Source organism: Arachis stenosperma, chromosome 10, assembly GCF_014773155.1.
Source record: "Arachis stenosperma cultivar V10309 chromosome 10, arast.V10309.gnm1.PFL2, whole genome shotgun sequence".
In the NCBI taxonomy this organism is placed as follows: domain Eukaryota; kingdom Viridiplantae; phylum Streptophyta; class Magnoliopsida; order Fabales; family Fabaceae; genus Arachis; species Arachis stenosperma.
In genome coordinates this window covers 59,590,374-59,662,462 of record NC_080386.1, presented here as the reverse complement: position 1 = coordinate 59,662,462, position 72,089 = coordinate 59,590,374, and the positions used below count along the sequence as shown (strand labels likewise).

The 72,089-nt window shown below is 39.7% G+C and overlaps 2 protein-coding genes and 2 non-coding genes across 4 annotated transcripts; all 4 read right to left on the bottom strand.

Annotated features, from left to right (window-relative positions):
- Positions 1 to 22,821: 22,821 nt before the first annotated feature.
- On the bottom strand, positions 22,822 to 22,929 carry LOC130959573 (small nucleolar RNA R71). The gene has a single exon (XR_009078645.1). It is a non-coding gene; the product is annotated as a small nucleolar RNA R71 (small nucleolar RNA).
- Positions 22,930 to 34,100: 11,171 nt separating this feature from the next.
- On the bottom strand, positions 34,101 to 35,291 carry LOC130957152 (uncharacterized). Its single transcript, XM_057884033.1, has 2 exons — positions 34,536 to 35,291; positions 34,101 to 34,430 (listed from the first exon to the last, which is right to left on the bottom strand). The coding sequence occupies exons 1-2, from the start codon at positions 35,289 to 35,291 to the stop codon at positions 34,101 to 34,103; spliced, it is 1,086 nt and encodes a 361-aa protein (XP_057740016.1).
- A 155-nt stretch (positions 35,292 to 35,446) lies between these two features.
- On the bottom strand, positions 35,447 to 35,878 carry LOC130957151 (uncharacterized). The gene has a single exon (XM_057884032.1). It carries the CDS (start codon positions 35,876 to 35,878, stop codon positions 35,447 to 35,449), a length of 432 nt encoding a protein of 143 aa, XP_057740015.1.
- Positions 35,879 to 53,881: 18,003 nt separating this feature from the next.
- LOC130959730 (small nucleolar RNA R71) lies at positions 53,882 to 53,990 on the bottom strand. Its single transcript, XR_009078797.1, has one exon. It is a non-coding gene; the product is annotated as a small nucleolar RNA R71 (small nucleolar RNA).
- Positions 53,991 to 72,089: the final 18,099 nt, after the last annotated feature.

Here is a 72,089-nt window from a genome sequence, read left to right as displayed (position 1 = left end):
ATTGGTGCAGTGTTGGGACAGAGGCATAACAAACTTCTGCACGTCATTTATTATGCTAGCCGTGTTCTAAATGATGCACAGAAGAATTACACAACCACAGAAAAAGAATTACTTGCAGTGGTTTATGCCATTGACAAGTTTAGATCTTATCTAGTGGGATCCAAAGTGATTGTGTACACTGACCATGCTGCTCTTAAATACTTACTCACAAAGCAGGATTCAAAACCCAGGCTAATAAGATGGGTGTTGCTTCTGCAAGAGTTTGATATAGAAATAAGAGACAAAAAGGGACAGAGAACCAAGTAGCCGATCATCTGTCCCGAATAGAACCAGTAGCGGGGCGTCCCTCCCTTCTACTGAGATCTCCGAGACTTTCCCAGATGAGCAACTCTTTGCCATTCAGGAAGCTCCTTGGTTTGCAGATATTGCAAATTATAAAGCTGTGAGGTTCATACCCAAGGAGTACAGCAATGTGCAAAGAAAGAAATTAATTTCAGATGCCAAGTACTACCTCTGGGATGAACCATATCTCTTTAAGAGATGTGCTGACGGAGTGATCCGCAGATGTGTACCCAGAGAAGAAGCACAAAGGATCCTATGGCATTGCCATGGATCACAGTATGGAGGACATTTTGGAAGTGAGCAAACAGCCACTAAAGTCCTCCAGTGTGGCTTCTACTGGCCTACTCTCTATAAAGATTCCCGAGAGTTTGTGCGTAACTGTGACAGTTGCCAAAGAGCTGGTAACCTGCCTCACGGATATGCCATGCCTCAACAAGGGATATTAGAGATAGAATTGTTTGATGTATGGGGAATTGACTTCATGGGGCCATTCCCACCATCATACTCAAACACTTACATTCTGGTGGCGGTGGACTATGTATCTAAGTGGGTAGAAGCAATTGCTACACCCACTAATGATACCAAGACCGTGCTAAAATTCCTCCAGAAACACATCTTCAGCAGATTTGGTGTTCCCAGAGTACTAATCAGTGATGGGGGCTCTCATTTCTGCAATAGACAGCTATACTCTGCTATGGTTAGATATGGAATCAGCCATAAAGTGGCAACTCCGTATCATCCACAGACAAATGGGCAAGCTGAAGTCTCTAACAGAGAGCTAAAAAGAATCCTAGAACAGACTGTGATAGCCCGAAGAAAGGATTGGGCAAAGAGCTTGGATGATGCTCTGTGGGCATACAGAACAGCATTCAAGACTCCTATAGGAACCTCTCCATACCAACTGGTGTATGGGAAGGCCTGTCATCTGCCCGTGGAACTGGAACATAAAGCCTACTGGGCAACCAGATTCCTAAACATGGATGCTCAGTTAGCTGGTGAAAAAAGATTGCTCCAGTTAAATGAGCTAGAGGAGTTCAGACTCAATGCCTTTGAAAATGCAAAAATTTATAAGGAAAAGGCAAAGAAGTGGCATGACAAGAAGTTGTCAACCAGAGTCTTTGAGCCAGGACAAAAAGTTCTGCCCTTCAACTCCAGGCTCAAATTGTTTCCAGGAAAACTCAAATCCCGATGGAGGGATCCGTATGTGATCACAGGAGTGTCACCATATGGATATGTTGAGCTTCAGGATATTGATTCTGACAAAAGTTCATTGTTAATGGACAGAGAATCAAGCATTATCTTGAAAGCAATTTTGAGCAGGAATGCTCAAAACTGAGACTTGAGTGAGTCTCAGTAAAGGTCCAGCTAAAGACAGTAAAGAAGCGCTTGCTGGGAGGCACCCAGTCATTAGGAGGCTATATGATTTGTTTTTACAGAGGCAAGTATCAAAAATGAAGGAATTCACAGAGTTACAGAAGGATTCAGCTCAAAAAGCAGAGAAAAAGAGCTTACTGGCGAAAAAAACGCCAGTAAGGGGCATTTTGGGCGTTAAACGCCAGAATGGGTACCATTCTGGGCGTTTAACGCCAGGAATGGTGCCATTTTGGGCGTTGAACGCCAGAATGGGCACCATTCTGGGCGTTTAACGCCAGGTGTGCAGAATCCTGGGCGTTTAGAAAAACGCCCAGTGATAAAGGCTTTCTGGCGTTTAACGCCAGCCAGGGCACCTGGCTGGGCGTTAAACGCCCAAAAGGGGCATCAAATGGGCGTTAAACGCCAGAATGGGTGCCATTCTGGGCGTTTAACGCCAGAAAGGTGGGGGGACCACAATTTCGTTTTCAACTCAAATTTTTTCAAACTTTCCTTTTATTACCCATACTCTTCTACATAAATGCACTTCAACCTTTCATCATTCACTCTCAAATCTTCACAAATCAAACCATTCTTCAAATCTATCTCAAATTAATCCCAAATCTTCTTCAAAAACTCACCCTTTTTTCAAATTCTCTCCATATCTTCTCAAATCTCTTCTTATTTTTTTTCAAAATCTCCTTCCTCCCCCCCTTATATGAACACGTTCGGCCCCTCATTGCCCACACCATTCGAATTTGCTCCTCTCTCTCTTCTTTCCTTTCTTTTGCTTGGGGACAAGCAACCTCTAAGTTTGGTGTGCTTTTCCGTGATCACTAAGCCAAGATTCATCAATATCATGGCTCCTAAGGGAAAACAAACCAATTTAAGAGGCAAGAAAGAGAATAATCCAAAGAATCTTTGGAATCAAGAGAAGTTCTTAACCAAAGAACATGAAGACCATTATCACAAAATAATGGGTCTGAGGTCAGTGATCCCGGAAGTAAAATTTGATCTGAAAGAAGATGAATATCCGGGGATCCAAGAGCAAATTCGAAACAGAGGATGGGAAGTTCTAACCAATCCTGAGACAAAGGTTGGAAGGAACATGGTTCAGGAATTCTACTCAAATCTGTGGCTGACAGATAAGCAAGAATGACTGGAACCGCTTACCATACCTACAGAACCATGGTCAGAGGGAAAGTTATGTACTTCCATCTGGACAAAATAAGAGAAATCTTCAAGTTGCCTCAACTGCAAGATGATCCTGACTCCTTTAATAGGAGAATGGTGAGAGCAGATAAAGGGTTGGATCAAGTTCTAGAGGACATATGCCTCCCTGGAACTAAGTGGATAACCAATTCTAAGGGTGTCCCAAACCAACTCAAGAGGGGAGACCTCAAACCAATTGCAAGAGGTTGGCTAGACTTTATTGGGCGTTCCATACTGCCCACTAGCAACCGTTCTGAGGTACTATCAAGAGAGCAGTGATGATTCATTGCATTATGCTTGGAAAAGAAGTGGAGGTTCATCATGTGATTGCTTGTGAGATCTACACAATTGCAAATAAGAATTCCACTGAACCCAAACTGGCTTACCCAAGCTTGATCTCCTTGCTCTGTAAAGAGGCTGGGGTAAAAATGGGAGTAGATGAATTCATACCCATTGAACACCCAATCACCAAGAAGTCAATGGAAGGACAAGTGCAAGACAACTCTATCAAAAGGAGGGCGCAGGAGTTCCTCCCTGAATTTCCTGAAATTGGCTACTGGGCCAGCCTAGAAGCATCTATCACCAAGTTGCAAGAGACTATGGAGCAACTTAAGGAAGAACAGCAGAATCAGAACTGCATGCTCTGCAAATTGCTGAAGGAACAAGAGAAGCAGGGGCGTGAACTCCAAGAGATGAAACGCCAAAAGCACTCCTCTCAAGCTGAGGGAGCATCCACTTCTCAAAATCAAGGTTGTTGAGTCCTAACTCTGTGAAAACCTCTATCATTAGGAGCCTATGTTTTGCGTTTTTTTTTGTTTTGTTTTGTTTTCTGTTTCTAGTTTCATCTTATATTTATTTTCTGAGTCTTGTTCTTAATTCATAATTAATAAAATTTGAAGTTTATGCCTTAAAGCTATGAATGTCCTATGAATCCATCACCTCTCTTAAATGAAAAATGCTTTAACCACAAAAGAACAAGAAGTACATGATTTCGAAATTAATCCTTGAAACTAGTTGAATTAGTTTGATGTGAAGACAATACTTTTTGTTTTCTGAATGAATGCTTGAACAGTGCATATGTCTTTTGAATTTGTTGTTTTGAGAATGTTAAAATTGTTGGCTCTTGAAAGAATGAGGAGAAAGAGAACTGTTATTGAGGATCTGAAAAATCATCAAATTGATTCTTGAAGCAAAAAAAAAAAAAATTTCGAAAAAAATAAAGAGAAAAAGAAAGAAAAAGAAAGAAATAAAGTTGTGAACCAAGGTAAAAAGAGTGTGCTTAAGAACCTTGGACACCTCTAATTGGGGACTCTAGCAAAGCTGAGTCACAATCTAAAAAGGTTCACCCAATTATGTGTCTGTGGCATGAATGTATCCGGTGGTAATACTGGAAGACAGAGTGCTTTGGGCCACAGCCAAGACTCATACACTAGCTATGTTCAAGAATCATTATACTTAACTAGGAGAATCAATAACACTATCTGAGTTCTGAGTTCTCATAGATGCCAATCATTCTGGACTTCAAAGGATAGAGTGAGATGCCAAAACTGTTCGGAGGCAAAAAGCTACTAGTCCCGCTCATCTAATTGGAACTATGTTTCTTTGATATTTTGGAGTCTATAGTATATTCTCTTCTTTTTATCCTATTTTGATTTTCAGTTGCTTGGGGACAAGCAACAATTTAAGTTTGGTGTTGTGATGAGCGGATAATTTGTACCCTTTTTGGCATTGTTTTTAGTATGTTTTTAGTATCTTTTAGTTAGTTTTTAGTATATTTTTAGTAGTTTTTAGTTAAAATTCACTTTTCTGGACTTTACTATGAGTTTGTGTGTTTTTCTGTGATTTCAGGTATTTTCTGACTGAAATTGAAGGTTCTGAGCAAAAATCTGATTCAGAGACTGAAAAGGACTGCAGATACTGTTGGATTCTGACCTCCCTGCACTCGAAGTGGATTTTCTGGAGCTACAGAAGCCCAATTGGCGCGCTCTCAACGGCGTTGGAAAGTAGACATCCTGGGCTTTCCAGCAATATATGATAGTCCATACTTTGCCCGAGATTTGATGGCCCAAACCGGCGTGGCAAATCAGCCTCAGAAATTCCAGCGTTTAACGCTGGAACTGGCATAAAACTTGGAGTTAAACGCCCAAACTGGCATGAAAGCTGGCGTTTAACTCCAGAAAAGGTCTCTACACGAAAATGCTTCACTGCTCAGCCCAAGCACACACTAAGTGGACCCAGAAGTAGATTTTTACGTCATTTACTCATTTCTGTACACCCTAGGTTACTAGTCTACTATTAATAGGATCTTTTGACATTGTATCTGAACCTCATGACATTTTTACACATTTCATTGTATACCTTCCACGGCATGAGTCTCTAAACCCCATGGTTGGGGGTGAGGAGCTCTGCTGTGTCTTGATGGATTAATGCAATTATTACTGTTTCTTATTCAATCATGCTTGCTTCCATTCTAAGATATCACTTGCTCTTAACCCGGATGAATGTGATGATCCGTGACACTCATCATCATTCTCACTTATGAACATGTGCCTGACAACCACCCCTGTTCTACTTTAGATTGAGTAGATATCTCTTGGATTCCTTAACCAGAATCTTCGTGGTATAAGCTAGAACTGATGGCGGCATTCAAGAGAATCCGGAAGGTCTAAACCTTGTCTGTGGTATTCTGAGTAGGATTCAATGACTGAATGACTGTGACGTGCTTCAAACTCCTAGCAGGCGGGGCGTTAGTGACAGACGCAAAAGAATCAATGGATTCTATTCCGGCCTGACCGAGAACCGACAGATGATTAGCCATGCTGTGACAGAGCATAGGAACGTTTTCACTGAGAGGATGGGAGGTAGCCACTGACAACGGTGAAACCCTACATACAGCTTGCCATGGAAGGAGCCTTGCGTGTTTGATGAAGAAGACAGTAGGAAAGCAGAGATTCAGAAGATGGAGCATCTCCAAAGCCTCAACCTATTCTCCATTACTGCAAAACAAGTACCTATTTCATGTTCTTTTGCTTTTCACAATCAATCCTGATAATTTCTGATATCCTGACTAAGATTTACAAGATAACCATAGCTTGCTTCAAGCCGACAATCTCCGTGGGATCGACCCTTGCTCACGCAAGGTATTACTTGGACGACCCAGTGCACTTGCTGGTTAGTTGTGCGGGATTGCAAAAGTGTGATTGCAATTTCGTGCACCACACACACACACACTAGCATGGAAAGCTAGGTCACAATTACAACAAAGAGGCATGCACTTCACTCATTCTAGTGTGCTTGAGATACTTTAAAAGACTTGTAGGTTAAGAAAAACAAACAAGAAATAAAGAAGCATAAAAGTATTCAAGCAAGAATCAAGGAATTGTGAATTGTATCATGAAGCAACACCTAATTGACATAAAGTGGAAAGCATGGCAAGCATAGTCCACAAAGCTTAAAAAGCTAAAAAAAAAAGGGTCATTAGGTAAGCTTATGATCCAATTTCACAATTTTTAATGTTAATGCATCAAATAGGTGATATAGATAAAAAAAAGCAATCATAACAAACATTACCTAACAAAAAATGCATTGACTTCCTACAAATTGCCTAATAGTAGATAATGAAATCAAATCACATGGTGGCCAAAACATGCAATTTAGAAATCCAAAAGCATTCTTAAGGGCATTACATGAGCACTTGGTATGCGCAAAAGTCAACATTAACAACTCAATACCAAGCAACAATTTATGACCTCAACAAAGATATCCAACAATGGTAGCAATAATAATATCAATATTCCAGCAGCAAAATCTTAACATAGTCAAACAATTAACTCAATCATCCAACACTTAGCACCAAAACAAGAAATTAAACTAATTAACTTAAGAGATAAAAACTAACAAACAAGCAAACTAACTAACTAAAGATGAGTGTGATGGGTGGTGAATTATAGTGGTGAATGGTGGTTAGAGGAGGGAAAAAAGAGAGGATAAGAGAAAAGAAGAGAAGAATTAGAGAGAAGAGAAGAAAAGAGGTGAGAAAACAGGAACGTGCGTACGCACAGGGTTGTGTGCGTACGCATACTAGGCGGAGCATGGAAGGTGTGCGCTCGCACAAGGCGTGTGAATGCTCCAAGTAGAGAGGGGATCAAGACATGTGCATGCGCACAAGCTTGTGCGCACACACAGAAGTTAAAGAAATGGAGGGTGAGCAGATGCACAAGTGTGCGCGAGTGCTCTGAACAGAGGGGAGATCAAGAAGTGTGCATGCGTACCAGCATGTGCGCACGCACAAAACACACTCTTTTTTTATTTTGCATTTTTTTAAAATATGAAACGTCAAAATTGCCAGCTATCTCGCCATTTGTGTGTACGCACATAGGCCCGTGCGCACGCACAAGGCGCAAAAAGAAAAGGGTGTGGACGCATAAGACGTGCGAACGCTCCTACCAGAAGGGGTGCAAGCTGGTGTACACGCGCACAGGTGGGTGCACGTGCACAGAACGTGAAAATTGGGGTTGTATGCATACGCACAGGTGTGTGCGCACGCACATGCTCTATTTTTCTCAAAACTTTTTAGAGCTCTAAGGCTCCAAACTTGATGTCCAAAATTGCATTTTCAACCCTAAAGCTTATTCTATCCTAAAACTACAGGATCAACACAAAATTTCTACCAAACTAAGCTAACTAAAAGAAGCAAAAATTAAACAAACAAGTTCTCAAAGAGAGGGAGAGTTAGAAAGATGTTACCAAGCACTTTTATTTAATGTCTTTAAGTTAGACAATTGGGAGAGACTTTGCTATGGTGGCTTGTGCTTGACTTTTCCACCAATGCTAGAATGTCCAATGTCCTCCGGGATCCCAAATCTAACCATTGACAAAAACAAAAGACAACCAAAAAGCAAGCTATTTACATATTAACATATATACAATAGCCAACAACTTTACACCGTTGCAACTCCCTGGCAACGGCGCCAAATTTGACAACGGCCAAATTGCATAGGTTAGGAATTTTATCTCAAAATAGAATTGGCGTTGTAAGTATAGTCCTAACCCGACAATTTGACCATCAATCAAATATTAAATTCAATACAAAATAACCGGGAGTTTTAAGTCCCGGGTCGTTCTCCCTAGGAATTGCAATTAAGTGTCATATTATTGGCTATGAGGGATTGGGGGTTGTGATTGCAATTGGCAAGAAATTAAAAGGCAAGAAGGTAACTTAACATGCAAGAAATTAAATGAAGGCAAGTAAAAGCAATGAAAATAGAATTTAAATACTAAAAGAGCTCTTGGTGAAGATTGGGTAATTAGGGCTTGCTATCCTTGTAGTGGACCACAGACATGGTAATTGTGTGTGAATTAATCCCAATTAGTCAACCCTACATCGAGGATAAGTCAAAAAGGCATAATTAACCTCAATCCACAAGTCCTAGCCAACTCACTAATTAACTTAGTGAAAGGCTAGCGTTAATGAAAACCAAGTTAATTAACAATCCTCACACAATGTGGAATGGACATCCACCACTCAAGTTCACCTAAACCACTCAATTTTTCAACCAAGAGTGAGAAAAACTTATGTAAAAATCTAACCAAATATTTTATCAAACTCGTGGTGGGTATGAAAAGAAAGCATGGTAAATGACAAGGAATAATAAATGCTACAACTACCAAGTAAGGAAAATAAAGATAGCAACTCAATAAAGCAAATAAAGAGGCATGAAACATAAAATTGCATTAAATGAAATTAAAAGTGACAAGTGTTCATAAACTAAAAGTAGCATGAAAGTAAAATTAACAAAGGAAACTAAGAGATTAAAGGCAATAAAACAGGAAAATGTAAATGAAACTACAATTAAACAAGAATTAAAGAGAGAAATTAAAGAGAGAAAAATGCAAATTAAGCACATTCTTGGCATTCAATGAGCTAGATAAGTTGAGAAAACACTCACAAAATCATACAATACTCAAGACGAAGCATTTTCCTCAACACAACCAATACAACAAAAATTGCTAAGATTGACAAGATTCTAATGAATATCACAAAAATCTAACAAATTCAACAAAACCTAACATATCAAAACATATCAAAACAAACTCAACAACATCAAGAATCACAAAATTCATAAAGAATCTAAGCTAGAAGCAAGAAAGTATATACAAGAACGATCATACAGTGGTGGGGTGTCTCCCACCTAGTACTTTTCTTTTACGTCCTTAAGTTGGACGGTCCTGAGCTTAAGCTTCCTCTTCTTTTGGTGCATCCTCAAGTAGGAGCACTTCCACTTCCTTGGGTGACTTGTAGCCATGTGATACCCGAAAACTTCTCTCTCAACAAATTTCCCTTCAGCAAGTATACCGAATTGTCATCAAGTAAAAACTCACAATAGAGTGAGGTCGAATCCCACAGAGATCGATTGGTCAAGCAACTTTAGTTGGAAGGATGTGCTAGTTGAGCTAACAGAAATTGAGTTGAAAATTGCAGAAAATTAAGTAGCGAAAAAGTAAAGTGCAGAAAGTATATTGCAGAATCTTAGATGGAGAATTGGGGAAATGAGCATGAAGATAAATGGCAGAAGGTAAAGAGAATGGGTAAGATCAGAAATGGGGGATTCATTGGGCTTAGGAGATGTTGCATTCTCCGGATCAAATTTATTATCATCTCTTCCTCAATCAATGCATTCATTGATCTCCTTGGCAATCTTAGGTGATTGGATCCTAATTCCTTGGCAACCCAATCTCTCTAAGCTTGAATAATTGCCCAATTCCTTGATTTAATTGCTCATGGGAAGAGATGAAGTATGGTCACTGATTATACCACATGTATTTCCAAATCAAAGTGTTGGGAGGATTACATGTCACTATATCCGTCCAAACCCCAATTTGGTCCAACATGAGAAAGCATTTCTAGCATGATCTCCTCATCCCTTTTCCAAGGCTCAGAGGAGATCCAATTATGAAGAGTTTCTTTTCCAAGACAACTAACCAATTGAATTAAGATCGAAAGCTTTCTAGTAAATTAAGAAAAGAGAAAGAGGAGGAAGAATGAGAACTATAATTGATCCATCAAATTACGACAGAGCTCCCTAACCCAATGAAAGGGGGTTTAGTTGTTCATAGCTCTGGAAATGGAAATGGAAAATGGTAGAACAAAGTACATTCTCCAGTAACTAGAAAAGTGCAGAAAAGTAAATATACAATGTGTAGTTCTCCAAATTGCCAAGCTCCTTTCTAGTTCAAAACTACTCCTATATATACTACTCTTCTTGATATTCTAGTTAGTTCTTCAAGTCTTGGATATGGGCCTTTGATATTGAGTTGAAGCAGTTACAATCTTTAGTAGGCCCAGCTTTGCTTGCAAAAAAGTGTGAGTTAGGCATGGACGTTAGTTAGGACGTTAATAGTGTTAACGTCAAGTGAGAATGTGGGTTCGAGAACGTTAGTGACGATCACCTTTTCTACTAACGTTCCAACCCACAAATGATCCACGTTAACTTCAACGTTAGTGGTACTAACGTGACAACTAACGTTACCATCTTGGTTTTTCTCAAACGTTATTGGTGTTCACCTTTTTCAATAACGTTGGCTCTTGGGTCTTCTCCCCACGTTAGAGTTCACATTAGTGTAACTAACGTGACCCTTAACGTGGACATGCCAAAGCTTCGAGAGCGTTAGTGACACTTACCTTTGTCCCTAACGCTCCAAACGCCCCTCCTTCCCATGTTAGAGTTCACGTTAATTGGATTAACGTGACTACTAACGTGGTGGTGATTGCCATCTCCAACGTTAGTGACAAAGGTGAGTGTCACTAACGTTGGCCCATCATGCTTAGCTCCACGTTACTTTTCATGTTAGTGGCCTTAACGTGACCACTAACGTGGGTACTCTTGGCTTAGTCCAACGTTAGTGACAAAGGTGAGTGTCACTAACGTTGGCGATTGCTTCCTCCCCTACGTTAGAGTTCACGTTAATTGGGTTAACGTGGCTCTTAACATGGCTAAATGTGTCTTTGTGGAACGTTAGTGGCATTCACTTTTACCACTAACGTTGGAGCTCCTTTTTTCCTCCACGTGAGCTACCACGTTAATGTACTTAACGTGGCAACTAACGTGGGCTATGATGGCATCGAAGGCGTTATTGACGATCACTTTTTTCATTAACGCTACAAGCTTGTCTCTATTCCTCGTTAGTGGTTATGTTCATTAGCTTAACGTGACAACTAACGTGGCTCTTTCTTGCTTTATTGTCCTGAAATCAAGCAATTAAAGTGCATCAAAGCTCTGTTCCAAGTCATGAGATTATGCATCATCAATTATATCATTCAATTCCTGCCTAATTCTCATGAAATCATGTAAAGTTCACAATGTTTGCTTGAATCAAGGTGTAAGTGTATTTTTATCCAAAACTTACTTATTTACTAAGAAAATGGATGAAACTACCCTAAAACAGTAAAGAAAAGGACATTGAAACTGGCCAAGATGCCCTGGCATCACAACACCAAACTTAAAGCTTGCTTGTCCCTAAGCAAGTACTGAAACATAGAAAAAAATGAATGAAAGAACAAGATGAACAATCCATTGTTATAGAAGTCAAGTTCTTGGTTTATGGTGTTTCATGCATAGCAACTTGGGTTCATTCCTTCACTGGTCTTCAGGTCCTGATAATGCCCCTGAATACTTGCTTGATTGCATCCTTTGAGACTTCTTATTTATTGATCCTCCCCTCTTTTCCAGGGTTTATTGCATTCTTTTTAGGCTAAGTGCTCTGTGAGAGGGCGACTCTTTAAGATAAGCTTTCAGTCAACACTCCCGAACCAGTTGGTTCAAGGTGCTAGGTGTTGAGACACCCCTAAGGACTTACTCCCTCAAGTCTCTTTCCCCCATACATGCACACCACAGGCACATGGTTTGTTATTTTTTTTTATTTTTTTTCTTTCTTGAGACCTTGGTGTCCAACACCTCTTTGGGTTACTAAGTACTCTGTAGCAAAGGTTGCTCTTGATAGTGGACTTTCAGCTGATAATCCCGGATTAGTTAACCCAAGTTACCAAGTGATAAGGCACCCCTGAGAGCTTATTTATCCAATCATATCTCTTGCACAGGAACACCACAGACATATGCCTCAATATTCAAACCCTTGGTGCCTAGCCTTATTTCTTATTGTTTTCCTTTCCTTTTCAAACTCTTATTGTTCTTTCTCTTTTCTTATTAGGATCATGTTATTTGGTTAGTCTCAAAAGGATGTGTTCCAAGCATGTGTTTAGAGCATATAATTGCCTAATTACCTTGTTGGTGAACCAACTTAGCTAATTAATTACCATACCACAAACTTAAGAACGCACTTCACAAGATAAACCCACTCTTGTTTTTCATAACATTTTCTTTTTAATTGACTTAAAAGGACAAACATACGTATAAGCAAGATGAAGATGAAAGCTAGGGACTTAGACCAACACACTTTAGACTTAAACACTGAAATCTTAAAGGCAGAATTGAACGTTCCTAAGCTACTATGGAAGCATGTTCTATTTCATACATGATTTTCCTTATTTAAAACTTGAAAAAGATAAAACGAAAAGGGAACTCCACTACCTTTTACTTATTGGAATGCTTATGTCCCTTTGTTTCCTTTGTCTTGGGATCCTTCTTGATTGCTCGAATCCCCATTTCCCTTGCGCTTTCCGATAAGCTTTTTCCAGAAACTAGCATCCTCCATCTTCTTCTTCAATGCTTTCTTCCGTTGTTTTACCTTCCCCTCCTCTTGTTCTATTTGGTCTTTGCAAATTGCATCATATATTGGGATGGCAGGGTGCAAATTATGCATATGCCTAGCTACATAAGTCAACTTGGCCTGAGTGTTTATGCTAAACTCTTCCCGATGTAGCTGCCGTCCTTCGTTGAGCACACTGAACTCATTGAATGCTTTCATCTGAGACAATTGACGTTGGTTGAGTTCTTGAAGGAGCTTGTCCTGACGCTTTGGCCTTTCAGTTACTTGATTGATGGCTTGGGTGAGCTGAGAGTAATGCCCCTGTTGCTGCTTCATTTGTTGTTTCTGCCACCCCCTTTGTTGATTCATCCAATTAGAGAGCAGTTATTCTTGATGACCCATCCTTTGGGATTGAACGTGTAGTTGTTGTTCTTTTCCCTCCATATAACTCCTTGCTAGATCCTCAATGGCTCCTTGAATGTGATTCAAGTTTATGTTAGTTGGATCGTAGTACTCTTCTTGCTGGTATTCTTCTTGATGAGGTTCTTCTTAGTGAGGTTCTTCTTGGTAAGGTTCTTCTTGTGATGTTCTCTTCCTTATTTGAGGCCTTCTTTGTTGATGAGCGGGTGCCACATAGGTTATACGCTGGAGCGTAACTAACCTCCCAGGATTTACCAATTTTGGATTGTTATCTTCGAATACCACCTTGGCTTTCATACATAGTCTAAGGATGGTGCTAGGATACCAAAGTCTAGCACCCTGATCATTCTTCTTGGATGAATATTGGATTTCCTCAGCTATAATTTCGTGCACATTGATGCCTCCACCCTTTATTAAGCAATGTACCATAGTAGCTCGAGCAATGTTAACCTCAGAATTGTTTGCGGTTGGGAGGATAGATCTCCTCACGAGCTCAAACCATCCCTTGGCTTCCGGGATGAAGTCTCCTCTCCTAATGAACTGTGGTCTTCTATCCGAGTACCTTTCCCAATCAGATCCTATAACACACATATCATTCACAATTTCTTCAAGTTCATCATTGTCGGGGCCATTACTTATTCTTACTTGATAACTGAGCTCATCAAAATGTGGCGATCTCAGCAGAAGAGTCCTTGTTATAGCATTGGGGCTAAAGTCCACCTCTGTTCTTCTCACATAGCTTTTGAAGGTGGGAGCCCTGGTACTTTCTTCTCTGGCCACATTGGCATAAAACTCCTTGATGAGGTTTGCATTTATCTTTGTTTCTGGGTTCGTGAGCTTTTGCCAACCCCTCTGTTCAATCTTGGCACTCATCCTCGTTGAACTGGAATGTCAACTCTGGCAGTATTTTCTTGTGTTTTATCCGTTCAAATTGGAGCTCATAGAAAGCGGTCTTGAATCTCCTTTCATCGAAAGGGATGCTCTCCACCGGTTCCTTCCCCTTTCGCCTCTTGGAGCTTGATGATGCCATGAGTAGGAGTTGATATGTGAAGGTATTGAGGGGGTATGGATTGATTATGGAGTTTGATCGGGTTTAGATATGGTGTAGCTTAGAGGATTGTGTTTCGAAAGAAAGACGAGAGAGATGGATTGGACGGATAGTTGTATATGGAAATGTTTAGAGTGGGGGGTTGTTATATAGGAGGATGATGACACTTGAAGGGTGTGGATTGATAAAAAAATCCAATGGTGGACGGTTGGGGTTTGGCATTGGATGGGCACATGGATCACTCCTTTTATGAGGTTCTTGGTTCAGTCTCCAAAGCTATCCTACTCCCAATGTTGCATGGCAACACTTCCCAAGGTATTTCCCTTGAAGACAAGTGTGTAGTTCCTTTGGTGAAGTGGCCGAACCTCCCTTCAATTGGTTGTCCCTTCAATTTCTTCCAACATTCCCTTTAATATCCTTGCAAGACAAAAGAGAAGAGAAATTAGTTTGAATTATGGCGGTAAAAAAAATAAATTTTGGAGGCTAGCCACCCCCTTTTTTTTATATTTGCTTTTGGCTAACTAAGAGCCATTCATGAATGCAAACCAACCGACCACTCAAGTGCTCATGCATGCAACGTTGGTGACACCAAACATAGTTTGTGAACATGTGGTAAAAATTAATTTGATTAAGGCTCTAATGTTGACATAATATGAATTATGTTCAAGCTCTCTTAGTGTGCCTTGAACACCGAACTTGTCATTCACTATATGCTGCATGTAGAGGTTCTTATAAGTGCTTGTCAAAGTTGGTTTAGAATTCATGAACCTTGCTTTATTAACTACTATTAAAGATTAAAAGGAAAGGATATAAAACATGGGTTGCCTCCTATGAAGCGCTTCTTTAACGTCATTAGCTTGACGTCTGGCCTTTGTCAGGGTGGTTGGTGGTGCTTCAAATCTTCCCCTCTTGCAGTAAATCTATCACTATTGGCTTTGTTAAAAAGCTCCACATGTTCTAAGGACAGAATTTTGCTGATGGTGTACACTTGAGGCAGCTGAGATGGGATGATGGGGAGATGAGGTGGGATAGGTGGAATATAAGCAGAGACCACTTCATCTCCTGGAGAAAAATCCTCTGTAGGGATCTTCTTGTTCCTCCATCCCCTTGGGGCCTTTTCCTTGTTTCCCTTGATGTTACTTTGCCCCTTGTGGTTCCTTCTTTTAGGATGGTTTTGTTGCTTGTCTCATGTGACTCTGGTGGGTCTAGCTCCTCTTGGGTTACACTTGGCTGTTGTTCCTTCTGACCACATTGCCTGTCAACCATAAGGATTCTCAGGTGTGATGCTTGTGCTCTCATGCTTGTCCCTTCCATCAGTTCCTTATTATGCTCTTCCCTTGACTCAATATTAGTTTTCCTCGCTCCACATCTATAAGTACCCTGGCTGTGGCTAAGAATGGTCTCCCAAGGATGATGGGATGGATGTGATTCTCTTCCATCTCCAAGATAACAAAGTCTGTTGGAAGAAAGTAGTTTCCAACCTTCACTAACACGTTTTTAACCACTCCTATTGCCTGTTTTTGAGTTTTGTCAGCCAATTTGATGATTACGTCCCTGGGTGTTAGCTCATTGATTTGGAGCTTTTTCATGAGGGATAGAGGCATTAAATTGATGCTTGCTCCCAGGTCACAGAGTCCCTTATCAATCATTGCTTCTCCTATAGCACAGGGGATGTGAAAACTCTGGGTCCTTCTTCTTTGTAGGTGGCTCTGTTTGAATGAGAGCACTGCACTCTTTATTCATCACTATTGTTTGCCCACCCTTCAGTGAACTTTTTTTGGTCAGCAGCTCCTTTATGTACTTGATGTATAAGGGCATCTGCTGCAGAGCCTTAATGAACGCTATGTTCACATGAAGGGATGCAAACAAATCGAAAAACCTTGAATATACTCTCCTTGCTACACCACCCATGAGCCTTTGGGGAAAAGGTGCATATGGGTTCAGAGTCTCCTCTTTCTTTAGCTCCTCTTGATTTCTCTCTTCCTGCTTTTCCTTTGGATTGTCTTGGAAGTGTTCTGTTTGTGTGTATGCTTCTTCCACACTCCTCTCATCACTTAGAGTGATCATTTTGCATTCCTCCCATCTTACCTTCTTTACTTCTCCTCTTGGGTTCTTCTCTGTGTCACTTGGAAAACTATCGGTAGGTTTGGGAAATTGTTGAGATAGATACCCCACTTGGGACTCCAGCCTTTTGATGGTGTCTCCCTGATTTTTGATATTGGCTCGCACTTCATCCTTAAACACTCTGTTGCCTTGGACTTCCTTACATATGTCTTCAAGTAAAGTCTCAATTCTGGAGAGTCTATCTTCGATTGGTGATGGTGGGTTGAGGTTAGGAGGTTGAGAAGGGTGATTAGGTGGGTGTTGATATGATCTCTGTGAGGGGTTTTGGTGAGTTACATTGTTGTTGGGATTGTGGTTGTGGCGTCTCTGGTCTTGGCCTTGGTCTTTTTGGTTTCCCCACCCAAAATTAGGGTGGTTTCTCTAACCAGAATTGTAAGTTTTGGAGTATGAATCATGGGTCTACCTTGGTGAGTTTCCAACATAATTGGCTTGTTCCCAGTCACCTTCTTCTCCTGCATTCACTCCTTCTTGAGCTAGTGCTGAAGTGATGGCTACTGCAACTTGGTTCTCTTCCACCTTCTTGGTAAGGTCAGCTAACTGTTTGGTGATCATCTTATTTTGAGCCAGCAGTGCATCCATATGGTTTAACTCTATCACTCCTCGAGTGTTACTCCTTTCAGAAGCATAGAAGTAGTCATTCTCAGCTACAGTCTCAATGACATCTATGGCCTCTTCAATGGTCTTCTTCTTGTTTAGAAAGCCCCCTGATGAATGGTCCACGGCCTTCTTTGACTCGTAGGAAAGACCTTCATAGAAGATGTGTAGTTGAACCCATTCACTGAACATGTCTGGTGGGCACCTTCTTGTTAAGTCCTCAAACCTCTCCCAAGCCTCATAGAGAGTTTCACCATCTTGTTGCCTGAAAGTTTGTACCTCAGCTCTCAGCCTGTTGATTCTTTGAGGGGGGTAGAATCTTGCCAAAATTTTATTCACCACATTTTTCCAATTTGTTAAACTCTCCTTCGGGAAAGATTCCAGCCATTTAGATGCTTTGTCCATGAGTGAAAAGGGAACAAAAGCAGTCTATAGACATCTGGATGAACACCATTAGACTTCACAGTGTCACATATTCTTAGGAAGGTGGTTAGATGTTGATTGGGGTCTTCTTGGGCACTCCCTCCGAATGAACAATTGTTCTGAACAAGGGTGATGAGCTGGCGTTTTAATTCAAAGTTATTGGCATGTATGGTTGGCTTCTGGATACTACTTCCACAATTTCCTAGGTTTGGATTGATGTAAGAGCCTAGAACTCTTCTCTCTTGCCCAGCATGATTCACAGGGCCCTCTCTGGCATGGTTGTGAGCTTCCCCTTCATGGTTGTTTTCCATGTTCTCCTCCATATTTGTTTCAAAGTATTCTTCTTCTTCCTCAGCACCAACGACTCTTTTCTCTCTTGCTTCCCTCCTTAATCTAAGGAAGGTCCTCTCAGGTTCCGAATCAAAGGAAGTTGAAGCTCCGCTTCTTCTCCCTGTCATACAACTAACAGAGCACACAGCAAGCAATAAAATGAAGAAATTATTCTCGTTAGAGTGGTTGTTAGTATGAGTGGTGCAAATTATCAAATAGTTAGTGGGTTAGTGAGCAGAATTGTAAATAATAACAAAGAAAAGAAAAACAAAGAGGGGTGAGGGGATGAGGAAGAAAATAACTGAAACTAAAGGTAATTGACTAGGCAAAATAAACAATCAAAAGAAAATGCTCAATCTAGTGAACTTCCAACTTAATCATTGTCGATACAAAATCAATCCCCAGTAATGGCACCATAAACTTGATGCCCGAAAACTTGTCTCTCAACAAATTTCCCTTTGGCAAGTATACCGAATTGTCGTCAAGTAAAAACTCACAATAGAGTGAGGTCGAATCCCACAGAGATTGATTGGTCAAGCAACTTTAGTTGGAAGGATGTGCTAGTTGAGCTAACAAAAATTGAGTTCAAAATTGCAGAAAATTAAGTAGCGAAAAAGTAAAGTGCAGAAAGTAAATTGCAGAATCCTAGATGGGAAATTGGAGAAATGAGCATGAAGATAAATGGCAGAAGGTAAAGAGAATGGGTAAGATTAGAAATGGGGGATTTATTGGGCTTAGGAGATGTTGCATTCTCCAGATCAAATTCATTCTCATCTCTTCCTCAATCAAAGCATTCATTGATCTCTTTGGCAATCTTAGGTGATTGGATCTCAATTCCTTGGCAACCCAATCTCTTTAAGCTTGAACAATTGCCCAATTCCTTGATTTAATTGCTCATGGGAAGAGATGAAGTATGGTCACTGATTATACCACATGTATTTCCAAATCAAAGTGTTGGGAGGATTACATGTCACTATATCCGTCCAAACCCCAATTTGGTCCAACATGAGAAAGCATTTCTAGCATGATCTCGTCATCCCTTTTCCAAGGCTCAGAGGAGATCCAATTATGGAGAGTTTCTTTTCCAAGACAATTAACCAATTGAATTAAGATCGAAAGGTTTCTAGTAAATCAAGAGAAAAGAAAGAGGAGGAAGAATGAGAACTATAATTGATCCATCAAATTACGACAGAGCTCCCTAACCCAATGAAAGGGGGTTTAGTTGTTCATAGCTCTGGAAATGGAAATGGAAAATGGTAGAACAAAGTACATTCTCCAGTAACTAGAAAAGTGCAGAAAAGTAAATATACAATGTGTAGTTCTCCAAATTGCCAAGCTCCTTTCTAGTTCAAAACTACTCCTATATATACTACTCTTCTTGATCTTCTTGTTAGTTCTTCAAGTCTTGGATATGGGCCATTGATCTTGAGTTAAAGCAGTTACAATCTTTAGTGGCCCCAGCTTTGCTTGCAGAAAAGTGTGAGTTAGACATGGACGTTAATTAGGACGTTAGTAGTGTTAACGTCAAGTGAGAATGTGGGTTCGAGAACGTTAGTGACGATTGATGAGCGGACAATTTGTACCCTTTTTGGCATTGTTTTTAGTATGTTTTTAGTATCTTTGAGTTAGTTTTTATTATATTTTTGTTAGTTTTTAGTTAAAATTCACTTTTCTGGACTTTACTATGAGTTTGTGTGTTTTTCTGTGATTTCAGGTATTTTCTGGCTGAAATTGAGGGATCTGAGCAAAAATCTGATTCAGAGACTGAAAAGGACTGCAGATGCTGTTGGATTCTGACCTCCCTGCACTCGAAGTGGATTTTCTGGAGCTACAGAAGCCCAATTGGCGCGCTCTCAACGGCGTTGGAAAGTAGACATCCTGGGCTTTCCAGCAATATATGATAGTCCATACCTTGCCCAATATTTGATGGCCCAAACCGGCGTTCAAAGTCACCCTCAGAAATTCCAGCGTTAAACGCCGGAACTGGCACAAGAATGGGAGTTAAACTCCCAAACTGGCATAAAAGCTGGCGTTTAACGCCAAGAAGAGTCTCTACACGAAAATGCTTCATTGCTCAGCCCAAGCACACACCAAGTGGGCCCGGAAGTGGATTTTTATGTCATTTACTCATCTTTGTACACCTTAGGCTACTAGTTTTCTATAAGTAGGACCTTTTACTATTGTATTAGACATCTTGGTAGCTATCTTTGAGTTTCATGCTATCTTAGATCATTTGGGAGGCTGGCCATTCGGCCATGCCTAGACCTTGTTCTTATGTATTTTCAACGGTGGAGTTTCTACACACCATAGATTAAGGTGTGGAGCTCTGCTGTACCTCGAGTATTAATGCAATTACTATTGTTCTTCTATTCAATTCCGCTTGTTCTTTGTCCAAGATATCACTTGTTCTTCAACTTGATGAATGTGATGATCCGTGACACTCATCATCATTCTCACTTATGAACAAAGTGACTGACAACCACTCTGTTTTACAAGCAACAAGGCTCTAGTGTTTATCTCTTGGATTCCTGATACACGATGCATGGTTGATCGCCAGACAACCGAGTGCTCGCCTGACAAACGAGCCAGCCATTCCGTGAGATCAGAGTCTTCGTGGTATAGGCGAGAACTGATGGCGGCATTCAAGAGAATCCGGAAGGTCTAACCTTGTCTGTGGTATTCTGAGTAGGATTCAATGATTGAATGACTGTGACGTGCTTCAAACTCCTAGCAGGCGGGGTGTTAGTGACAGACGCAAAAGAATCACTGGATTCTATTCCGGCCTGACCGAGAACCGACAGCTGATTAGCCATATGCTGTGACAGAGCATAGGAACATTTTCACTGAGAGGATGGGAGGTAGCCACTGACAACGGTGAAACCCTTGCATAAGCTTGCCATGGAAAGGAGTAAGAAGGATTGGATGAAGACAGTAGGAAAGCAGAGAGACGGAAGGGAAAGCATCTTCATACGCTTATCTGAAGCTCTCACCAATGATATACATAAGTATCTCTATCTTTATCTTTATGTTTTATTCATCATCTATACCCATTTGAGTCTGCCTGACTAAGATTTACAAGGTGACCATAGCTTGCTTCATACCAACAATCTCCGTGGGATCGACCCTTACTCGCGTAAGGTTTATTACTTGGACGACCCAGTGCACTTGCTGGTTAGTTGTGCGAAGTTGTAGCGATCACAATTTCGTGCACCAAGTTTTTGGCGCCGTTGCCGGGGATTGTTCGAGTTTTGAGCAAGCTTTTGGTCCGGTGACATCAGTGCCAAAATCCGGCAACAGCACCAAGTTTTTGGCGCCGTTGCCGGGGATTGTTCTTGTGTATGGACAACTGACGGTTCATCTTGTTGCTCAGATTAGGTATTTTTCTTCAGAGTTCTTAAGAATGAATTCTAGAGTTTCATGATGATCTGCTGAAATCTGGCTGGCTGAGAAGCCATGTCTAATCTTATTGGACCGAGGTTTCAACTGATCATCACAATAGCTTGTTGATGTCCATCAATCTTGCCATTGGAGCAATGATCTGCTAAGGCTTGGCTGGCCATTGGCCATGTCTAGTGTTTTGGACCGAAGCTTTCTTTGAAAGCTTGGCTGGCTGTGAAGCCATGTCTAATTCCTGGACCGGAGTCTTAGACTAGCATTGCAATGATTCTTGGAATTCAAATTGAGAATTCTGAAACCTTCATTTTCTATTTTCATATAATTTTCGAAAAAGCACAAAAAAATTACAAAACCATAAAAACCAAAAAAAAAAAGATTTTATGTTTCTTGTTTGAGTCTAGTGTCTAATCTTAAGTTTGGTGTCTTGCATGCCTTGTTTATTTGATCTTGGTTCTATTTTCAAGTCAATAGTACAGGGAACTGAAGATTCAGAACATGCAGCAGAGGAATTACACAGAAAAAGCTGGGCGTTCAAAACGCCCAGTGAAGAAGGACAGACTGGCGTTTAAACGCCAGCCAGGGTACCTGGTTGGGCGTTTAACGCCCAAAAAGGTAGCATTTTGGGCGTTAAACGCCAGAATGGATACCATTCTGGGCGTTTAACGCCAGGATGGCAAAAGGGGGAAGATTTTGTTTTCAAATCAAATTTTTTTCAAGTTTTCAAAGTTTTTCAAAATCAAATCTTTTTCAAATCAAATCTTTTCAATCAAATGTTTTCAAAATCAATTTCTTTCCTTTTTCAAAGATACTTACTAACAATTAATGATTTGATTGAACATCTCAAGTATATTGCCTTTTCTGTTGAGAAAGGTTTAATGTTTGAATCATATCTTTTCTTGTTAGGCAAGTCATTAAATTTTTTTTTAAATCATATCTTTTAAAAATTGTTTTCAAATCATATCTTTTCAATCATATCTTTTCGAGCATATCTTTTTCAAATAGTTTTCAACTATATCTTTTTAACTTCTAATCTCAAAATCTTTTCAAAAATTATTTGATATTTTTTCTTTCACTCTTGATTTTCGAAAATCAATTAAAGTTTTTCAAAATATTTTCAAACTTTTTCACTTAATTTTCGAAAACTTGCTTCCCCTCTTCTCACATCCTTCTATTTATGGAGTATCACTCCTTCTTAATGCACAATTCGAACTCTATCTGATCAAGTTCGAATTCTTCTACCTCTTTCTTCTATTTTTCGTTTCCTCTGACACCTCAAGGAATCTCTATACTGTGACATAGAGGATTCCACATTCTCTTGTTCTTTTCTCTTTCATATGAGCAGGAACAAAGACAAAGGCATTCTTGTTGAAGCTGACCCTGAACCTGAGAGGACCTTGAAGCGAAAGCTAAGAGAAGCTAAGGCACAACTCTCTGTAGAGGACCTAACCGAATTCTTCAAAGGAGAAGAAGATATGGCAGCCGAAAACAACAACAATGCCAACAATGCAAGGAAGGTGCTGGGTGACTTTACTGCACCTACTCCCGACTTCTATGGGAGAAGCATCTCTATCCCTGCCATTGGAGCAAACAACTTTGAGCTTAAGCCTCAATTAGTTTCTCTAATGCAACAGAATTGCAAGTTCCATGGACTTCCATTGGAAGATCCTCATCAGTTCTTAGCTGAATTCTTGCAAATCTGTGACACTGTCAAGACTAATGGGGTAGACCCTGAGGTCTATAGACTTATGCTATTCCCTTTTGCTGTAAGAGACAGAGCTAGGACATGGTTGGACTCACAACCTAAAGAAAGCCTGGACTCTTGGGAAAAGCTAGTCAATTCCTTCTTGGCAAAGTTCTTTCCACCTCAAAAATTGAGTAAGCTTAGAGTGGAAGTCCAAACCTTCAGACAGAAGGATGGAGAATCCCTCTATGAAGCTTGGGAAAGATACAAACAATTGATCAGAAAATGTCCTTCTGACATGCTTTCTGAATGGAGCATCATAGGTATTTTCTATGATGGTCTATCTGAACTGTCCAAGATGTCTTTGGATAGCTCTGCTGGAGGATCTCTTCATCTGAAGAAGACGCCTACAGAGGCTCAAGAACTCATTGATATGGTTGCAAATAACCAATTCATGTACACTTCTGAAAGGAATCCTATGAACAATGGGACAAGTCAGAAGAAAGGAGTTCTTGAGATTGATGCTCTGAATGCCATACTGGCTCAGAATAAGATATTGACTCAACAAGTCAATTTGATTTCTCAAAGTCTGTCTGGAATGCAAAATGCACCAAGCAATACTAAGGATGCTTCATCTGAAGAAGAAGCTTATGATCCTGAGAACCCTTCAATGGAAGAGGTGAATTACCTAGGAGAACCCTATGGAAACACCTATAATTCTTCATGGAGAAATCACCCAAATTTCTCATGGAAGAATCAAGAGAGACCTCAACAAGGTTTCAACAATAATGGTGGAAGAAACAGGTTTAGCAATGGCAAGCCTTTTCCATCATCTTCTCAGCAACAGACAGAGAATTCTAAGTAGAACCCCTCTGACTTAGCAACCATGGTCTCTGATCTAATCAAAACCACTCAAAGTTTCATGACTGAAACAAGGTCCTCCATTAGGAATTTGGAGGCACAAGTGGGACAGTTGAGCAAGAAAGTTACTGAACTCCCTCCTAGTACTCTCCCAAGTAATACAGAAGAAAATCCAAAAGGAGAGTGCAAAGCCATAACCATGGCCGAATCTAGAGAGGAAAGAGAGGAAGTGGACGCCACTGAGGAAGGCCTCAATGGGCGTGCACTAGCCTCCACAGAGTTCTCCAATGAGGAACCATGGGAATCTGAGGCTCAAAATGAGACCATAGAGATCCCACTGGATTTACTTCTGCCATTCATGAGCTCTGATGAGTATTCTTCCTCTGAAGAGGATGAGTATGTCACTGAAGAGCAAGTTGCTAAATACCTTGGAGCAATCATGAAGCTAAATGACAAGTTATTTGGAAATGAGACTTGGGAGGATGAACCCCCTTTGCTCACCAAAGAACTGGATGACTTGTCTAGGCAGAAATTACCTCAAAAGAAACAAGATCCTGGGAAGTTTTCAATACCTTGTACCATAGGCACCATGACCTTCAAGAAGGCTCTGTGTGACTTAGGGTCAAGTGTAAACCTCATGCCTCTCTCTGTAATGGAGAAGCTAGGGATCTTTGAGGTATAAGCTGCAAGAATCTCACTAGAGATGGCAGACAACTCAAGAAAACAAGCTCATGGACTTGTAGAGGATGTTTTGGTGAAGATTGAGGACCATTACATCCCTACTGATTTCATAGTCCTAGAGACTGGGAAGTGCATGGATGAATCTATCATCCTTGGCAGACCCTTCCTAGCCACAGCAAAGGCTGTGATTGATGTTGATGGAGGTGAACTGATCATTCAAGTGAATGAAGAATCCTTTGTGTTTAAGGCTCAAGGATATCCCTCTGTCACCATGGAGAAGAAGCATGAAGAGCTTCTCTCAAATCAGAGTCAAACAGAGCCCCCACAGTCAAACTCTAAGTTTGGTGTTGGGAGGCCACAACCAAACTCTAAGTTTGGTGTTGAACCCCCACATTCAAACTCTAAGTTTGGTGTTGGGAGGTTCCAACATTGCTCTGAGTATCTGTGAGGCTCCATGAGAGCCCTCTGTCAAGCTACTGACATTAAAGAAGCGCTTGTTGGGAGGCAACCCAATGTTATGTTTTATCTATTTTCTTTTGTTATTTTTTGTTATTTTGTAGGTTGATGATCATAAGAAGACACAAAATCAATTGAAAAAGCAAAAACAGAATGAAAAACAAGAAGAAAAACAGCACACCCTGGAGGAAGAACCCACTGGCGTTTAAACGCCAGTGAGGCTAGCAGTTGGGCGTTTAACGCCCAGTCTGGCACCATTCTGGGCGTTTAACGCCAGAAAGGGGCACCAGACTGGCGTTAAACGCCAGAAAAGGGCAAGAACCTGGCGTTAAACGCCAGGAATGGGCATCAGCCCGGCGTTTAACGCCAGAAATGGCTCAAAACGTGATTTTGAATGCTATTTGGTGCAGGGATGACTTTTCCTTGACACCACAAGATCTGTGGACCCCACAGGATCCCCACCAACCCCACCACTCTCTCTCTCTTCTTCACCCATTCATCAATCACCTCAACTCCTCTTCCCCAAAAACCATTCACCTATCAAATCCCATCTTTCTCCTCACCACTCACACCCATCCTTCATAAAACCCCACCTACCTCACCATTCAAATTCAAACCACTTTCCCTCCTAAACCCACCCATACATGACCGAACCATGTGCCCCCCTCTCCTATATTAACCCTTCTTCACCCCTTCATTTTCACACAACCTAAACACCACTTCTCCCCCTCCTTGGCCGAACACAAAGCCACTCCCTTCTTCCTCATTTCTTCTTCTTCTACTCTCTTCTTTCTTCTTTTGCTCGAGGACGAGCAAACCTTTTAAGTTTGGTGTGGTAAAAGCATTGCTTTTTGTTTTTCCATAACCATTTATGGCATCCAAGGCCGGAGAAACCTCTAGAAAGAGGAAAGGGAAGGCAAAAGCTTTCACCTCCGAGTCATGGGAGATGGAGAGATTCATCTCAAGGGTGCATCAAGACCACTTCTAAGAAGTTGTGGCCATGAAGAAGGGTCAACTTTGATCAAAGGTTGGACCAAGTCCTCATAAACATTTGTGAAGAGGGCGCTCAATGGAAGAGAAACTCAAGAGGGAAGCCGGTTCAACTGAGAAGGCATGACCTCAAGCCCATCACTAAGAAAAGGATGGAGCAAACAAGAGACCCCTCTCATCATGAGATCCCTGAGATACCTCAAGGGATGCACTTTCCTCCACAAGACTATTGGGAGCAACTAAACACATCCCTAGGAGAATTGAGTTCCAACATGGGACAACTAAGGGTGGAGCACCAAGAACACTCCATTCTCCTCCATGAAATTAGAGAAGATCAAAGAATCATGAGAGAGGAGCAACAAAGACAAGGAAGATACATTGAGGAGTTCAAGCACTCCATAAGACCTTCAAAAGGAAGAACAAGCCGCCATCTCTAAGGTGGACCCGTTCTTTAATCTCCTTGTTCTTTAATTTTCTGTTTTTCGAATTTTAGTGCTTTATGTTTGTCCATGTTTGTGTCTTGTGATCATTAGTGTCTATGCCTTAAAGTTATGAATGTCCTATGAATCCATCACCTTTCTTAAATTAACAATGTTCTTAATTGAAAAAGATAAGAGTTGCATGAATTTTGAATTTTACAACAGTTTAATTATTTTGATGTGGTGGCAACACTTTTGTTCTCTGAATGTATGCTTGAACAGTGCATATGTCTTTTGAATTTGTGGTTCATGAATGTTGGCTCTTGAAAGAATGATGAAAAAGGAGACATGTTACTGAGGATCTGAAAAATCATAAAAATGATTCTTGAAGCAAGAAAAAGCAGTGAATACAAAAAAAAAAAAAAAACGAAAAAGAAAGAGAAAAAGAAAGAAAAAGTAAGAAATAAAGTTGTGATCCAAGGCAATAAGAGTGTGCTTAAGAACCCTGGACACCTCTAATTGGGGACTCTAGCAAAGCTGAGTCACAATCTGAAAAGGTTCACCCAATTATGTGTCTGTGGCATGTATGTATCCGGTGGTAATACTGGAAGACAGAGTGCTTTGGGCCACAGCCAAGACTCAATAAGTAGCTGTGTTCAAGAATCATCATACTTAACTAGGAGAATCAATAACACTATCTGGATTCTGAGTTCCTAAAGAAGCCAATCATTCTGAGTTCCAAAGGATAGAGTGAGATGCCAAAACTGTTCAGAGGCAAAAAGCTAAAAGCCCCGCTCATCTAATTAATACTGATCTTCATAGATGTTTTTAGAGTTCATTGCATATTCTCTTCTTTTTATCTTATTTGATCTTCAGTTGCTTGGGGACAAGCAACAATTTAAGTTTGGTGTTGTGATGAGCGGACATTTTGTACCCTTTTTGGCATTGTTTTTAGTATGTTTTTAGTATCTTTGAGTTAGTTTTTATTATATTTTTGTTAGTTTTTAGTTAAAATTCACTTTTCTGGACTTTACTATGAGTTTGTGTGTTTTTCTGTGATTTCAGGTATTTTCTGGCTGAAATTGAGGGATCTGAGCAAAAATCTGATTCAGAGACTGAAAAGGACTGCAGATGCTGTTGGATTCTGACCTCCCTGCACTCGAAGTGGATTTTCTGGAGCTACAGAAGCCCAATTGGCGCGCTCTTAACGGCGTTGGAAAGTAGACATCCTGGGCTTTCCAGCAATATATGATAGTCTATACTTTGCCCAAGATTTGATGGCCCAAACCGGCGTTCAAAGTCACCCTCAGAAATTCCAGCGTTAAACGCCGGAACTGGCACAAGAATGGGAGTTAAACGCCCAAACTGGCATAAAAGCTGGCGTTTAACTCCAAGAAGAGTCTCTACACGAAAATGCTTCATTGCTCAGCCCAAGCACACACCAAGTGGGCCCGGAAGTGGATTTTTATGTCATTTACTCATCTTTGTACACCTTAGGCTACTAGTTTTCTATAAGTAGGACCTTTTACTATTGTATTAGACATCTTGGTAGCTATCTTTGAGTTTCATGCTATCTTAGATCATTTGGGAGGCTGGCCATTCGGCCATGCCTAGACCTTGTTCTTATGTATTTTCAACGGTGGAGTTTCTACACACCATAGATTAAGGTGTGGAGCTCTGCTGTACCTCGAGTATTAATGCAATTACTATTGTTCTTCTATTCAATTCCGCTTGTTCTTTGTCCAAGATATCACTTGTTCTTCAACTTGATGAATGTGATGATCCGTGACACTCATCATCATTCTCACTTATGAACAAAGTGACTGACAACCACTCTGTTCTACAAGCAACAAGGCTCTAGTGTTTATCTCTTGGATTCCTGATACACGATGCATGGTTGATCGCCTGACAACCGAGTGCTCGCCTGACAAACGAGCCAGCCATTCCGTGAGATCAGAGTCTTCGTGGTATAGGCGAGAACTGATGGCGGCATTCAAGAGAATCCGGAAGGTCTAACCTTGTCTGTGGTATTCTGAGTAGGATTCAATGATTGAATGACTGTGACGTGCTTCAAACTCCTAGCAGGCGGGGCGTTAGTGACAGACGCAAAAGAATCACTGGATTCTATTCCGGCCTGACCGAGAACCGACAGCTGATTAGCCATATGCTGTGATAGAGCATAGGAACATTTTCACTGAGAGGATGGGAGGTAGCCACTGACAACGGTGAAACCCTTGCATAAGCTTGCCATGGAAAGGAGTAAGAAGGATTGGATGAAGACAGTAGGAAAGCAGAGAGACGGAAGGAAAAGCATCTTCATACGCTTATCTGAAGCTCTCACCAATGATATACATAAGTATCTCTATCTTTATCTTTATGTTTTATTCATCATCTATACCCATTTGAGTATGCCTGACTAAGATTTACAAGGTGACCATAGCTTGCTTCATACCAACAATCTCCGTGGGATCGACCCTTACTCACGTAAGGTTTATTACTTGGACGACCCAGTGCACTTGCTGGTTAGTTGTGCGAAGTTGTAGCGATCACAATTTCGTGCACCAACGATCACCCTTTCTACTAACATTCCAACCCGCTAATGATCCATGTTAACTTCAACGTTAGTGGCAGTAACGTGAGTGCCACTAACGTTGCCATCTTTGTCCTTCGCAAACGTTATTGGCATTCACCTTTTTCAATAACGTTGGCTCTTGGGTCTTCTCCCCACGTTAGAGTTCACATTAGTGTAACTAACGTGACCCTTAACGTGGGCATGCCTAAGCTTCGAGAGCGTTAGTGACACTTACCTTTGTCACTAACGCTCCTAACGCCCCTCCTTCCCACGTTAGAGTTCACGTTAATTGGATTAGCGTGACTACTAACGTGGTGGTGATTGCCATCTCAAACGTTAGTGACAAAGGTGAGTGTCACTAACGTTTGCCCATCATGCTTAGCTCCACGTTACTCTTCACGTTAGTGGTCTTAACATGACCACTAACCTGGGCACTCTTGGCTTAGTCCAACGTTAGTGACAAAGGTGAGTGTCACTAACGTTGGTGATTGCTTCCTCTCCACGTCAGAGTTCACGTTAATTGGGTTAACGTGGCTCTTAACGTGGCTAAATGTGCCTTTGTGGAACGTTAGTGACATTCACTTTTACCACTAACGTTGGAGCTCCTCTTTTCCTCCACATTAGCTACCACATTAATGTACTTAACGTGGCTACTAATGTGGGCTATGATGGCATCGAAGGCGTTATTGACGATCACTTTTTTCATTAACGCTACAAGCTTGCCCCATTCTACGTTAGTGGTTACGTTAATTAGCTTAACGTGACAACTAACGTGGCTCCTTCTTGCTTCCTTTGTCCTGAAATCAAGCAATTAAAGTGCATCAAAGCTCTGTTCCAAGTCACGAGATTATGCATCATCAATTATATCATTCAATTCCTGCCTAATTCTCATGAAATCATGTAAAGTTCACAATGTTTGTTTGAATCAAGGTGTAAGTGTATTTTTATCCAAAAATTGCTTATTTACTAAGAAAATGCATGAAACTACCCTAAAACAGTAAAGAAAAGGACAGTGAAACTGGTCAAGATGCCCTGGAATCACCATGGTATTTCTTCACTCTATGGCCATTCACCTTGAAGGTTGCCTCACTTTGAGGATCAAACAATTCTACCATACCATAGGGCTTTACCTCCTTCACTTTAAAGGGACCTTCCCATCTTGAACGGAGCTTTCCAAGCATGAATCTGAGCCTTGAGTTGTAGAGGAGAACTGATAAACCCCATTTATAGGGTTTATCTTGTGCTTGATTTAAGGGATTTTTTGACCTTTTACCCACATTTATCCATTGAAATAGCATGGTTTTATAATCTCTCCCGTATTTGTGCTTAAGTGTAAAAACATGCTTTTTTAAGCCTTATTTTGATGAATTCTAATTCTTCTTTGATTCCATAAGATGCCTTGATGTGTTTGCTAGTAATTCCAGGATTGAAATAGGCTAGGCATGGATCAAAGGGAGCAAGGAAGGAAGCATACAAGTGGAAAGAAGCATAAAAAGGCAAAGAAGTGGAATCAGCCATGCACGCGCACGCGCACAAGGCACTCACACGCATATTGCAGAATCGGCCAGGGACGCGCACGCGTACCGTGCGTGCACGCGTCGCAACCCGCACATGACTTCATTAAAGCAACACGTGCCTGGTGATTTTGAAGGGTTTCTGAACCCATTTTGGCGCCAATTGCTGATAGAAAGGAATAAAAGGATCCAGGATTGAAGGGGACCCATCATCTAGTTACCATTAGTCATAGCTTTAGTTTAGAGTAGTTTTAGAGAGAGAAGCTCTCACTTCTCTCTAGAATTAGGATTAGGATTAGGATTAGTTCTTAGATCTAGGTTTTAATCTTTGCTTTCTTCTACTTCTACCTTTCAATTCCTTGTTGTTACATTCATCTTCCTCTATTCTTTTGTTGTAATTTCCTTTATGTTGTTCTTATACTTTGTTGTAGATCTACTTTTGTTCCTCCTATTCTCTTTCAATTCAATTAGAGGTAATTCATAATAATTGTGTTCATTTGATTTGTTGTTGTTTAATTCCTTGCAATTGAGTAGTGTAGATTTACTTTTCTTGCAATTTTACTATGCTTTCCTTTTATGCCTTCCAAGTGTTTGATGAAATGCTTGGTTGGATTTTAGAGTAGCATTTTATACTCTTGGCTTGGAAAGGTAACTTAGGACCTCTTGAGTTACTAATGTCCAAGTAAGTGATGATTGGGATCCATTGACTCTAGTTCTCACTAATTGAATTAGTGAAGAGTTAGGACTTATGGACTAGGATTGATATAGCTCATTTGACTTTCCTTTACTACTAGTTAGAGGATGATTTAATGAGATTAATCCTTGCCAATTCTCATATTGTGGTTAGTGATTAGGATAGAGATCCTTGACCACCAACCCTTGCCAAGACCTTTTTAGGCCTTAGTTTACTTTCTTGCCATTTATCTTCCATGCTTCTTATCAAAACCCCAAAATAACTCACAACCAATAACAAGACACTTTATTGTAATTCCTAGGGAGAACGACCCGAGGTTTGAATACTTCGGTTTATAAATTTTAGGGGTTTGTTTTAGTGACAAACAACTTTTTGTATGAAAGGATTATTGATTGGTTTAGAAACTATACTTGCAACGAGAATTCATTTGTGAATTCTAAACCGTCAAAAATCCAATCATCAAAATGGCGCCGTTGCCGGGGGGTTGCAATGGTGTTGTGTTATTGGTTATTGTATATATGTGAATATTGTGAATATATTGCCTTTTGCTTTAGTTGCTAGTTGTAGAATTTTGTTTCTCTTGATTTTTATTAGCTTTTGAATTTTATTTTCTCTTTTCATTATGAATTCTCACTTTGGCTATGAGTGTAGTTACAACTATGTTGTAGGTAGTGAGAGCTTCAATGAGAATGTGTATCAAGAATGGGATAATCAAGGGTGGGAAGAGCCATATGCTTATGATCAATCCTCATGGCAACAACCCCCACCAATGCACTATGAAGAAGAGCCATTCTATGATGCACATCAATCCAATGGTTATGGTGAATCACCTTGTGACTTTCAAGAACCACCACCATATGCCTATGAACCATATCCTCAACATAACTCCCAACCATACTCACAAGCCCCTTCTTACCAACCACCTTCATATGACCCTAATCCATATCCATCCTACCAACAACCATTCCAACATCAATATTTTCAAGAGCCACCCCCTCCATATTATTACCAAGATGAACCACCTCCAATAAATGAAAATTTTCAACCACAAGGTGAATACTACTTTCCACCACAACCTCCCATGGAAGAATACTCATATCCATTGATCCAAGAGCCATATGATCCCTATCATGATATCCAAGCGGATCAAGAGTCAAGGGATCATCTCAAGGAAGTATTGGATCAATTTCAAGCAACCATGGAGTGTGTTGTGCAACAAGTGGAAAGAATAGAAAATATTGAACCACCACAACTCTACCAAGAAGAACCACCTTCCTACTATGAACCCTCCCCCCAATTTGATGAACCCTTCCACCCACCCCAATCTCTAATGGATGAAACCCTTGGTGTTCTTGTTCAAGGGCAAGAAGAGATGAAAAGGGATGTGCTGCCTTGGATGCGGTAACAAATCAATTAGCCTCCCAATGCTTGAACACTCAAGGAACTCCCATGGCTACATGTGAAGAATCGAATGAAGAACATAGCATGAATATTTTTAGCCATCCGTTGTGGGTCAAAGTGGCCACCAAACTCCGACGAATGACAATACTCAAGAATGGGTTGGATTTTGGATTCCGGGACACATCTACGAATTACTTGGTCCACTCCCCTCCTCTACAAGTGAGGGTCATCCCAAATATGGTATTTGGAATCACTTCTCAACTTATCTCTTTGGTGTTTTGAAAAGTTGGGAGGGTAAATCTTAGTAACCAAGTAGTTCGTCATAGGAGCAAACCAAGGAAAACTATCCAAAACAACATGCAAACTATCCAAGGGGAATGAGTCATCAATCAGAAATGGGTCATATTTAAGATTTTCAAGGCGGCTTAGATGGTCTGCAACTAGATTCTGTGACCTACTTCGATCCCTGATCTCAATGTCAAATTCTTGCAAGAGCAAGATCCAACGTATGAGCCTAGGTTTTGACTCATTCTTTGTCAACAAATATTTTAAAGCTGTATGATCCGTGTATACCACTATCTTAGATCCTAGTAAGTAAATCGAAATTTATCCAATGCATGAACAATGGCTAAAAGCTCCTTCTCCATAGTGGTATAGTTGGATTGTGCCGCATCCAGTGTCTTTGAGGAGTAAGCAATGATGTAAGGGAGCTTACCATCGCGCTGTGCAAGCGGCGGCACCTACGACATGATTTGACGCATCGTACATGATCTTGAACGGTTGCGTCCAGTCAGGGCCCCTCACAATTGATGCTGTGGTAAGAGCTCTCTTCAACTCCTCAAATGCTTCCGCACAAGCACTATCAAACTCAAAGTCCACATCCTTTTGGAGTAGGCACGACAATGGCAATGCAATCTTGCTGAAATTCTTGATAAAACGCCTATAGAATTCTGCATGCGTAAAAAAGGAACGGACCTCCCTCACAGATGAGGGGTGAGATAAACTGGTAATGATATTAACCTTGGCAGGGTCCATAGAAATGCCCTTGTTAGAAACTACCTGTCCTAACACTATGCCTTGTCTTACCATGAAATGGCACTTTTCAAAATTTAGAACAAGGTTAGTGTCAACACACCTAGCTAAGACCTTGCCCAAGTTCTCTAAACAACTATCAAATGAAGTTCCATGCACACTGAAGTCATCCATAAAGACTTCTAGACAACTCTCCATAAGATCAGAAAAGACACTTGTCATGCACTGTTGAAAAGTGGTGGGTGTATTGCATAGCCCAAATGGCATCTTTTTGTAAGTAAAGGTGCCAAAGGGACAAGTAAATGTGGTCTTTTCCTAATCCTCAGGAGCAATGTGAATCTAGAAGTATCTAGAAAAACCATCAAGAAAGCAATAATGGGATTTACCCGCAGGTCGGTCCAACATTTGGTCAATGAATGGCAAAGGGTAATGGTATTTCCTCGTTGCGGCATTCAACCTCCTATAATCGATGCACACTCGCTAAGAATTTTGTTCTCTTGTGGTGACCACTTGACCATCTTCCTTCTTGACAACGGTGATGCCCGATTTCTTTCGGACAACTTGGACCGGACTCACCCACTAACTGTCAGAAATCGGGTAGATGATACCCACCTCAAGTAGCCTTGTGACTTCCTTTTTCACCACATCAAGGATAGTTGGGTTAAGTCTTCTTTGGGGTTGTCTAACCGGCCGAGCTCCTTCTTGGAGAAAGATATGATGCATGCACATATGTGGATCAATTTCCACAATGTCACCCAAACTCCAACCGATTGCTTTTTTGTGCTTCCTCAGGACCTTTAGGAGCTTTTCCACTTCTTGGCTAGAGAGTTCACTAGCAATAATGACTGGGAACTCTTAATTGTCCCCAAGGAATGCATACTTCAAATGAGATAGAAGAGGCTTCAATTCACTTTTTACCTCTAATTGGGGTTCTTTTTCACCATGCTCATGGGATTCATTCTCAACAATTTCCCTTTGTTCACCCACTTGATCATCCTTCTCCTCAAAAATAGGGTAGCATAGCTCGTTGTGATCTTTGCTTTGCATTTCCACTACTACCTCATCAATTACATCACATCGAAGAACGGAATACTCTTCGGGTGGGTGTTTCATGGCTTCCTCCAAGTTGAACTTGATTGTCTTTTCTCCAACCTCAAAATAATATGTGCCGGTGAATGCATCCAACTTGAATTTAGAGGTCTTTAAGAAGGGTCTACCAAGTAAAATGGAGGAGGAACTTCTACCCTCTGTTGGTCACATTTCAAAGATATAGAAGTTGAACGGAAATACCAAATCCTTGATTGCCACAAGTACATCTTCGGCTATTCCCACCACGGTAATTGCACTCTTGTTGGCTAAGGCAAACCTTGCAGCCAACCTTTTCAAAGGAGCCGAATTCAACCTTGCAAGCACTGAGAATGGCATGATGCTCACGCAAGCTCCTAAATCGCACATATAGTTATGAAAAACAGCTCCACTAATACAACAAGAAACCAAACAAGGTCTATGATCACCAAACTTTTCAGGAATAGGCTTCATCAATGCAGAAATAGAACTACCCAATGACAATGTCTCCAACTCACCTATCCTATCCTTATGTGTGCACAAGTCTTTTAGAAATTTTGCATACTTAGAAATTTGTTGAATGACATCAAGAAATGGGATGGTTACCTCAACTTTCTTGAATACTTGAAGCATGTTCAAATCAAACTCCGGAGCTTTCTTGGCCTTCTTTAGCATGGAAGGGAATGGAATAAGAATGGATTCATCCATTGTAGCTCTCCTCTTGGGCTCCTTGAGGTTCACTTCTTCCTCCTCTTGCCTTGTGCTCATCTCTTCCTTTTCATGTGGAGATTCAACAACCACTTCTTCCTCATGAATGTCTTCTAAGGCCCTAGGAGGTATCTCCTCCAATGTAGTCCCCGACTGTAGTGTAATGGCATTGAGTGCACCTTTTGGGTTTGGAAGGGGTTGGGATGGAAGGTTAGAAGAGCTTGAAGGCTGGTTGGTGTTGTTGGAGGAGGGTAAAGCCAATCTTGAGATCATCTCTGTAGGTTGGCCAATTGAGCACTCATGCTACCATATTGAGCATTCATGGCACTAAATTGAGCCTTATTATTCTCTTTATTCTTCTCCAAAATAGCTCTAAGCTCATCAACTTGGTTGGTGGAAGAAGAAGAGGCTTGGTTGGTTTAATGTCTTTAATGTGGTGCTTGGTATTTAGGGTAGTTGTTTTGGTGATTTTGGTTGGCCTGATGGTTGTTGTTGTTATGGTGTTGGAATGAAGATTGGTAGTTATTGTTGTGGTGAGAAGAAGAGTTGTTCCATCTTTGATTTTGATGGTTCCCTTGTGCATTATCTCTCCACCCTTGATTGGAGTTATTGCCATGAGAGTAGTTGTTGTGGCCTTGGTTTTGGTAAGATGGACGATTGTTATAGTTCACATTTGCTACGGCTAGGGTGTACTCCTCTTGAATTTGGTGGCACTGATCAGTATAATGTACGATGCTAGAAGACAAGCCACATATTCTAGGAGGCCCTTCAATTTGAGGAACTTGGTGTGAATCTTGAACGGCTTGGATGGAATAGAATGCCTTTTGCTCCTTATGCATCTCGGTGAGGATGGTAGTCATATCCCCAAGTACTTTGGTCAAACATGCTTTGGAAGGGGATGCTTCCGTCACACCCTTGAGGGGATTGCTCCTCACCCTTACGTGTTGTGTATGATGTGTGGAAAACGATCCAACACAAAACTCACTGGCAAGTGTACCGGGTCGCATCAAGTAATAAAACTCACGGGAGTGAGGTCGATCCCACAGGGATTGAAGGATTGAGCAATTTTAGTTCGGTGGTTGATTTAGTCAAGCGAATCAAGTATTGGTTGAGTGATTTTGTATCCAACAGTAAGTAAATGACAGAAAATGTAAAGGGGGAGGGGTGAATTGCAGAAATTAAAGAGAACTGAAAGTAAAAGAGCTGAATCTTAAAGAACAAGAAATTAAATGACTGAAACTTAAAGTGCAAGAAATGTAAATTGCAGTAACTTAAAGTGCAAGAAATATAAATTGCCTGAATGGAAAAGGGATTTGAGGACTGGGATTTCAGAATTCAAGCAAGGGAAATTAAATTGCAACAATTATCAAAGCAAGAGATGATTTGAATTCTGTTAGATCTCAAACAGAAAGGGAAATTAAATTGCAGCAGGGGTTCACAGAAGAACCAAAAGGAAAATGGGATCTCAGGACTCCAGAGACTAGATAGCAAAGTCTAGATCTCAATTGCCTTTCCAGATCCAAATTCTCAAAGCAATTAACAAGAAATTAAAGAGGAAGCAGTAAAGGAAATTGGATTCAACTCAATTATGCAGTGAGAAATCAAATAGATCTTAAATGGAGATTGAGACAGAAATTCCTCAATTCTTCACATCCAAGATTCAAACAAGAAAAGTAAAAATGCTCAAGCAAGAACAAGGAAGAAGAGAGATCAATTCTCCTTCCCAATTCTCTCAAATCTCAGTTCAAAGCTCTTAGAGAAGATGAAGTTTCAAAATGTAAAAATTCAAAAATCAAAAGAAGGGTCCTAATTACATCAAACTATCTCCTATTTATACACTTTCTATTCTTGGATTTTGGAATTTTGGATGGGCTTTTGATTTGGTGAAGAAATGGATTAAATTGGATTTTTAATCCAATTTTCAGCCCATGAGAAATTAGCTTCCAGGAGGCTGCCCTGCCCTTGTGGAGGGCAGAGCAGGAAATTGTGTGGTGAAGCCTCGTGCGTGCTGAGTGTTGCGTGTGATGCTGCAGGATGCTGCCCTGCCCTTGTGGAGGGCAGGGCAGAGTTGTCATGGTGCGCCAAGTGCTGCCCGTGCGTGCATGCTGCTGGCCGAATGTTCAAGTCCTGGCCGTGCCAAGATGCTGCGCCATGCACCAAGAAATGCTGCCCTGCCCTTGTGGAGGGCAGGGCAATGTGCCAAAGGTGAAGTCCCACGTTCGAAACTCGGTGGAGGCACACGTCGCTCCTTTTTCCTTGGTTTTATTGGCACCAAAGTAACGCTTAGTTCCTTGCTTCCTCATGGTGCCGTGTTCGATTCTTGGAGATTGAAAGCAAGCCAATTTTTGCTTGTTTTCCTTGTGGTTGAGCGCTACTTCTTTCCTCCTTGCTCTTGGGTTCGAAACCCATAGGAAGCACTAGGAAGCAATTTCCTTTGAATTATTTTCCATGAAAGCCCGATATTGCTCTTGAGGAGGGCAGGGCAGAGTTTTTGCTTCCTTTGGTCCTTGGCATCAAATTGTGCTCCACCCTTGTTGTGGGCAGGGCAATGTTGCTTTTCAAGGCTTGGTTCAATATGTTGCTCTCTTGGAGGGCAGTGTGCTCTTGTGGAGGGCAGTGTTTGCCTCATCCTTCTATGTTGCCCCACACTTCTCATTTCTTGGCCACACTTCTTAAGCCACGTTTTTCTTCTTTTCTTCCTTTCTTCACCTAAAAGAAACCAAAACAACCAATCAAAATATCTCTAAATTCATAAGGTTTATAATTCATTAAAAATCAATTAATTTTAGCTCAAACCTTATGATTTAGCATCAATTTAATGGTGGTTGTTTGATTTAAAGAAGTTATGCATTTTCATTCCAAATTACTTACTTAGGATGCAAGAAAGTGCATAAAGACTAGTAAAACAAGTGAAATTAGCTTGAAAAATGGGTATATGATGACCTGTCATCACAACACCAAACTTAATTCTTGCTTGTCCCCAAGCAAGCATCAAAACTAAGAGAAAATGAAATGAACAAGAAAAGAAAACATATCCTTATTAGGCATATAGCAGAACTTGATTCATGGAGTTTTTATGCAGACAATGATAACTCAAGTTATTGTTTGCTGTTACATAATATACATTTTTCCTCAAAGGCTTACTAAACTTGCTGTTATAAGGTTTACTCTTTACTTGCTCCCTTCCTAACTTTTCTTTTCTCATTTTGCTTAACAAGCTTATTCTTCTATGAAGGCTTGGTGTCCAATGTTGCAGTAGCCTTTGGCTTTATTTTTACTCAACATCTTTTCACCACAGACACATGGCTCACTATTTCCTCCTAGGATCATTGATGCCCAGCATCTCTTTGGATAACTAAATGTTCTGTATCTAAGTTGCTCTTTATTGTGGACTTTCAATTGGCCATCCCAAATCAATTGATCTAAGTGACCGGGTTTTGAAATACCCCTCAGAATTTACTTGTCCAAGCATATCCTAGTACAAGAACACCACAGGCATGTGTCCTAGGGTCCAAGCTATTGGTGTCCAGCCTTTATTCTTTGTTTTTCTTGCCACATTGGCTTTTTCTTCTTCCTTTTCTTTCTATTTTATTTTATTCTCAAGGGATTTTTTTTCTTTACTGATAGGAACCTTTATAACAGCAAGCTAGCTCACACTTCAATGAAAGTGACATTATGCAGCAATTATTTCATGAGTTATGCATTTAATCAAACACATACACCACCATTAACTTCCATTCTAACTTATGCAACATTGGATATTTACTTTCTAATTCAAATATTTCTCTTTTTTTTTCAAGCAGATGGGAAACAAAACAGAATTCAAGCTAAGTGATGAATGACAAGTACTTATGCAAATAAGCATTCTTAACAAACAACTTCACTTGCAACTAGATAAACACTTTAGCAAGATATATAAGGGTTCCCAGATTCAAAGCAATTTATAGTAGCAAGGAGTAAGTTTAGATACAACCTTTGAAGTTGCAGCCCTTTGATTCTTCCTTCTGTTGTATCCCTTTTGAGTCACAATGCAAATTGTCTTCAATTGTTGGCTAATTTCCTGCATAATTCTCAAAAGTTGCTTGCTTCTCAAGCCCTTAAATGAATGGTTAGTATGCATAAATTGAGTGTGTCTTTTGGATTTATTTTGGTGTGGGAACACCAAACTTAATTGCTTGCCACTACCTCTGATGCAACATGTTAACCATATGTAAAACCTTGTGTCTTTGCTAAAGGTTATGGAATTAAAGCTAAAAAGCAGTTAAGTAGTTGAATAATTTGTCTGATTGCTTGGAGCTAGCATTATGCAGAAAGTAAGAATGTTCTTTTAAATGAATTTTGGTGGAACACCAAACTTAGAATCCTTCATTCTCCCTTAAATTGTTTTGGTGTGCAACACCAAACTTAGCTCCTTACAATGCATACCAATTATTCAACATTTTTATTGAAAAAGCTATGAAAAGAAAACTACCTCAGGTTGGGTTGCCTCCCAACAAGTGCTTCTTTATTGTCACTAGCTTGACATCTTTCATTTTTACTTCATGGAGGCTGAAAATCATAGTGCCTCAGCTTTTCTCCTCTTACTGTGAACTTCCTTCCAGTCTCCTCTTTGATGATCTCTAGGTGTTCAAGTGAAAGGACCCGGTTCACAGTGTAGTATTCAGATGATTGTGGAGACACCTTCATTGTTTGGGTGTTTAACACCACTTCATCCCCTGGGGAAAAGCCTTCAGTAGGGATCTTCTTATTTCTCCATCCTCTTGGCCTCTTCTTCTTTTCTTTCTCAAGAGATACTCCCTGCCTTGGTGGTTCTTTATCTAGGATGTTGAATTTCTCATCTGGGGCTTTTGGATCTAGTTCCTCCTTGACTTCTTTGGTTTGTTGCACCATCTCTACTGCTTTCAAGCATGGATTTAGAAGTCTTGGAGTTAACTCATTGACTGCCTCTTTCAAACTTTGATCTCTGGCCTTATCCTTCATAAAATCTTCTTCTTGAATGGGTTCATGCAAGGTTTTAAAAACATGGAATGCTAGATGTTCATCATGCACTCTCAGCAACAATTCCCCTTTTTCCACATCTATCAATGCTCTGCCCGTAGCTAGGAAAGGCCTTCCCAGGATGATGGGAGTGTTAGGGTCTTCTTCTATATCTGAGATAACAAAGTCAGCAGGGAGAAAGAATTTTTCCACTTTTACCAACACATTCTCCACAACTCCCAGTGCTTGCTTAGTGGATTTGTCAGCCATTTGGAGAACTATTTGTGTGGACTTCAGCTCAAAAATTTGAAGTTTCCTCATTAGAGACACAGGCATCAAGTTTATGCTTGCACCGAGGTCACAGAATGACTTCTCAATTGTTATGTTTCCTATGGTGCAAGGTATGTAAAATGTCCCAGGATCATCTTTCTTCTCTGGCAACTCTCTTTGGAGGATAGCACTACATTCCTTTGTCATCTCAACAATCTGTCCTTCCTTCAGGGATCTTTTCTTTGTCAGCATTTCCTTCATGAATTCGGCATATAGTGGCATTTGTTTAAGTGCTTCCAAGAAAGGAATATTGATGCTGAGTGTTTTGAATATGTCCAGGAATTTTGAGTATTGCTTATTCTCATTTTCTTTTTTAAACCTCTGAGGGTATGAAAGTTTGGGGACACAAGGATTCACTCCTTCCCTCTTCTCTTGTAGTTGTGATTCAAGGGTGTTCTTGTATCCCTTTGAAATTTGTGCATTTTTGGTTTCTTGATCCTCTTTACTTTTCCCCTTTGTCTCTTCTTGTGGAACTTCTCTGTTGTAATTGTCCTGATTGATGGCTTCCTTCTTCATAATCTTCTCACTTCCCACTGTGATTGCTTTGCACTCCTCCCATTTTGTGGCTTTTCCTTTGTCTCTTGGGTGTTCTTCAGTGACATTGGGGAAGGCATTTGCTCTCTTCTCATCCATTTCTGAAATTTGCTTAGCCATTTGCCCCATGTGTCTCTTAAGGTTTCTGATTGAGGCCTCTTGGTTTTTGAATGCCAGGGCCTGATCTTTCCTTGCAGCTTCCTGATCATGTCTTGCCATGTCTTGATTTTTCATGAGTTTCTCCATCATTTTCTCTAGACTTGAGATTCTTTGAGAGTCTGGATTTGGTTGTGGTTGTGTGAAATGAGATGGTTGTTGTTGGAAGTTGTTTGAATTAATTGTGGGGGTACTTTGTGGGTAGGATGTGGATGTGGAATAGTTATTCTGGTGGTTTTGTGAGTTATTATGGGGTTGGTGATATGTGTTTTGTGAAATTTTTGAATTGGTTAGTATTATTGGATGAATGGTTATGGTTGCTTGTGTTGCTGAGGCTGCCAGAGTTGAAGTCCCTTTGTCCTTGATTCTGATGCTCACCCCACCTTGAATTAGAATGAGTCTTCCAGGGTGTCTTGTGTGCATCACCATGAAAATTGTGTTGAAATAAACTTGAAGTGTTGTTCATGCATTGCACCTGCTCAGGGCTTTGTTGCTCAAAATTGAATGTCCCAAAACTTTCTTCAGATTGATTCCACCCATGTGAGGTTTGAGATTGGCGTTGTGTGTTTACTGCAACACCTTGCAGTCCATCAATTTTCTTGGCCATCATTTCTATTTGTTGCTGAAGTTGTTGATGCATCTGTTTGTTTTGTGCCAAGAGAACGTCAACACCTTCAAGCTCCAGCACATCCCTTCTCTGGGCTGGTTGGCGTTGTCTTTGATGAGCAAAGAAATATTGATTGTTTGCCACCATCTCTATGAGGTTTTGGGCTTCCTCTGCTGTCTTCATTAACTGCAATGAGCCTCCTGCTGAATGATCTAATGCTTCTTGAGCTTTCTGGGTCAACCCTTCATAGAAGTTTTGGAGTCTATCCCACTCACTAAACATTTCTGGGGGACATTTCCTGATTAAGGCCTTGTATCTCTCCCAGGCATCATACAACGACTCTCCATCCATTTGAATGAATGTTTGCACCTCTGTTTTCAGCTTGATAATCCTTTGGGGAGGATAGAACTTGGCTAGGAATTTGCTCACTAAGTCTTCCCAATTATTGATGCTTTCTTTGAGAAATGTCTCTAGCCATTGAGTGGCCTTATCCTTCAGAGAGAATGGAAATAACAGTAGCTTGTAGATGTCTGGATGCACACCACTTGTTTTGACAGTTTCACAAATCCTGAGGAAGATGGATAAGTGTCGGTTTAGATCTTCAAGTGGACTTCCTCCATAGGAGCAATTGTTCTGCACCAGAGTGATAAGTTGAGGCTTCAACTCAAAATTATTTGCATGAACGTTGGGAGTGAGTATGCTACTCCCGCAGTTTCTTGCATTGGGGATAGTGTAAGAGGCCAACACCCTTCTTGCAGGCTGGGTATTGTTGTTCATTCCCTCTTCACGCACCTCAGCCTCCATGACTTGCAAGAATCACAAACAAACCAAATGAAACATGGACATTCTAATGCTAGAATGTGGTTAGAGGGTTAGGTGACACAATGTGTCAAACAGTTAATGTGCTTAGTTAAAAAGAAAAAAATGCTTAATCTAGACCACCACATTACTTAATCATTGTCAATCTAATTCAATCCCCGGCAACGGCGCCAAAAACTTGATGTGTGGAAAATGATCCAACACAAAACTCACCGGCAAGTGTACCGGGTCGCATCAAGTAATAAAACTCACGGGAGTGAGGTCGATCCCACAGGGATTGAAGGATTGAGCAATTTTAGTTCGGTGGTTGATTTAGTCAAGCGAATCAAGTATTGGTTGAGTGATTTTGTATCCAACAGTAAGTAAATGACAGAAAATGTAAAGGGGGAGGGGTGAATTGCAGAAATTAAAGAGAACTAAAAGTAAAAGAGCTGAATCTTAAAGAACAAGAAATTAAATGACTGAAACTTAAAGTGCAAGAAATGTAAATTGTAGTAACTTAAAGTGCAAGAAATATAAATTGCCTGAATGGAAAAGGGATTTGAGGACTGGGATTTCAGAATTCAAGCAAGGGAAATTAAATTGCAACAATTATCTAAGCAAGAGATGATTTGAATTCTGTTAGATCTCAAACAGAAAGGGAAATTAAATTGCAGCAGGGGTTCACTGAAGAACCAAAAGGAAAATGGGATCTCAGGACTCCAGAGACTAGATAGCAAAGTCTAGATCTCAAATGCCTTCCCAGATCCAAATTCTCAAAGCAATTAACAAGAAATTAAAGAGGAAGCAGTAAAGGAAATTGGATTCAACTCAATTATGCAGTGAGAAATCAAAGAGATCTTAAATGGAGATTGAGACAGAAATTCCTCAATTCTTCACATCCAAGATTCAAACAAGAAAAGTAAAAATGCTCCAGCAAGAACAAGGAAGAAGAGAGATCAATTCTCCTTCCCAATTCTTTCAAATCTCAGTTCAAAGCTCTCAGAGAAGATGAAGTTTCAAAATGTAAAAATTCAAAAATTAAAAGAAGGGTCCTAATTACATCAAACTATCTCCTATTTATACACTTTCTATTCTTGGATTTTGGAATTTGGATGGGCTTTTGATTTGGTGAAGAAATGGATTAAATTGGATTTTTAATCCAATTTTCAGCCCATGAGAAATTAGCTTCCAGGAGGCTGCCCTGCCCTTGTGGAGGGTAGAGCAGGAAATTGTGTGGTGAAGCCTCGTGCGTGCTGAGTGCTGCGTGTGATGCTGCAGGATGTTGCCCTGCCCTTGTGGAGGGCAGGGCAGAGTTGTCATGGTGCGCCAAGTACTGCTCGTGCGTGCATGCTGCTGGCCGAATGTTCAAGTCCTGGCCGTGCCAAGATGCTGCGCCATGCACCAAGAAATGCTGCCCTGCCCTTGTGGAGGGCAGGGCAATGTGCCAAAGGTGAAGTCCCACGTTCGAAACTCGGTGGAGGCACACGTTGCTCCTTTTTCCTTGGTTTTCTTGGCACCAAAGTAACGCTTAGTTCCTTGCTTCCTCATGGTGCCGTGTTCGATTCTTGGAGATTGAAAGCAAGCCAGTTTTTGCTTGTTTTCCTTGTGGTTGAGCGCTACTTCTTTCCTCCTTGCTCTTGGGTTCGAAACCCATAGGAAGCACTAGGAAGCAATTTCCTTTGAATTATTTTCCATGAAAGCCCGATATTGCTCTTGAGGAGGGCAGGGCAGAGTTTTTGCTTCCTTTAGTCCTTGGCATCAAATTGTGCTCCGCCCTTGTTGTGGGCAGGGCAATGTTGCTTTTCAAGGCTTGGTTCAATATGTTGCTCTCCTGGAGGGCAGTGTGCTCTTGTGGAGGGCAGTGTTTGCCTCATCCTTCTATGTTGCACCACACTTCTCATTTCTTGGCCACACTTCTTAAGCCACGTTTTTCTTCTTTTCTTCCTTTCTTCACCTACAAGAAACCAAAACAACCAATCAAAGTATCTCTAAATTCATAAGGTTTATAATTCATTAAAAATCAATTAATTTTAGCTCAAACCTCATGATTTAGCATCAATTTAATGGTGGTTGTTTGATTTAAAGAAGTTATGCATTTTCATTCCAAATTACTTACTTAGGATGCAAGAAAGTGCATAAAGACTAGTAAAACAAGTGAAATTAGCTTGAAAAATGGGTATATGATGACCTGTCATCACAATACCAAACTTAATTCTTGCTTGTCCCCAAGCAAGCATCAAAACTAAGAGAAAATGAAATGAACAAGAAAAGAAAACATATCCTTATTAGGCATATAGCAGAACTTGATTCATGGAGTTTTTATGCAGACAATGATAACTCAAGTTATTGTTTGCTGTTACATAATATACATTTTTCCTCAAAGGCTTACTAAACTTGCTGTTATAAGGTTTACTCTTTACTTGCTCCCTTCCTAACTTTTCTTTTCTCATTTTGCTTAACAAGCTTATTCTTCTATGAAGGCTTGGTGTCCAATGTTGCAGTAGCCTTTGGCTTTATTTTTACTCAACATCTTTCCACCATAGACACATGGCTCACTATTTCCTCCTAGGATCATTGATGCCCAGCATCTCTTTGGATAACTAAATGTTCTGTATCTATGTTGCTCTTTATTGTGGACTTTCAATTGGCCATCCCAAATCAGTTGATCTAAGTGACCGGGTTTTGAAATACCCCTCAGAATTTACTTGTCTAAGCATATCCTAGTACAAGAACACCACAGGCATGTGTCCTAGGGTCCAAGCTATTGGTGTCCAGCCTTTATTCTTTGTTTTTCTTGCCACATTGGCTTTTTCTTCTTCCTTTTCTTTCTGTTTTATTTTGTTCTCAAGGGAAGAATGAGGTCCGGTGCCCCTTGTTCATGCAAAGTAATCCTACGCGGCTCCGCCATGTGAGGTTCACCTGTGGAATGCGAAGAGGTATTAGTAGTACCAACAGAAGAATAAGAAGTAGTGGACTTCAAGTCGCTATTGGACCCGTCTAGTGATTCGTTGTGCTCCTCAAGTGAGGCCGAAGTACTAGCCGTATAGTCCAACCGTCGCCTAGCTTGCCGAGTGTGTATCAAAGTCCTTTCAATTTCTAAATCAAGCTCGGCTAAGCTAGCGTTTGGTTGGGACCGAGTCATTAAATTTGAGAGTCATAGCTCATATACACAGGAAATCTAAACTAAGAACAAAATATAGAAAGCAAGTAAACTATCTACATATTCACATAATCAATGCTAAGGCATACGTTGCAACCATTCCCCGGCAACGGCGCCAAAAATTTGATAGCAAGCACAAGTACCGGTTAGGAATTTCACACAAAATGATTTCGTTGGTAGTATAGTTCCCAACCGATGACCAATCCTCGAATCAAATGTCAAAAGATTTGGTTGTCACAAGTTCAACCCCAATACAAGTTAACCGAAGTATTCAAACCTCGGTCGTCTCACGAAGAATGGGCAAACATGTGCATTAACATCGGTTAGAAATTCGGGGTTGTAAATCATGATCACAAAATTAAACTACTAAACTTATCATGCAAGGAAACTTAAAATACAAGAAACTAAATCAAGTAACCAAACCAAGTGAACATATAATCTACTTCTACTTTAGAATTAAGTAATGAACTAAGGCTAGAACTAAACAAGTGAGATTTTGGGTTTTCAAATATGAATAATAAAAAAAACTCTTGGCTAAACATGGGAATTGAGGTCTCCATCCTTGTCTACAACCATAATTTGCTAATTGTGGGGAACCAAACTCACTAAGTCTACCTCTAAGGACCTTAAGTACGTAACATCTACTCCTAGGTTTGAGGTACATCAAGTGGCTTGACCAATTTCAACCCATAAGTCCCAACCAATCTACTAATTAGATTAGTAGTGGGTTGGTGTCAATGAGTGTCAACTTAACCACTAAGGGTTCTCCAATCAATAATCCAATGAGACCCAATGACTCAAGGTCACTCAATTCTCATAGCTTAGACAAGGAGTAAGGAGAACTACTCCATAATCAAAGGAAACATTTCATTAAACACATGGAATGAACTAACAAAATACATGTCCAAATTGCAATTAAATTGGAAATTATGAGGACCCACTAACAATTATCTATAAAGAATAGCTCAAATAACACTAATGATCATAGAAAACATCAATGTACTCATAGAATTCAAGATCCATAATATTCATGAAATGGGTAGAAAATTGGAAAATAACAAAATAATAAAATCTAAGCAAAATTATACTAGGAAAATCAAATTAAGTAATCATAACTAGCAATTAACAAAATCCAATCCAGAAATTCAACAATGGGAGATCAAAATCAAACTAGGTCTAGAAAGGAATAAGAGTTTCTCTCTCTAGAAGAACAAGAACCAAAAACTAGCAAAAATTGTGTCTAAGTGTGTAATGAGTGATCCCCCCTCCCCCGTACAATCCTTGGGCCTTTTCCCTTTAGAGCCAGCTTGGAATCGGGGCTAGAGAGCCTCAAAAATCACCAGCCATGATTTCTTTAATGAGGTCACATGCTGGGCGCCACGCGTACGTGCCAAGCACGCGTGCACGCCGATGAGCATCTCAATCTACGCGTACGCGCAAGGTGCGCGTGCACGTCGGTGCGGTTTTTTCTATGCACACGAAAGCATCAGTTGTGCGTGCCGACTTCCCAGCAGCACGCATCCACGCATCCGCGCAAGGTACGCGTGCGCATCGATGCTTAAGCTCTAAAGCTCCAATGCTCTATGTTTCCTCACTTGTGCATGCTTCCTTTCCCTCTTCTAGACTAATCTTGCCCTGTAAACTCTGAAATTACTTAACAAACGTATCACGACATCGAATGGTAACTGAAGAGATTAAAATATAGCATTTTTGGGGTAAGTAAGCATGTTTTCAATCATGAGGCAAAATAATGAAGGAAACACAAAACCATGCATTTTATGTGGATAAGTGAGGAAAGTATTGATAAAATCCATTCAAATTAACACAAGATAAATCACAAAATTGGGGTTTATCAAGTATTTAGACTCCGGGTCATCTCACGAGGAATTGCAATGAAGTGAATGATTATTGGCTATGAAGGAACAAGGGGGTTTGATTGAAAAAGGGCAAGAAAGTAAATAAACAGTTAACTAATAAAAGAAAGGAAAAGATACTATTGGCTAGACATAGGTAATTGAGATCACAATCCTTGTCTACAAATCATATATTGATAATTATGAGAGGCCAACCTATTAAGTCTATTTCCAAAAGCCTTAAGTACGTAATATCTACTCCTAGGCTTGAAGTACGTCAAATAGGCTTGATCACATCAACCCATAAGTCCTAACCTATCTACTAATTAGATTAGTAGTGGGTTGATGTCAATGAGTATCAAATTGATCGCCAAGGGGTCTTAAATCACCAATTCATTGAGACCCAATGACTCAAGGTCACTCAATTTCCTTGGCCTAGGCTAAGAGTAAAGGAAACTACTCAAAAACTAGAGGAAACATTCTATCAAACACCTAGAATTCAAGAAAAGTAAACATCACCAAATGTAAGAATTACCAAAACCCATGACTAACACAAACAAAAGATCATCAATAACAATGAAGATAAACATATAAAGAGACATAGAAACATGAAATTGCATTAAAGGAAAATTAAAATCAACAAGAGTTCATAAACATGAAAGAGAGTAAAATAAGGAAATTAACAAGAGAAACTAAGAAGATAGAGACAATAGAACAATAAAATGTAAAGAGAATTGAACTAAAAACAAGAATTGAAAGATGAATTTGAGAGAGATTAACCTAACTTTACCCTAATTTCTATCCTAAATCTAGATAGAGGAGAGAGCTTCTCTCTCTCTAGAATTCTACCCTAAAACATGATAAAAACTAAACTATGACTACTTGGTTCATTCCCCTCCAATCCTTGGGTTCAATAGCATCAGAAATGAGTTGGATTTGGGCTTGGGCAGCTCAGAAATTGCCCCTAGCGTTTTTCCTTTAAGTGAATCACGTGCGGACATCGACGCGTACGCGCATATCCACGCGTACGTGCCATGTACGCATACGCGTCGCCATGCAATGTCACTTCCATGCGCGTGCGCCTGGTGCGCGTGCGTGTCCATTGATGTATTCCCAATCCTTGTTTCCTCTTGCATTCTCCACTTTGTATGCTTTTCTCTTCACTTCGTCCATCCAATACTTGCCTTATGAACCTAAAATCACTAACAAACACATCAAGGCATCAAATGGAATTAAGGTGAGTTAAAATTACCAATTTAAGGGCCTAAAATGCATGTTTTCATATTTAAGCACAAATCAAGGGAGAATTACAATACCATGCCATTTCATTGAATAAATGTGAGAAAAGTTGATAAAATTCCCCAAATTAAGCACAAGATAAACCACAAAATTGGGGTTTATCAAACCTCCTCACACTTAAACCAAGCATGTCCTCATGCTAAGAATAAAGAAGGACAAGAATAGGGGTATGAACATTTATTCAATGCAAATAAACTATATGCACCTATTATATGAATGCAACTAAATGCAAAATGATTCTACCTACTTGGTTAAAAGTAAATCAATCCCCAAGAACACATATGCACATGTAGGGCTAAGTAGTATGATGATTCATGAATCCTAACAATTTGAATATCAAAATAAAGTACAAGTAGACTTGCAAGAAGAAAAGCTCATTAAAGCCGAGAGCGAGGAATTGAGCATCGAACCCTCACCGGAAGTGTATACACTCTAATCGCTCAAGTTTATAGGGTTAACCACTCAATTCTCCCCTAATCATGCTTTTCAATATTTGTTTTTCATCTAATAATCAACAATTATTCAATGCATGCATACATTCATCATGAGGGCTTACTCATAGGTTGTAATGGGGCTAGGGTAAAGGTGAGGATGCATATGGTCAAGTGAGCTTGAAATTTGAATCTTTGATCAACTTAAACTTCCCACCTAACCTATGACCACCAATACAATTTGAGTACTAACTACTCATTCTTCACTTTTTCACATACTCATGCATTCCCCTTTAATTCACATTCCATATGCATTGATTTTTATTGTACTTTACTTTGGGGCATTTTGTCCCCTTTTTATTTCTTTTTCTCTTTTTCTCTTTTTTTTTCTTATATATATATATATATATATATATATATATATATAATTTTTCTTTTTCTTTATCATTTTTTCTAAGGTATATACAAACGTATCGATGCATATGGTTTTACATATTTAATACATGAGTATGTACCCAATTTCCAAAATTTTGACGAAAATATAAAAACACCCTTTTATCCCAATCCAATGTTCCCAACTCTCCCAAACTTGAATGATAAGCACTCTCACTAGCCTAAGTTAATCAAAGATCCAAACAAGGAACATTTATTGTTTTTCAGTTAAGGCTTGCAATGTGCTAAAATTAAGAACAAATGGGTTAAGCATAGGCCCAAAGTTGGCTAACAATGGGAGAAAAAAGGTAAGGCTATTTGGGTAAATGAGCTATTTGAAATGATGGCCTCAATTATATAAATGCATGTATACATGGAATAATGGACATATAGACTCAAACAAATCAAAAAATATAGTCATAGAAGGAGAACAATGAACACAAGAATGGAAAATAAGTGGTTATAGGATGTAACCACACAATTGGCTCAAAGCTCACATGCATGTGTTCTCAACTCAACAACCATGTTCCAAAATAAATTCTTCAAGCAAGTTGATGAGCGGATAATTTATACACTTTTTGGCATTGTTTTTACATAGTTTTTAGTATAATTTAGTTACTTTTTAGTATATTTTTATTAGTTTTTAAGCAAAATTTACATTTTTGGACTTTACTATAAGTATGTATGTTTTTCTATGATTTCAGGTATTTTCTGGCTGAAATTGAGGGACCTGAGCAAAAATCTGATTCAGAGGCTGACAAAAGACTGCTGATGCTGTTGGATTCTGACCTCCCTGCACTCGAAATAATTTTTTGGAGCTACAGAAGTCCAAATGGCGCGCTTTCAATTGTGTTAGAAAGTAGACATCCAGGGCTTTCCAGCAATAGATAATAGTCTATACTTTGCCCGAGTTTAGACGACGCAACCTGGCGTTTAACGCCAGCTTTTTGCCTTATTCTGGCGTTAAACGCCAGAAACAAGTTGCAAAGCAGAGTTAAACGCCAGAAACAAGTTACAAATTGGCGTTTAACTCCAAGGAAAACCTCTACATGTGAAAGCTTCAATGCTCAACCCAAGCACACACCAAGTGGGCCCGGAAGTGGATTTCTGCATCATTTACTCATTTCTGTAACCCTAGTAACTAGTTTAGTATAAATAGAACTCTCCACTATTGTATTAGACATCTCTGAATCTTTGGATTACCTTTCGATCCTTTGATCACATTTTGGAGGCTGGCCTCATGGCCATGCCTGGACCTTTATCACTTATGTATTTTCAACGGTGGAGTTTCTACACACCGTAGATTAAGGGTGTGGAGCTCTGCTGTTCCTCGAGTATTAATGCAATTGCTACTGTTTTCTATTCAATTCATGCTTATTCTTATTCTAAGATATTCATTCACACACAAGAACATGACGAATGTGATGATTATGTGACACTCATCACCATTCTCACTCATGAACGCATGATTGACAACCACTTCTGTTCTACATGAAAACAAGCTTGAATGTGTATCTCTTGGATTCCTGGTCCATGCGTTTGATTGCCTTTCCTGACAACAGAGCCTTCAATTCCTTGCGATCAGAGTCTTCGTGGTATAAGCTAGAATCAATTGGAAGCATTCTTGAGATTCGGAAAGTCTAAACCTTGTCTGTGGTATTTCGAATAAGATCTGGGATGGGATGACTGTGACGAGCTTCAAACTCGTGACTGTAGGGCGTGGTGACAGACGCAAAAGGATAGTAAATCCTATTCCTACACGATCGAGAACCGACAGATGATTAGTCCTACGTAACCCGTAGTTGGACCATTTTCACTAAGAGGATGGACGGTAGCCATTGACAACGGTGATCCCCCTACAAATAGCTTGCCATAGAAAGGAGTATGAAGGATTGGATGAAGGCAGTAGGAAAACAGAGATGCAAAAGGAATGAGGCATCTCCATACACTTATCTGAAAATTCCCACCAATAAAATACATAAGTATCTCTATCTTTATTTTATGTTTATTTATCTTTTAATTATTAAAACTCAATAACCATTTGAATCTGCCTGATTGAGATTTACAAGGTGACCATAGCTTGCTTAGAGCCGACAATCTCCGTGGGATCGACCCTTACTCACGTAAGGTTTATTACTTGGACGACCCAGTGCGCTTGCTGGTTAGTTGTGCGAAGTTGTAAAAAAGAGTGATATTACAATTGTGCATACCAAGTTGTTGGCGCCACTGAGATCACAATTTCGTGTACCAAGTTTTTGGCACCGTTGCCGGGGATTGTTCGAGTTTGGACAACTGACGGTTCATTTTGTTGCTCAGATTAGGTAATTTTCTTCTGGTTTCAACCTTTATTTTATTTTCAAAAAAATTTCAAAAATCTTTCAAAATTTTTCTTCTTTTTCGTTTTTCTAAAAATAATTTTTAAAAAATCCGAAAAATTTTTAATAGAATCATAAAAACAAAAAATTTTGTGTTTCTTGTTTGAGTCTTGAGTCAATTTTTAAGTTTGGTGTCAATTGAATGTTTTTAAAATTTGTGCGTTTTTTCGAAAAATTCATGCATTGCATTCTTCATGATCTTCAAGTTGTTCTTGACAAGTCTTCTTGTTTGATCTTCATATTTTCTTGTTTTGTGTCTTTTGTTATTTTTCATATGCATTTTTGAATTCATAGTGTCTAAACATGAAAAATCTCTAAGTTTGGTGTCTTGCATGTTTTTCTTTTCTTGAAAATTTTCAAAAATAAGTTCTTGATGTTCATCATGATCTTCAAAATGTTCTTGGTGTTCATCTTGACATTCATAGTGTTCTTGCATGCATCATTTGTTTTAATTCAAAATTTTTATGTGTTGAGTCATTTTGTGGTTTTTCTCTCTCCTCATTAAATTCAAAAAAATAAAAAATATATTTTCCTTATTTTACTCATAATTTTTGAAATCTTTGGGTTGACTTAGTCAAAAATTTTTATAATAAGTTGTTTCTTGTTAGTTAAGTCAAGATTTTATTTTTTTTTATTATTTTCGAAAATTTTTAAAATTGATTTTGAAAATCTTTTTCTTATCTTTATTTCATGATTTTCAAAAACTTTACTAACAATTAATGTGATTGATTCAAAAATTTGAAGTTTGTTACTTTCTTGTTGAGAAAGGTTCAATCTTTAATTTCTAGAATCATATCTTTTAGTTTCTTGTTAGTCAAGTCATCAATTTTAAAAAATCAAATCTTTTTAATCTCCTTTTCAAATCTTTTTCAAAATATATTTTCAATCATATCTTTTTAATCATATCTTTTTCAAATCATATCTTTTTCAAACATTAATTTCAAAATCTTTTCTAATTTCTTATCTTTTTAAAATTGATTTTCAAATCTTTTTCAACTAACTAATTGACTTTTTGTTTGTTTCTTATCTTTTTCAAAACTACCTAACTACTTTTCTCTCTCTAATTTTCGAAAATCACATTCCTTTTTTTCAAAAATCTTTTTATTTAACTAATTATTTCAAATTTTAATTTTAATTTTATTTCTTCTCTTAATTTTTGAAAATCACTAACTTTTTTTCAAAAATAATTTTCGAAATTCTCTCTCTCTCATCTCTTTCTATTTATTTATCTAATCATTAACACTATTCTTTTCTTCTTATAATTCGAACCCTCTCTCCCTCTCTGTGTTCGAATTTTTCCTCTTCTACTCACATAAAGGAATCTCTATACTGTGACATAGAGGATTCCTCTTTCTTTTCTGTTATCTTCTTTTTCATATGAAGAGGAGCAAGGACAAGGACATTCTTGTTGAAGCAGATCCTGAACCTGAAAGGACTCTGAAGAAGAAGCTAAGAGAAGCTAAAGCACAACAATCCAGAGAAAACCTTACAGAGAATCTCAAAAAAGAAGGAGACATGACCGAACCGAACAACAATGCAAAGAAGATGCTTGGTAACTTTACTGCACCAAATTCCAATCTACATGGAAGAAACATCTCAATCCCTGCCATTGGAGCAAACAATTTTGAGCAAAAGCCTCAATTAGTTTATCTGATGCAACAGAATTGCAAGTTTTATGGACTTCTATCAGAAGATCCTTTTCAGTTCTTAACTGAATTCTTGCAGATCTGTGATACGGTTAAGACCAATGGGGTTGATCCCGAGGTCTACAGGCTTATGCTTTTCCCTTTTGCTGTAAGAGACAAAGCTAGAGTATGGTTGGACTCTCAACCTAAAGATAGCCTGAACTCTTGGGATAAGCTGGTCACGACTTTCTTAGCCAAGTTCTTTCCTCCTCAAAAGCTTAGCAAGGTTAGAGTGGATGTTCAAACCTTCAGACAGAAAGAAGGTGAATCCCTCTATGAAGCTTGGGAGAGATACAAGCAACTAACCAAAAAGTGTCCTTCTGACATGCTTTCAGAATGGACCATCTTGGATATATTCTATGATGGTCTGTCTGAATTATCTAAGATGTCATTGGACTACTGGTGGACGAAATTGTGATCACATGTTCTTTATACTTTGGTGGGTTTACTCTTAGGGCACTGTTTATTTTCACAACTCCGTTCAACTAGCCAGCAAGTGTACTGGGTCGTCCAAGTAATAAACTTTACGTGAGTAAGGGTCGAATCCACAGAGATTGTTGGTATGAAGCAAGCTATGGTCACCTTGTAAATCTCAGTTAGGGAGATTAAAGGGTAATTGTGATTATTGGAATAAAATAAATAATAAATAATAAAAAGGATAGAAATACTTATGTAGATTCATTGGTGAGAATTTCAGATAAGTGTATGGAGGTGCTGTATGACTCACGGACGTCTGCCTTCCCACTGCTTCTACTCAATCCTTCTTACTCCTTTCCATGGCAAGCTGTGTATAGGGGTTCACCATCAGCTGTGGCTACTTTCAATCCTCTCGGGAAAATATCCTATGCGGCTGTCACTCGCACAGCTAATCATCTGGAGGCATCACCCATGGCTGATGGCTACATCCCATCCTTGCAGTGAAAACTAATGCTCACGCACTCTGTCACAGTACGGCTAATCACTGGTTGGTTCCCGCGCCTACTGGAATAGAATCCATTGATTCTTTTGCGTCTGTCACTAACGCCCAGCACTTGCAAGTTTGAAGCACGTCACAGTCATTCATTACCGGAATCCTACTCGGAATACCACAGACAAGGTTAGACTTTCCGGATTCCCAGGATCCTACTTGGAACACCACAGACAAGGTTGGACTTTCCGGATCCTCATAAATGCCGCCATCTATCTAGCTTATACCACGAAGATTCTGTTGGAAAATCTAAGAGATACACATTCAAGCTCTGTTGCATGTAGAACGGAAGTGGTTGTCAATCACGCGCGTTCATCAGTGAGAATGATAATGAGGGTTATTTACTCATCACATTCATCATGTTCTTGGGTACGAATGAATATCTTGGAATAAGAATAAGATAGAGACCGAATAAAAGATAATAGAACTGCATTGATACTTGAGGTACAGCAGAGCTCCACACCCTTAATCTATGGTGTGCAGAAACTCCACCGTTGAAAATACATAAGTGAAAGAAGGTTCAGGCATGGCCGAATGGCCAGCCCTCTCCATGATCAAGTGACCGAATATTCAAGGAGATTAAACTGTCAAAAGATGTCTAATACAATAGATAAATGTCCTATATATACTAGACTAGCTACTAGGGTTTACATGAGTAAGTAATGATGCATAAATCCACTTCCGGGGCCCACTTGGTGTATGTTTGGGCTGAGCTTGATCAATCCACGAGCTGAGGCTTCTCTTGGAGTTGAACTTTGAGTTATAACGTGTTTGGGCGTTCAACTCCGGATCATGACGTTTTTCTGGCGTTTAACTTCAGAAAGGAGCGTGTACTTGGCGTTCAACGCCAAGTTGCGTCGTCATTCTTCGAATAAAGTATGGACTATTATATATTGCTGGAAAGCCCTGGATGTCTACTTTCCAACACCGTTGAGAGCGCGCCATTTGGAGTTCTGTAGCTCCAGAAAATCCATTTCGAGTGCAGGGAGGTCAGATTCCAACAGCATCAGCAGTCCTTTTGTCAGCCTTTTTCAGAGTTTTGCTCAAATCCCTCAATTTCAGTCAGAATTTACCTGAAATCATAGAAAAACACACAAACTCATAGTAAAGTCCAGGAATGTGAATTTAACATAAAAACTAATGGAAACATCCCTAAAAGTAGCTCAATCCTACTAAAAACTATATAAAAACAATGCCAAAAAGCGTATAAATTATCCGCTCATCACAACACCAAACTTAAATTGTTGCTTGTCCCCAAGCAACTGAAAATCAAATAGGATAAAAAGAAGAGAATATACTATAAAGTCCAAAATATCAATGAATATTAATTTAATTACATGAGAGGGACTTGTAGCTTTTTTTTGCTTCTGAACAGTTTTGGCATCTCACTTTTTCCTTTGAAGTTCAGAGTGATTGGCATCTCTAGGAACTTAGAATTTTGGATAGTGTTATTGACTTTCCTAGTTAAGCATGTTGATTCTTGAACACAGCTACTCATGAGTCTTGGTTGTGGCCCTAAGCACTTTGTTTTCCAGTATTACCACCGGATACATAAATGCCACAGACACATAACTGGGTGAACCTTTTCAGATTGTGACTTAGCTTTGTTTTCTCAGTCTCAAGTTGTTTACTTGGACCTTCATGACACAAGCACATGGTTAGGGACAGCTTGATTTTATTTCCTTGGGCCCTCCTATCCATTGATGCTCAAAGCCTTGGATCCTTTGCTTTTAAAATTTTCGCCCCTTTTTTTTTTTGCTGCTTTTTCTTGCTTCAAGAATCAAATTCATGATGTTTTTTCAGATCATCAATAACATTTCTCTTTGTTCATCATTCTTTCAAGAACCAACAATTTTAACACTCATAAACAACAAGATTCAAAGACATATGCACTGTTCAATCATTCATTCAGAAAACAAAAAGTATTGTCACCACATCAATATAATTAAACTAAATTCAATAATAATTTCGAAAACTATGTACTTCTTGTTCTTTTGAATTAAAACATTTTTCTTTTAAGAGAGGTGAAGGATTAATGGAATTTATTCATAGCTTTAAGGCATGGTTACATACTAATGATCATGAAGTAGAGACACAAAACATAATTAAACATAACATTAAAAACCGAAAACAGAAAGAAATAAAGAACAAGGAATGAATCCACCTTTAGTGGCGTCTTCTTCTTGAAGGACCAATGATGTTCTTCAACTCTTCTATGTCCCTTCCTTGCCTTTGTTGCTCCTCCCTCATTGCTCTTTGATCTTCTCTTATTTCTTGGAGAATGATGGAGTGCTCATGATGTTCCACCCTTAATTGTTCCACATTGTGGCTCAAATCTTCCAAAGAGGTGTTGAGTTGCTCCCAATAATTGTTGGGAGGAAAGTGCATTCCTTGAGGCACTTGTTGATGATGAACTTCCTCATGTTCTCTTTGAGGGCCGTGAGGAACTTCTCTTGATTGCTCCATCCTTTTCTTGGTGATGGGCTTGTCTTCTTCAATGGAGACATCTCCTTCTATGATAACTCCAGCTGAGTAACATAGATGGCATATAAGGTGGGGGAAGGCTAGCCGTGCCATGTATGAAGGCTTGTCAGCTATTTTGTAGAGTTCATTGGAGATGACTTCATGAACTTCCACTTCCTCTCCAATCATGATGCTATGAATCATGATGGCCCGATCCACAGTAACTTCAGATCGGTTGCTTGTAGGGATGATGGATCTTTGAATGAACTCCAACCATCCTCTAGCTACAGGCTTGATGTCCAGTCTTCTTAGTTGGACTGCTTGCCTTTGGAGTCTATTCTCCATTGGGCTCCTTCCACACATATGTCCACAAGGCTTGGTCCAACCTTTGATTAAAGTTGACCCTTCTTGTGTAGGGGCGTTCATCACCTTGCATCATGGGTAAGTGAAACGCCAACCTCACATTTTCCGGACTGAAATCCAAGTATTTCCCCCTAACCATTGTGAGATAATTCTTTGGGCTTGGGTTCATACCTTGGTCATGGTTCCTAGTGATCCATGCATTGGCATAGAACTCTTGAACCATCAATATTCTGACTTGTTGCATGGGGTTGGTTATGACTTCCCACCTTCTTCTTTGGATCTCATGTCGGATTTCCGGATACTCATTCTTTTTGAGCTTGAAAGGGACCTCAGGGATCACCTTCTTCTTTGCCACAACATCATAGAAGTGGTCTTGATGGCTCTTGGAGATGAATCTTTCCATCTCCCATGACTCGGAGGTGGAAGCTTTTGCTTTCCCTTTCCCTTTTCTTGAGGAAACTCCGGCCTTAGGTGCCATTGGTAATGGAAAAACAAAAAAAAAAGCTTATGCTTTTACCACACCAAACTTAGAATTTGCTCGTCCTCGAGCAAGAAAGAAAAGAAGAAGAAGAGAATATGGTAGAGAGGGAGAGAAGTGGTCTCGGCTATATGGGAGAAGGAGTGTTTGTGTTGTGTGAAAATGATGAAGAAGGGAAGGGTATTTATAGGGAGAGGGGAGGGTATAGGTTCGGCCATTTGGGTGGGAATGGGTGGGAAATTAAATTTGAATTTTATGTGGGTAGGTGGGGTTTATTTGATGGGGTTGAGGGAGGTGAGGTGATGTGAATGAAGTGTGATATGGGGAAGATAATCACATTCACAAAAACTAGGATTAGGAGGTAAGGTGGGAATATGTTAGGTGGGGATCCTGTGGGGTCCACAGATCCTGAGGTGAGGATCCTGTGGGGTCCAACAGATCCTGAGGTGAAAACAAATACCATTCCTTCACCATATAGGCAGTAACATGCCTTCATGCATCATTCTGGCATTCAACACCCATGATGCATGTTCTGGGCGTTCAACGCCCATGTAATGCATGTTTCTGGCGTTGAACGCCAGTTTCATGCTTGTTTCTGGCGTTCAGCGCCAGCTTGTCCTCTTCGTGCACCATCCTGGCGTTTAACGCCAGGTTGTTGCTTGTTTTGGGCGTTCAACGCCAGAATGGTGCTCTGTTCTGGCGTTGAACGCAGACAGATGCATCTACTGGCGTTGAACGCCAGTCTGCGCTACCTCCAGGGTGAAAATTTTTTCTTCTGTTTTGACTCTGTTTTTAATTTTTTTGATTTTTTCGTGACTCCTCATGATCATGTACTAATTAAACACAAAAATATCAAAGAAACAAAATAAAATAAAATTAGATAAATAAAATTGGGTTGCTCCCAACAAGCGCTTCTTTAATGTCAATAGCTTGACAGTGGCTCTCATGGAGCCACAAGGTACTCAGGTCAATTTAAGTGTGGTCCCAACACCAAACTTAGAGTTTGGATATGGGGTATGAACACCAAACTTAGAGTTTGGTTGTGGCCTCACAACACCCAAACTTAGAGTTTGACTGTGTGGGTCTTCTTGACTCTGAATGAGAGAAGCTCTTCATGCTTACTCTCTTCTGTCCAGAGGGATGGCCATGTGCCTTAAACACAAGGTATCCCCATTCAATTGAAGGACTAATCACCTCTGTTGACATCTATCACAGCTCCTGCTGTGCTAGGAAAGGTCTTCCTAGGATGATGCATTCATCATCTTCCTTCCTAGTGTCTAGGATTATGAAATCAGCCGGGATGTAGAGGCCTTCAACCTTTACTAGCACGTCCTCTACTAATCCATAAGCTTGTCTCAATGACTTGTCTGCCAGTTGTAAGAGAAACAAGGCAGGTTGTACCTCAATGATCCCCAGCTTCTCCATTACAGAGAGTGGCATAAGATTTATCCCGACCCAAGATCCATAGAGCTTTTTCAAAGCTCATGGTGCAATGGTGCAAGGTATTAAGAACTTGCCAGGGTCTTGTTTCTTTGAGGTAGAGTTCTCTGAATCCAAGTATCTAGTTCACTAATGAGCAAGGGAGGTTCACTTTCCCAAGTCTCATTACCAAATAACTTGGCATTCAGTTTCATGATAGCTCCTAAATATTGAGCAACTTGCTCTCCAGTCACATCTTCATTTTCTTCAGAGGATGAATATTCTTCAGAGCTCATGAATGGCAGAAGGAGATTTAATGGAATCTCTATGGTCTCTAGATGAGCCTCAGATTCCTCAGGATCCTTAATAGGAAACTCCTTCTTGCTTGAGGAACGTCCCAGGAGGTCTTCCTCACTAGGATTTTCGTCCTCCTCCTCCTTTGTGCATTCGGCCATATTGACTATGTACTGGGAGGAGTTTCAATAACTTTCTTACTCAGCTGGCCCACTTGTGCCTCCAGATTTCTAATGGAGGATCTTGTTTCATCATGAAACTGAAAGTGGCCTTTGACAGATCAGAGACTATATTGGCTAATTAGAATTGTTTTGTTCAGAGTTCTCTGTCTGTTGCTGAGAAGATGATGATATGGCTTACTATGTTCAGCCTATTGCGTCCACCATTGTTAAAGCCTTGTTGAGGCTTTGCTGATCTTCCAGGAGAAATTTGGATGATTTCTCCATGATGAGTATAGGTGTTTCATAAGGTTCACCTAAATAGTTAAACCTCTGCCATGGCAGGGTTCTCAGGATCATAAGCTCTTCAGAAGCTGCCTTTCTATTACTGTTGGATGCATGTTGCAATCCATTCAGATTTTGAGAGATTATGTTGACCTGTTGAGTCAACATTTTGTTCTGAGCCAGTATGGCATTCAGAGCATCAATTTCAAGAACTCCTTTCTTCTGAGGTACCCCATTATTCACGGAATTCCTCAAAAGTATACATGAACTGGTTGTTTGCAACCATGTCAATGAGTTCTGAGCCTCTTCAGGCGTTTTCTTCAGGTGAATAGATCCACCTGCAGAATGGTCCAATGACATTTTCGAAAATTCAGAGAGACCATAATAGAATATATCTAATATGGTCCATTGGTGGACGAAATTGTGATCACTGTTCTTTGATCTGATTCATTGTAATTGGATTTATTCAATAATTGTCCTTATTTGAAGTCACAACTCCGTTCAACTAACCAGCAAGTGTACTGGGTCGTCCAAGTAATAACCTTACGTGAGTAAGGGTCGAATCCACAGAGATTGTTGGTATGAAGCAAGCTATGGTCACCTTGCAAATCTCAGTTAGGCAGATTAAAATAGTTTATGGGTTTAAATAAAATAGAAAGAAGTAATTAAAAAGGGATAGAAATACTTATGTAGATTCATAGATGGGAATTTCAGATAAGCGGAATGGAGATGCTGTAGAGCTCTCGGACGCCTGCTTCTTACTGCTTCTACTCAATCCTTCTTACTCCTTTCCATGGCAAGCTTTGTAGGGGTTCACCATCAACTTGGCTACTTTCATTCCTCACGGGGAAATATCCTATGCGGCTGTCACTCGCATAGCTAACCAGTCTGGAGGCATCACCCATGGTTGATAGCTACATCCCATTCTCGCAGTGAAAAGCTAATGCTCACGCACTCTGTCACAGTACGGCCAATCACCGGTTGGTTCCCTCCCCTACTGGAATAGAATCCCTCTTTTGCGTTTGTCACTAACGCCCAGCAGGTTACAGGTTTGAAGCACGTCACAGTCATTCATGAACGGAATCCTACTCGGAATACCACAGACAAGGTGAGACTTTCGGATTCCCAGGATCCTACTCGGAACACCCACAGACAAGGTTGGACTTTCCGGATCCAGATAAATGCCGCCATCTATCTAGCTTATACCACGAAGATTCTGTTGGGTAAGTGGTTGTCAATCACGCGCGTTCATGAGTGAGAATGATGATGAGGGTTATTAACTCATCATCATTCATCATATTCTTGAGTACGAATGATATCTTGGAATAAGAATAAGATAGAGAATTGAATAAAGAAATAGAACTTCATTAATCTTTGAGGTACAGCAGAGCTCCACACCCTTAATCTATGGTGTGCAGAAACTCCACCGTTGAAATACATAAGTAAAAGAAGGTTCAGCATGGCCGAATGGCCAGCCCCCTAAAACGTGATCAATGATCTCCTAAGATGAAGAATAACACAAAACTGAGACCAAAGATGTCTAATACAATAGATAAATGTCCTATATATACTAGACTAGCTACTAGGGTTTACATGAGTAAGTAAATGATGCATAAATCCACTTCCGGGGCCCACTTGGTGTATGTTTGGGCTGAGCTTGATCAATCCACGAGCTGAGGCTCTCTTGGAGTTGAACTTTGAGTTATAACGTGTTTTGGGCGTTCAACTCCGGATCATGACGTTTTTCTGGCGTTTAACTTCAGAAAGGAGCGTGTACTTGGCGTTCAACGCCAAGTTGCGTCGTCATTCTTCGAATAAAGTATAGACTATTATATATTGCTGGAAAGCCCTGGATGTGTACTTTCCAACGCCTTTGAGAGCGCGCCATTGGAGTCTGTAGCTCCAGAAAATCCTTTTGAGTGCAGGAGGTCAGATTCCAACAGCATCAGCAGTCCTTTTGTCAGCCTTTTTCAGAGTTTGCTCAAATCCCTCAATTTCAGTCAGAATTTACTGAAATCACAGAAAAAACACACAAACTCATAGTAAAGTCCAGAAATGTGAATTTAACATAAAAAACTAAGGAAACACATCCTAAAAGTAGCTAATCATCCTAGAAACTATATAAAAACAATGCCAAAAGCGTATAATTATCGCTCATCACAACACCAAACTTAAATTGTTGCTTGTCCCAAGCAACTGAAATCAAATAGGATAAAAGAGAGAATATACTATAAAGTCCAAAATATCAATGAATATTAATTAATTACATGAGCGGGACTTGTAGCTTTTGCTTCTGAACAGTTTTGGCATCTCACTTTTTCCTTTGAAATTCAGAGTGATTGGTATCTCTAGGAACTCAGAATTTGGGATAGTGTTATTGACTTTCCTAGTTAAGCATGTTGATTCTTGAACACAGCTTTTGAGTCTTGGCCGTGGCCCTAAGCACTTTGTTTTCCAGTATTACCACCGGATACACAAATGCCACAGACACATAACTGGGTGAACCTTTTCAGATTGTGACTCAGCTTTGCTAGAGTCCCCAGTAGTGGTGTCCAGAGCTCTTAAGCACACTCTTTTGCCTTGGATCACGACTTTAACACTCAGTCTCAAGCTTTCACTTGGACCTTCATGACACAAGCACATGGTTAGGGACAGCTTGATTTAGCCGCTTAGGCCTGGTTTTAATTTCCTTGGGCCCTCCTATCCTTGATGCTCAAAGCCTTGGATCCTTTTTACCCTTGCCTTTTGGTTTTAAGGGCTATTGGCTTTTTCTACTGCTCTTTCTATACTCTTTTAGATCCCTTTTTTTTTTCACTGCTTTTTCTTGCTTCAAGAATCAATTTCATGAATTTTTCAGATCATCAATAACATTTCTCTTGTTCATCATTCTTTCAAGAACCACAATTTTAAACACTCATAAACAACAAGATCCAAAGACATATGCACTGTTCATTCATTCATTCAGAAAACAAAGCATTGTCACCACATCAATATATTAAACTAAATTCAATAATAATTTCGAAAATTATGTACTTCTTGTTCTTTTGAATTAAAACATTTTCTTTTAGAGAGGTGAAGGACTAATGGATTTTATTCATAGCTTTAAGGCATGGTTACATACTAATGATCATGAAATAAAGACAAAAACATAGAAACACAATAATTAAAAACCGAAAACAGAAAGAAAATAAGAAGGATGAATCCACTCTAGTGGCGTCTTCTCTTGAAGGACCATGATGTTCTTCAACTCTTCTATGTCCTTTCCTTGCCTTTGTTGCCTCCCTCATTGCTCTTTGATCTTCTCTTATTTCTTGGAGAGTGAGGGCGTGTTCATGGTGTTCACCCTTAGTTGTTCCACTTATGGCTCAAATCTTCCAAGGAGGTATTAAGTTGCTCCCAATAGGTGAGGGAAGGCTAGCCGTGCCATGTATGAAGGCTTGTCAGCTATTTTGTAGAGTTATTGGATATGACTTCATGAACCTCTACTTCTTCTCCAATCATGATGCTATGAATCATGATGGCCGATCCACAGTAACTCAGATCGGTTGCTTGTAGGAATGATGGACCTTTGGATGATTCCACCATCCTCTAGCTACAGGCTTGAGGTCAGTCTTCTTAGTTGGACTGGATTACCTTTGGAGTCAACTCTCCATTGGGCGCCTTCCACACAAATGTCCCTAAGGACTTGGTCCAACCTTTGATCAAAGTGACCCTTCTAGTGTAGGGTGTTCATCACCTTGCATCATAGGCAAATGAAACGCCAACCTCACATTTTCCGGACTAAAATCCAAGTATTTTCCCCCTAACCATTGTGAGATAATCTTTGGATTCGGGTTCATACTTTGATCATGGTTTCTAGTGATCCATGCATTGGCATAGAACTCTGAACCATTAAAATTCCAACTTGTTGTATGGGGTTGGCTATGACTTCCCAACCTCTTCTTTGAATTTCAAGTCGATTTCCAGATACTCATTCTTCTTGAGTTTGAAAGGGACCTCATGGATCACTTTCTTCTTTGCCACACATCATAGAAGTGGTCTTGGTGGCTCTTGGAGATGAATCTCTCCTTCTCCCATGACTCGGAAGTGGAAGCTTTTGCCTTCCCTTTTCCTTTCTTGAGGGAACTCCGGCCTTGGGTGCCATTGATGGTGAATGAAAAAAATAAAAGCTTAGGCTTTTTACCACACAACTTAAGTTTGCTCGCCCTCGAGCAAAAAAGAAAAGAAGAGTAGAAGAAGAAGAGAATATTGGAAGAGAAGGAGAAGAGTGGTTTCGGCTATATGGGAGAGGACGGTGTTTGTGTGTGTGAAAATGATGAAGATGGGGGTATTTATAGTGAGGGGGGAGGGTATAGGTTCGGCCAATTTGGGTGGGAAAGGGTGGGAAATTGAATTTGAAAGTAGTGGGGGTAGGTGGGGTGTATGGGGAAGAGGGGATGATGTGAATGGTGAATGGGGTAATTGGTAAGAGGAATTGAGGTGATAGGTGAAGGTTTTTGGGAAGTGTGACATTGAGAATGAGATTTGGATTAGGAGAGTGTGATTAGGATTAAAAGAAAAAGGTAGGTGGGGATCCTGTGGGGTCCACAGATCCTGAGGTGGGGATCCTGTGGGGTCCACAGATCCTGAAGTGGGGATCCTGTGGGGTCCACAGATCCTGAGGTGAAAACAAATACCATTCCTTCACCATATAGGCATGTAACATGCCTTCATGCATCATTCTGGCGTTTTAAACGCCCATTGATGCACGTTCTGGCGTTAAACGCCCATGTTATGCATTTTCTGGCGTTGAACGCCAGTTTCATGCTTGTTCTGGCGTTCAGCGCCAGATTGTCCTCTGTGTGCGCATCCTGGCGTTAAACGCCAGGATGTAGCTTGTTTTGGCGTTCAGCGCCAGAAGGATGCTCTGTTTGGCGTTGAACGCCAGCCAGATGCTCCTTACTGGCGTTGAACGCCAGTCTGTGCTACCTCCAGGGTGAAAATTTTTTTCTTCTGTTTTTGACTCTGTTTTTAATTTTTTTTATTTTTTCGTGACTCCTCATGATCATGTACCTAATAAAATACAAAAATACAAAGAAACAAAATAAAATAAAATTAGATAAATAAATTGGGTTGCCTCCCAACAGCGCTTCTTTAATGTCAATAGCTTGACAGTGGCTCTCATGGAGCCACATGGTGATCAGGTCAATTTAGTGTGTAGTATTCCCAACACCAAACTTAGAGTTTGGATATGGGGTATGAACACCAAACTTAGAGTTTTGGTTGTGGCCTCACAACACCAAACTTAGAGTTTGACTGTGTGGGCTCTTCTTGACCTTGAACTGAGAGAAGCTCTTCATGCTTACTCTCTTCTATCATAGAGGATGGCCATGTGCCTCAAAACACAGGTAGTCCCCATTCAATTGAAGGACTAACTCACCTCGTTGACATCTATTACAGCTCCTGCTGTGGCTAGGAAAGGTCTTCCTAGGATGATGCATTCATCATCTTCCTTCCTAGTGTCTAGGATTATGAAATCAGTAGGGATGTAAAGGCCTTCCACCTTTACCAGCACGTCCTCTACTATTCCATAAGCTTGTCTCACTGACTTGTCTGCCATTTGTAATGAGAACAAGGCAGGTTGTACCTCAATGATCCCCAGCTTCTCCATTACAGAGAGTGGCATGAGATTTATCCCTGACCCCAGATCACATAGAGCTTTTTCAAAGCTCATGGTGCCAATGGTACAAGGTATTAAGAACTTGCCAGGATCTTGTTTCTTTTGAGGTAGAGTTCTCTGAATCCAAGTGTCTAGTTCACTAATGAGCAAGGGAGGTTTTACTTTCCCAAGTCTCATTACCAACAGTTTGGCATTCAGCTTCATGATAGCTCCTAAATATAGAGCAGCTTGCTCTCAATCACATCTTCATCCTCTTCAGAGGATGATATTCTTCAGAGCTCATGCATGGCAGAAGGAGATTTAATGGGATCTCTATGGTCTCTAGATGAGCCTCAGATTCCTCTGGATCCTTAATAGGAAACTCCTTCTTGCTTGAAGGACGTCCCAGGAGGTCTTCCTCACTAGGATTTTCGTCCTCCTCCTCCCTAGTGCATTCGGCCATTTTGACTATGTCAATGGCCTTGCACTCTCCTTTTGGATTTTCTTCTGTATTGCTTGGGAGAATACTGGGAGGAGTTTCAATGACTTTCTTACTCAGCTGGCCCACTTGTGCTTCCAGATTTCTAATGGAAGATCTGGTTTCATTCATGAAACTGAAAGTGGCCTTTGACAGATCAGAGACTATATTGGCTAAATTAGAATTATTTTGTTCAGAGTTCTCTGTCTGTTGCTGAGAAGATGATGGATATGGCTTACTATTGTTCAGCCTATTGTGTCCACCATTGTTAAAACCTTGTTGAGGTTTTTGTTGATCCTTCCAGGAGAAATTTGGATGATTTCTCCATGATGAGTTATAGGTGTTTCCATAAGGTTTACCTAAGTAATTAACCTCTGCCATGGCAGGGTTTTCAGGATCATAAGCTTCTTCAGAAGCTACCTCTCTAGTACTGTTGGATGCATGTTGCAATCCATTCAGATTTTGAGAGATTATGTTGACCTGTTGTGTCAACATTTTGTTCTGAGCCAGTATGGCATTCAGAGCATCAATTTCAAGAACTCCTTTCTTCTGAGGTACCCCATTATTCACGGAATTTCTCTCAGAAGTATACATGAACTGGTTGTTTGCAACCATGTCAATGAGTTCTTGAGCCTCTTCAGGCGTTTTCTTCAGGTGAATAGATCCACCTGCAGAATGATCCAATGACATTTTCGAAAATTCAGAGAGACCATAATAGAATATATCTAATATGGTCCATTCTGAAAACATGTCAGATGGACATCTCTTAGTCAGCTGCTTGTATCTTTCCCAAGCTTCATAGAGGGATTCACCATCTTTTTGTTTGAAGGTTTGAACATCCACTCTCAGCTTGCTCAGCTTTTGAGGAGGAAAGAATTTATCCAGAATGCAGTGACAAGCTTATCCCATGAGTCCAGGCTATCCTTGGGTTGTGAATCCAACCACACTCTAGCTCTGTCTCTTACAGCAAAAGGGGAAAAGCATGAGTCTGTAGACTTCAGGATCAACTCCATTTGTCTTTACAGTCTCACAGATCTGCAAGAATTCAGTTAAAAACTGATAGGGATCTTCAGATGGAAGTCCATAAAACTTGCAGTTTTGTTGCATTAAGGCAACTAGTTGAGGCTTAAGCTCAAAGTTATTGGCTCCAATGGCAGGAATGGAGATGCTTCTTCCATCAAACTTGGACGTTGGCTTAGTGAAGTCACCAAGCATTCTTCTTGCATCATTATTATTATTTTCGGCCATCACCTCTTGTGCTAATGTTTCTGAAAGGTGTTTCTGGATTGTTGTATTTTAGCTTCTCTTAATTTTCTCTTCAGAGTCCTTTCAGGTTCTGGATCAATTTCAACAAGAGTGCCTTTATCCTTGTTCCTGCTCATATGAAAGAGAGAAACAAGAAAAGAAAAAGGAATCCTCTATGTCACAGTATAGAGATTCCTTTATGTTAGTAGAAAAAGAAGGGGGTAGAAGAATAAAGAGGGGGATTCGGATTTTTGGAGGAAGAGAGGTGGAGAGAAGTGTTAGTAATTAAACAATTAAATAGAATAAGAAAAGAGAAAAGAAAATTCGAAAATAATGTTTGAAAAGGGGTTAGTGATTTTCGAAAATTAGAGATAAAATGTAATTAAAATTAAAACATGAAACAATTAATTAATTAAAAGAATTTTTGAAAAAGGGATGAGATATTTTCGAAAATAGGAGAGAGAAAAGTAGTTAGGTGATTTTGAAAAAGATAAGAAACAAACAAAAAGTTAGTTAGTTGATTGAAAAAGATTTGAAATCAAAATTGAAAAAGATAAAAAGATAGCAAGTTAGATAAGATATTTTTGAAATCAAATTTGAAAAAGATAAAATTTTTGAAAAGATAAATTTTGAAAAAGATAAGATAAAAGATAAAAAGATTTAATTCAAAATTTTGAAATTATTTACTTCACTAACAAGAAACTACAAGATAAGATTCTAGAACTTAAAGATTGAACCTTCTTAACAAGAAAGTAACAAACTTCAAATTTTGAACCAATCACATTAATTATTAGTGAATTTTCGAAAATTACATATAAGATAAGAAAAAGATTTTGAAAAATAATTTGAAAAAGATTTTGAAATTTTCGAAAAATAATAAAAAAATTTGAAAAAGATATGATTTTGAAAAGATTTGAAAAGATAAGATTTTTAAAATTGAAATTTTGACTTGACTTTGTAAGAAACAACTAATTTTGAAAATTTTTGACCAAGTCAACCCAAAATTTCGAAATTTTGGAGGGAAATAAGGAAAAGATATTTTTTTTTTTTGATTTTTGAATTTTTAAAGAAAAACACAAAAATGACCCAAAACATGAAAATTTTGGATCAAGACACAAGATGCATGCAAGAATGCTATGAATGTCAAGATGAACACCAAGAACACTTTGAAGATCATGATGAACATCAAGAACACAATTTTGAAAAATTTTTGATGCAAAGAAAATATGCAAGACACCAAACTTAGAAATTTTTAATGCATGGAAAATATGAATGCAAAAATGCACATGAAAAACAAGAAAAGACACAAAACAAGAAATCATCAAGATCAAACAAGAAGACTTATCAAGAACAACTTGAAGATCATGAAGAACACTATGAATGCATGAGATTTTCGAAAAATGCAAGAAAAATTTTTAAAAGCATGCAATAGACACCAAACTTAAAAATTAACACAAGATTCAAACAAGAACACAAAATATTTTTGATTTTTATGATTTTCTAATTTTTTTGTATTTTTATTTTAAATTTTTTTTTTCGAAAATAAAGTGATGAAGAACGAAAAATAAAAAGAAAAATTTTGAAAAAGATTTTTTTTTTTTTTGAAAAGAAAATTACCTAATCTGAGCAACAAGATGAACCGTCAGTTGTCCATACTCGAACAATCCCCGGCAACGGCGCCAAAAACTTGGTGGACGAAATTGTGATCACTGTTCTTTGATCTGATTCATTGTAATTGGATTTATTCAATAATTGTCCTTATTTGAAGTCACAACTCCGTTCAACTAACCAGCAAGTGTACTGGGTCGTCCAAGTAATAACCTTACGTGAGTAAGGGTCGAATCCACAGAGATTGTTGGTATGAAGCAAGCTATGGTCACCTTGCAAATCTCAGTTAGGCAGATTAAAATAGTTTATGGGTTTAAATAAAATAGAAAGAAGTTAATTAAAAAGGGATAGAAATACTTATGTAGATTCATAGATGGGAATTTCAGATAAGCGGAATGGAGATGCTGTAGAGCTCTCGGACGCCTGCCTTCCTACTGCTTCTACTCAATCCTTCTTACTCCTTTCCATGGCAAGCTTTGTATAGGGATTCACCATCAACTGTGGCTACTTTCATTCCTCACGGGGAAATATCCTATGCGGCTGTCACTCGCATAGCTAACCAGTCTGGAGGCATCACCCATGGTTGATAGCTACATCCCATCCTCGCAGTGAAAGCTAATGCTCACGCACTCTGTCACAGTACGGCCAATCACCGGTTGGTTCCCTCCCCTACTGGAATAGAATCCCTCTTTTGCGTTTGTCACTAACGCCCAGCAGGTTACAGGTTTGAAGCACGTCACAGTCATTCATGAACGGAATCCTACTCGGAATACCACAGACAAGGTGAGACTTTCCGGATTCCCAGGATCCTACTCGGAACACCACAGACAAGGTTGGACTTTCTGGATCCAGATAAATGCCGCCATCTATCTAGCTTATACCACGAAGATTCTGTTGGGGAATCTAAGAGATACACATTCAAGCCTTGTTGCATGTAGAACGTAAGTGGTTGTCAATCACGCGCGTTCATGAGTGAGAATGATGATGAGGGTTATTAACTCATCATCATTCATCATATTCTTGAGTACGAATGAATATCTTGGAATAAGAATAAGATAGAGAATTGAATAAAAGAAAATAGAACTTCATTAATCTTTGAGGTACAGCAGAGCTCCACACCCTTAATCTATGGTGTGCAGAAACTCCACCGTTGAAAATACATAAGTAAAAGAAGGTTCAGGCATGGCCGAATGGCCAGCCCCCTAAAACGTGATCAATGATCTCCTAAGATGAAGAATAACACAAAACTGAGACCAAAGATGTCTAATACAATAGATAAAAGTCCTATATATACTAGACTAGCTACTAGGGTTTACATGAGTAAGTAATTGATGCATAAATCCACTTCCGGGGCCCACTTGGTGTGTGCTTGGGCTGAGCTTGATCTATCCACGAGCTGAGGCTTCTCTTGGAGTTGAATTTCGAGTTATGATGTGCGTTGGGCGTTCAACTCCGGATCATGACGTTTTTCTGGCGTTTAACTTCAGAAAGGAGCGTGTACTTGGCGTTCAACGCCAAGTTGCGTCGTCATTCTTCGAATAAAGTATAGACTATTATATATTGCTGGAAAGCCCCGGATGTCTACTTTCCAACGCCGTTGAGAGCGCGCCATTTGGAGGTCTGTAGCTCCAGAAAATCCATTTTGAGTGCAGGGAGGTCAGATTCCAACAGCATCAGCAGTCCTTTTGTCAGCCTTTTTCAGAGTTTTGCTCAAATCCCTCAATTTCAGTCAGAATTTACCTGAAATCACAGAAAAACACACAAACTCATAGTAAAGTCCAGAAATGTGAATTTAACATAAAAACTAAGGAAAACATCCCTAAAAGTAGCTTAATCATCCTAGAAACTATATAAAAATAATGCCAAAAAGCGTATAAATTATCCGCTCATCATCCATTCTGAAAACATGTCAGATGGACATCTTTTGGTCAGCTGCTTGTACCTTTCCCAAGCTTCATAGAGGGATTCACCATCTTTTTGTTTGAAGGTTTGAACATCCACTCTCAGCTTGCTCAGCTTTTGAGGAGGAAAGAATTTATCTAAGAATGCAGTGACAAGCTTATCCCATGAGTCCAGGCTATCCTTGGGTTGTGAATCCAACCATACTCTAGCTCTGTCTCTTACAGCAAAAGGGAAAAGCATGAGTCTGTAGACTTCAGGATCAACTCCATTCGTTTTTACAGTCTCACAGATCTGCAAGAACTCAGTTAAAAACTGATAAGGATCTTCAGATGGAAGTCCATAAAACTTGCAGTTTTGTTGCATTAAAGCAACTAGTTGAGGCTTAAGCTCAAAGTTATTGGCTCCAATGGCAGGAATGGAGATGCTTCTTCCATCAAACTTGGACGTTGGCTTTGTGAAGTCACCAAGCATTCTCCTTGCATTATTATTATTATTTTCGGCCATCTCCTTCTCTTGTTCGAAAATTTCTGAAAGGTTGTTTCTGGATTGTTGTAATTTAGCTTCTCTTAATTTTCTCTTCAGAGTCCTTTCAGGTTCTGGATCAATTTCAACAAGAGTGCCTTTATCCTTGTTCCTGCTCATATGAAAGAGAAGAAAACAAGAAAAGAAAAGGAATCCTCTATGTCACAGTATAGAGATTCCTTTATGTTAGTAGAAAAAGAAAGGGGTATAAGAAAGAAGAAGGATGGATTCGGATTTATGGATGAAGAGAGGTGAAGAGAAGTGTTAGTAATTAAATAATTAAATAGAAGAAGAAAAGAGAAGGGAATTTCGAAAATAATTTTGAAAAGGGGTTAGTGATTTTCGAAAATTAGAGATAAATTGTAATTAAAATTAAAACATGAAACAATTAATTAATTAAAAAGAACTTTTGAAAAAGGGGTGAGATATTTTCGAAAATTAGAGAGGGAAAAGTAGTTAGGTGGTTTTGAAAAAGATAAGAAACAAACAAGAAGTTAGTTAGTTGATTGGAAAAGATTTGAAATCAAAATTGAAAAAGATAAGAAGATAGTAAGTTAGATAAGATATTTTTGAAATCAAATTTTGAAAAAGCTAAAATTTTTGAAAAAGAT

Bases quoted from the DNA above. Each gene is read 5' to 3' on its own strand.
- LOC130957152 (XM_057884033.1), bottom strand. From the start codon at position 35,291: ATGATCTCAAGATTGGCTTTACCCTCCTCCAACAACACCAACCAGCCT. The intron at 34,431-34,535 runs GTATTTCCGTTC...TCTAAATTCAAG, and splicing joins TTGTGGCAATCAAGGATTTG to TTGGATGCATTCACCGGCAC.
- LOC130957151 (XM_057884032.1), bottom strand. From the start codon at position 35,878: ATGACTACCATCCTCACCGAGATGCATAAGGAGCAAAAGGCATTCTAT.